The 70,451-nt window shown below is 51.6% G+C and overlaps 1 protein-coding gene and 1 long non-coding RNA gene across 5 annotated transcripts in view; one reads left to right on the plus strand and one right to left on the minus strand.

Moving 5' to 3' along the window:
* Positions 1-110: 110 nt before the first annotated feature.
* LOC114484815 (uncharacterized) lies at positions 111-33,579 on the minus strand. Of its 3 annotated transcripts, XR_003678142.1 has the most exons (4): positions 32,288-33,579; positions 31,747-31,893; positions 29,548-29,599; positions 28,683-28,880 (listed from the first exon to the last, which is right to left on the minus strand). It is a non-coding gene; the product is annotated as an uncharacterized lncRNA (long non-coding RNA). The 3 variants fall into 3 exon arrangements; XR_003678141.2 differs by lacking the exons at positions 28,683-28,880; positions 29,548-29,599 and adding an exon at positions 111-247; XR_003678143.2 differs by lacking the exons at positions 28,683-28,880; positions 29,548-29,599 and adding an exon at positions 23,178-23,318.
* Positions 33,580-66,105: 32,526 nt separating this feature from the next.
* Positions 66,106-70,451, plus strand: part of LBX1 (ladybird homeobox 1) — a 4,357-nt gene continuing 11 nt past the window's right edge. Inside the window, exons 1-3 of one of the 2 annotated variants that reach the window (XM_024121643.2) lie at positions 66,106-66,464; positions 67,444-68,153; positions 68,850-70,451. The exon at positions 68,850-70,451 is cut by the window's right edge and continues 11 nt beyond it. In XM_024121643.2, coding sequence (XP_023977411.1) covers positions 67,829-68,153; positions 68,850-69,376 — 852 coding nt within the window. In that variant the 5' untranslated portion in view covers positions 66,106-66,464; positions 67,444-67,828 and the 3' untranslated portion in view covers positions 69,377-70,451. Of the gene's footprint in view, positions 66,465-66,486; positions 66,947-67,443; positions 68,154-68,849 lie in introns of those variants that run through there. The other variant, XM_028483595.2, reaches the window with a different exon arrangement.

Raw genomic sequence — 70,451 nt, forward strand, 5'->3', positions numbered from 1 at the left:
CAATCCAGTGTACTCAGAAGTAGCCCTAGAAGGTTGGGCCAACTCCTCCTTTTCCCCAGGCCTCTCCAGAGCACCCTCTCACCAGCTGTATCTACTCACAATAGTCTGGCACTTGGAATCTGATTGGGTTTGGGGCCTCCAATATCCAGAAAACCTCCAGGACCTCTCCTAAGAAGGCAGTTTTCAGCTCTCCTTGCTGGATCCTTAAGTTCCTGATGGGAATCCTTGCAGAGAGCCATCCTGTTACCTAAGGAAAGAGAAAGAGGGGAGGCAAACAGCCAACTCCTGGCCTCCCCTCCCCATCTCTTCACCCTCCCCAAAGCCTTGCAGGCTGCCCCGCCACCTCCAACCCCACAGAGTTTCTCACCTTCAGGCAAAGGCAGATGAGGGCAGAGCTGGGGAATAGAACTTAACTGAGCCCTCGAGGCACTGCAAATCCCTGTTTTTAGTATTTAGGGAAGGTGGGTCCCAGAGGAGGAGGGAGGGAGAGACTGGGAGAGGAAGGCTGAGATACTCAGAGATGCAGAGATAGAGATGGAGGCTGACACCAGGAGGAGTTGCAGAGAGAGACAGAAGAGGAGGGAGTGAGGGAGGAAAAGAAAAGAGACAGAGGAGGGTGGGAGAGAGGCAGTAAAACGGGAGGGAGGAGAGAGACAGAAAGAGCCAGTTGCTTTATTCATGGCTGGTGATATTATAGACTGAGTGAAAATCACATTATCGTAATGGGAAAGTTAGAGTTGCTGAGATGATGCCCTGAAGCCTCAGCGCTGATTGGGGTGTGATTGCTATCTGTATTTATATGTAGAAAGCAAAGTTCACTGCCAGTTCAAGATGGTGGCGGCTGCTTCATGCAACATAATTCTTCAGTAGGGAGACGCCCCGAGCAAGCTGAGCAAGCTGTGCCGGGAGTGGGAACCGGAGCCCGAACGAGAGCTGACGCCTGAGCAAGCGCTGGAGCAGGCGATGGAGCCCGGGGTGGAGCCGCGCGGAGTTGCGGAGGAGGCAGTGGCAGCTCGGGCAGGACCAGGGCCTGGGTCCAGACCGAAGCCTGACGGAAGGTGCGGGGAGAGCGGGCTCAAGAGCCTGGGGATGGGGGCAACGAGTAGTTCCCACCGTCTTCCACCCTCCAGGCCGGCCCAGAGCTAGGCCCGCCCTAGAGGGCGGGCTGGGCTAGACCTTCAGAGGCCTCAAACCTTGACGGATTCTCCAACTGACGCCACCCCACCCCACCCCCAATGTATAAAATTCAGTGCTAAACCGGACAACTAATGTCCGGAAGTTTTAATTTTTCCCATGATGACTGCTTAGACGCTTTCTTGCCATCTCACATTTCTTGAAAATTTTTTCTTTAAATTTCTTTCAGGAATCCCTGCTGCGCTTGCGCCGCACCTGTGGCCTGCCGCTGCCTATTGAACAGCCCATCCCTACTGATTGGTGAAGGGGTGGGACCTGTGACTCCTCCAGCGCAGAGCCCGGGCTCGGGGCTCGGGGGTAGGTGAGCACAGACTCCAAGCCCTGACTGCTCTGGGAGGTATCAGCCACAATCAGGAAGAGAGAAAAGGGATGTCACTGCAGCCGGAGCAGTCTGTTGAGCTCAGACCACCTTTTACTTGAGGCCTATTTCCCTCAGGGCTTTCTGGGACAGAAAGCAGGGCCCCACCCTAGAGCTGCCAGAGAAAATGCAGGATGCTCAGTTAAATCTGAATTCAGATACACAACACATTTAGCATAAGTATACCCATGCTTTTTTGGTATTTGGGATATTTGGGACATACTTATGCTAAAATAAACTATTGTTTCTTTGAAATTCAAGTTTAATCAGATTCACCACTTAACATCTGTGTGGGGACTTCCCTGGTGGCGCAGTGGTTAAGAATCTGCCGCCAATGCAGGAGACAGCGGTTCGAGCCCTGGTCCAGGAAGATCTCACATGACGCGGAGCAACTAAGCCCATGTGCCACAACTACTGAGCCTGAGCCCTAGAGCCTGCGAGACTTAACTACTGAGCCTGCGTGCCTAGAGCCCGTGCTCCACAACAAGAGAAGCCACTGCAATGAGAAACCCGCGCGCCACAACGAAGAGTAGAGCCCGCTCACCGGAACTAGAGAAAGCCCACGTGCAGCAACGAAAACCCAACAGAGCCAAAAATTAAAAAAAAAATAAAATTTTTAAAAAGCTGTGTGGCTTTTAACTTCCTAGACCTTCAATTTCCTTTATCTGAGCACTAGGAGATAGTAAGTAGTACCTTCCTCAGAGGATGATTGAGATATAGTAGGTAAAATTCATGAGATATAGTATGTAAAATACTATCCAGTCCACTATCTGGCACAAAATAAACACTCAATAAATGATAACTACAAAATACCAGCCCCCTTACATAAGCACCCTTTAGTCCCTTCTCATCTCTATCCTAGGCTTCTTGGAAGTCAAATTAAAGGCTTGTATCAGGATTCCTACTCTGTAAGCTGCTGGCTGAATGGAGGATCCCAGGGAGAGATCTGATCCTACCATGGTCCCCCCAGGGGCCTTACCCTACAGGATCCACTGAGAGTTCTGGAAGGCTGATTGCAAAGGTGGAGCAGGAACAAAGAACAAGTCCTAACCCAAGCCCTAAATCAAGCCTCACATGTTGCCAGGTACCTCTTCTAAGCTTGGAGAACAAAATAGAGTCTACCTTCCTTTGGGCTCCCAAGTTTCCCTTTCTCCCAGGAAGATGGACGACAGAGCAGGGTAGTGATATGAAACTGGACAGGAAGGGGGCTCTGCCTTCTTGTGTGGCCACAGAATGTGCTGTTTGAGCAACCAGTCTGCCCAACAGCCATCCCATCAGGGTTTCAGCCCAAACCCCTCTCCATCCTCTGGCAGGGGCCCATGTCCCGGACACACCAGCTTGAAATTAGTGAATCCCTCAGTGTCTCTGAGTTTGTTCTCCCTCTACCTCTCTCATATCTCATCCTCAGCTCAGAACTGACTTAGTAAAGGGAAGAGGCAGTGTGCAAAGAGTCCCACTGAGGCAGCCTGGGTTCCAGTCGTATCTGTATGATCTTGAACCTCTCTCTCATAGAAAGATGGGACTTGTTTCCTTCCCTCAATACAGGTGTTCCTGACTCTGCCAAAAAAAAAAAAAAAAAGTGGTTCCCAGTTCCCCTCATTCCCAGGGAGTCTGGTGGTTGGACTCCAGCCTTTGTCTCTGAAGGAAACTAATTATTCAGGAGACAATTCATGGGGAAATAGTAGCATATCTTCTTCTTTTCAAGAGGTCACAGACTCAAGACTGCAGTACCAGGCAGATTATGTGACGCCACCAGTGAAAGGCAATAGGGAGTGGTGGGGTCTGCAGCTCAAAAGCACTGCTTCTCCTAAAGGCATTCAATTTCATGTTTGTTTGCTTATTTTAAATACTGTGGTCAGCAAACCAAAGACCCAGGTGGGCCTGATTTGGGTCTACTGGGTAACTCCCTAGTTTCTTGATCTTTCTGGTAGCACACCTATCCCTAGCCATAGGGTCACAAAGTATTGACACAGAGTAGAGATATAACACGTGCAAAGACACACTGATGTACAAAGAGATGCATGGAGCCATCTGTGTATACACCAATATCAGACCCAAAGGAGCAGAGCATAGGACACCCACAGAGGAGCTGCTCATCCCCAGCTTGCCTTCCTGCCCACCTCTTGCCAACCTCCCACCCCCTGCCTCCTCTGCCTTGTTTGCCCACTGGGACCCAATTCTGCTGCTCACATCATCACACCCACTCCCCTCTCTCCCTGGTGGTGATACCCAGGGTAGAGCCCAAAGAGTGTAAATGGAAATGGTGGGGGAGCGTTCCACACAGTTGACCCATATGGTAGAGCCAACACACATGCATCTGGGGCCCCTGGAATGCCCCTCTTGCTTTTGACCCTCACAACTAGCCTGTACTGGGGTACGGGATTGACAAGGAGTGTCCACATACTCCTTGGCATTGATATCAGGAAGTCAGACTACAATCCCAGTGGTTTAGGTCCCTGCCTGTCATAAAGTCCATCAGGATGTGTGATGGCCCTGTCCCAAGGACCATTCGGCAGCCCTAAGCCTGCCTGGGTCCCTCCCCTGGGGACTAAGCCATAAAGCAGAGGCCTCAGGCACTCAGGCCATTAACTCTAGAAGGATCTTGAGAGGGGACGCCAAGCCTGAGAATTTTCCAAGCTCCTCTGGTCCATTCCATCTTTGGCCACTAGTGCTAGAACGTAGGCAACCTCTTCCTAGGCTCAGTCATATCAGCAAAACAGAAGATCCATCAGTTGTAATAAAGAAAATAAATTAAAATCAAGTGCTCTTTTAAAGATTCTTGAGAACTGATTTTCAGATGATTCACTGTTGGGAATTGTCTGTGCTCCTGTCTCCTTCCCTTTCAGGATTATAAATAACATTGATCATCACCAGCATCTTATCAAAGCTGGGATGTCCACATCTTAGGGAATGATTACCCAAATCACACAGGAGGCAGGAGAGGACCCATCGAATAAGGTTTTGTCATCTTAGAGATGCAGGGGGAAGTCCAAAGAGATGACCTCTATCCTGTCTTGGAGGCATGAGTCTTTGAGGATGAAAGCGAGATAGCTCCAAGGGCAGGAAGCTTGGCTGGCAGCTCATTTATTCAGCTTCCTCTGAGGTTCCTATTTTACATCCCTTTGGGCTTGTGCCTGTGCAGCTATGTTGGGATTTGTGCATATACCCCTGATCCCTAGAATGACCCAGCAAGAGGAATTGAGGTTTGGCAGAGAACATTCTGCTTGTGATAAAGGAAAGAGAGATGAGGCACCTGCCCCAGAAACTGCGCCCCTTATCAACGAATAAAGCAGAAAATCACCCAGTACCCCTGAGACAAAGGACAGGGCTAATCTGCTCAAAAGCTGGAGGCTGGATAAAATGACCCCTGAAATGGATGTCAAAGGAATGTCTCTGAGGAAATGTCACTCTATTCTCCTTGGAGGGCCCTAGAGGTAGTTGGTAATCCACCCGTCTCCCTCAACTCCTGTCCCCACTCAACATACACACACACATAAATCTTAATTGTATCCGGAGCTTTTTACAGCGTTAATTAATCATATTTAGGGCTGTTTCCAGCTGTTGCTGAGGGAAAGAAGGTCCCACACGCCTGTGACTTAGGGTAAATCCAATCAGACGGAGGAATTCTTTGATTCTGAAGAAGCTGAGCATGGAAAAGACACCTCTAATCCCAGAGCCTCTCAGACCCTGCCTGCCACCTCCCCCCACGACTGCACTAGGAAACCGATCTGGGCTGGGGAAGCGGAGGGGCTGGAGGGCTAGAGAGGAAAAGGGAGGGACCAAGGAGAGGGGTGAGGGAGGGCCCCCCCTTGAGATGGGTTGACTGGAATCAGGACCTAGGCCCAGCGTCACGCTGACTTGGAGCTTCTGCCTTGTACTTGGGCCATTTATTGGGCTCAGGGGGGCCCGTGATTCCTGAATAGCCACCTGAATGGCCCAAGAGTTATTACAGGAGACCAGGCCTGGACTAGTCAGGCCAGTGGCGGGGGGCAGCACTGACCTAATTACAGCTCTGCACAGCCGGTGTGGTCTGAGAAAGGGCCTCGCCCAAGCCTTTTGCTTCCCTGTGACTTCTCCCCAAGCTCCAGCGGCATCTCTGTCAGCTCCGTTAGGCTCTCACACGTCTCTCCATTTCTGGGTCTGTGTTCCTCTCTCTTCTTAGGGCTCCATAGCATGATTTCAGTGTCTTTCCCTGATGTCTGTCTCTTTTTTCGGCCACTATCTCTGAACTCCTAGCCCATCACCTCAGATCTTCCCAGAGATTCAGTTGAAGATAGACATCCTAAGGGGAGGGGGTCACCTTGGCTGCTGCTAATGACCTCTTCTTTGGTTTATGCTGGTAGCCCATTAGGTACACATGTGGAGCAAATACAGGATGCGGGTGGGGGGATGGGGAAGGTGGGGTGGAGGGAGAAAAGCTGCTGCTGAGTGCGGGGGGGCAGGAAGGGACTACCCCACCCCTTAGAGACCCAGATGGGAGAGGAAGGGTTCCCCAGGCTGGAAAGTGAGGGCACAGGGCTGTAAGAAGGCCAAACAAAGACCAAGTAGTGGCAACCCTATCCTCCCCGCTATGATGACCACAGCTCTGCATACCCCCTTATTGAGGTTTTCTGGGTCCTGGCCTAACTGGGCCTAAATAATTGAGGAGCCCATTACAGCCTCGCTGTTTCCTCACTGTCAAGTGTAAACGCTGCAATGGTTGGTGTGGAAATGGGGCTAATTTGAATTGATAATAGGAAAGGCAGGGAAAAGTCATCTATAGTGAGTGAGGAGTGAGCAATCCCCAAGCAGATGCTAAATCTTGTATAATGAAAGAATCTGCCGATGTCAATTATGTACGAGCGTCTTTGCAGTGGTTGGAGGCGGTGGGCGGGCGAGGGAACGGAGGGCTGGGTGCATCCCATAAACCCAAACACCCATCAAAGGCTCATACATATGGAGTGGCGGAGATTACGGCATAAATTTGAATGTTATGAATGTGCATGAGGGACAGGCAGGAAGCCTACCTCGTAAGGGGGAAGGAAACGGACTGTTTTTCAGTGCATGTGTACAAGGGAGCTTTTGTCCTCTGGGTCCCTCAGCTGTGTCTCCTCCGTCTCAGCTGTGCCCCCTCTGCACCAAGTTATGTCCCAGGATGAGAAAAAAGAGTCTAGGGGTGCTAGGGCAGGGTAAGGTCAGCTGTTTTTCGGGGGCCTGGATGCGGGTTGTTTGGGGGCTTTGGGCCGAGCTGCCCTTGACCCATTCAGAGTGTTCCCAGGATAGGATCTAGAGATTGATGCAGCCAGAGATCCAGAGCGATATTCTGAAATATCTGTGATGTGAACACAGCTTCCCCTCCTGCCTAATGGAAGATAAAGGAGAGATCAGTGGAGACAGCAATCACCATGGAATGCACAGAGTGATCCCGGAAGACAGCCTGGAGGAAGAGGTAACAAACTGTGCTATAAAGGGGGCCAGCAGCTCAGAATGACAATATCAAGGGTACATCTTCCTATTCCTGGGTACAAGTCCACAGCACAGATAGGAGTACGTGCTTGTGAGTGTGCATGCGCGCGCGCACACACACACACACACACACACACACACACACACACACACACACACGGTAACAGGGCTCAGACCCCTCCATTGGTTCCCAACCTGCGGTCGCTCCCTGAGCAGACTCTGTGATTTGTGGTACAGGCCACCCAGGGACTTTAATCTTCACCGTGACAAATGCAATAAAAGGAACAATTTGGAGATCAGAGCTAAGGAAGACACATTTACAAACCCTTCCCCAAAGGTTGGATGGGGCTGTCACCATGTGATTTGTGCCGGAGATGAAGCAGGGAAGGGGAGAGGGGAAGACAGAGAGCTGGAGAAGGCGGACTGGGGAAGAGGAAGCATCACCACCTCTCTCCTGCTCACCCTCTCCGCTGGATTACAGTGGGGTGGGCTAAGCTGGCCTGCCAGGCGGGCAGGGCGGAGGCCTGGACCACAGGCAGCCACTTCGCCCCTCCCTCATCATGACCAGGGAGCACAACTCAATTACCAGGAACACAGGCCAGAACCATGAGCTTCAGAGATTCATCTCAGCAGTTCAGGGGCTCTATCTAGAGGATGGATAGGTGGTGGGCGGGGGAGGGTTGGAGAAGAGAGAAAGAGGGAGAGGCAGAGGCACAGTGGGAAAGAGATTTTAATAGAAAGACAGTGACACGTCAAGTTGCAAAGGGAGCCCTGAAGAAACCCCAGTCTGGAATAGGAAAGAGAGGGGAGATTTCCCAACCTGGGCTCCCTGCTCAGCCAGACCCAGAGGGATCTAAACCTAGAGCAGCAATAGGGTGGGTGGGGCAGGGGGCACTTAATCTGGGAACAAATCTATGGAGAGGCATAACAGCCTGGGGTTCCATAGGATACGTTTATTTGGGGTCTGAGAACTAAGCTGGTAGATGGCCAAGCAGGACTGAAGATGGCGGTACAGTCGGAGCTAGGGCCTCCCTTTCCCCTCTGAGCCTCTCTTTCCCTATCTGTAAAATGGGCCTAGGTTAGGTGATCTGTAAGGTGCCTGCTGCCTTACATCTTGGATGTTCTGAGCCCCAGGTTTCTTAGAACCAACAACAGGAAACTGGGTGAGAGAGACAAGTGCCATCCTCCCATTCCACTACCCTGCCTCTCTGTAGCTGTACTGGTTTACAAACACGTGGGCTCCTTTCTGTTGGATCCCAGCTCTGTTTCCCAGAGTCCAGGTCTTCAGTTCTCTCAGCCACTCATACCTCAGTAAGGGTTCATAGGGAACTCTTTGGTCTTCTTTCTTCTTGAAAAACCTGGTCAGTCTTACCTTCCTTTTGGATAAGATCATCCTCAAACCAAGGCCATTCTCTCTCTAGTTCCTTCTACTGCATGCCTAGGTGGCCCCTCAGGAGATGTTCTCTCTGCCCCAGGGTGTAACTTTGAAGCCTCTGGGTTCCTTCCAGTTTCCTAACTTTGAGCTGCCAGCAACTGAGATGTTGGTTTCCTTGATCAACACCCTCCCCTTGCCCCTACTGTGCACCCTCCCCACCTACCTATGCTCTGCCTACCCACCCCCCAACACCCACTTCCAACCAGGCTACGAGGTGCCATGCTGGCAGGAAGTGGAATGTTTCTAGCCTAGGAGGCTTTGGTCTTTCATCTCACTCAAGGCCACACCTCAGATCTCCTCCACATAGCTGCTGCCCTTGTGCATCTCCAGGTCCAGACTTGGTCCTCATACCCAGGTAAGTGGGCCTGGTGAGTACCTACATGTGGGTAGGAGAAAAGAGACTTCAGGAGTGTGTGGGCCTGACCCTCATTCAAAACTCCCTAGGAAAGACAGGCTCAGACTCCAACAGCTGGTCATGGCCCAGGAGGCTCAGAGCAGTTCCCTCAGATAGACTGGGCCTCTTCAGGGTGGTGACTAAGGGCTGGATCATGGCCTCCAAGGGGAGGTAGGGACTGGGGAGGTTGAGGAGTTGGAGGAACAGACAAAAGGATGTTTTCTAAGCTCTAGACATGAAGGAGAGGAGTCCCTGCTCACGAATGAATCGAGGGGCTTGTGGGGGCCAAATCAAGAACAGGCTGACTTCCCCAAATCACTCTCCAGCAGAGGGGCAGGGGCTGGAGGTGTACAAACTCCATCCAAGTGAGTCCCTTGGAATAGGGTCCATGATGGACAGGAGACACAGAAGAAACTGAACTGCTGATCGCTGGATGGAGTAACTCCCATGGTCCTCTGCTGCCTCCCTCTGGGGGAGGGCAAGAGGACCAGCCCTGTCCTCCTCCCAGCTCCTCTAGACTGAACACCACCCCAACCTAGGTCCCTGGTTTCTCCTCAGGGCCTCAGACACCGTCCTCTCCCCTGACCTCCATCCCCCACATCCCCCGCCCTCACCCCACAGAAGGCATGAGAGAAAAAGTGGACTAATAGGTGAGAAGAAAGGAACTCTGGAATCTGGAATCTTTTCCATTCCCTGCCTCCCCTCCTCAGAGGAGGAAAGGGATTTGACTTGGTTCACTCATCTGCATCCCCTGTGGGCTGCAGTGGGAGAGGGTGAGGGAGGAGTGGGCCTGAGGATTGGCCCATCCCCCTGAGACCTCTTCTTTCTCCTGAAGTATTACTTAACCCAGAGCCCAATCCTTCTCTGAGGCCAAAACCAAGACCAGGCCCAGGCAGGAGGGAATCTATGTTAACTGATGGTTCATTGTCCTTCAGTGCCCCTCCCACCACTGGTAGATTGATCCCAGCTGGGCATCCCCTGACCCCCAGCTCTGCTTACCTCCCATCAGGTTTAGTCCAGTCCTGAGGGGGCTGAGACCCAAGATGGGGGGCGTGGGGAAGGCCAAAGGAGGGCCAGAAGTGGCCAATGGGTCACATGGGCTCTAAGAGAGGCACTTCCCCTCTAAAAGCCCTCAGATTTAGTCCGGCAGACTAGAGGTTGATGAGAAAAATAGTCAAGGAGAAGGTTTCTGAGTTTCTCCTCTCCTTCATGTTCACACCCATTTGGCCTGTGATCTGTGACTGTCCACTTACCCTGAACGCTCATGTGATAAATCGTGGGGTGGGGACTAGTGCAAAGGGTTTGAGGGGGAGGGCACAGCAGGAGACTGGGATAGCCAGCAGAGGGAACAGGGCTGGCAGGCACAGTGTGGGGTACTTCGGGGGGAAGTAATGGGGTGAGAATGGGGGGCTGGAGGGTATGAGGCAATAGAAAGGGACAAGAAGTAGAGGGTCAGCCAGAGGGTAAGGAGGGGTTGCCTCTAAAGGGAAGGCTTTGGGCAATGAGCTTCTCTAGCAGAATCCCATGGTGATCGGAGGCCCAGGCTCTGGGTACACCAGCATACCCTGTCCTAAGTGAGAGGCGGGCTGGCCCACGCCTCCAAAGACAACCCCAGAAGGCAGCCAGGGGCCAAGAGTGCTCCAGGTACAGTGATTTTTCTTCCTTTCTGCCGTTAAGAGAATGGGCAGGTGGGCTCCTTTCTCTCCTCCCACAGAAGGCTAGATTCATCCACTCTCTCCAAATTCAATCATCCCCTGATGAGATCCACCCTCCCATAGTGAGCTTCCCTACCCCCTCCCAAAGAGAAAACCAAATCAAACCAAACAGGTCCTCTATAACTTGCTTGCAGTCCTAAACTGAACCAGCTCAGGGTAGGAAGAGTCAAAGAGGTGATTATGGCTTTCCACCCTTGTCGTTGACTGAGCCTGGCCTTATGACCTCTTGCCCTTTAGTGGAGTGTAAGGTCAGCAGAGGTTGGAGGGTGACCATTTTGACCTTGCGAAGCCTGCCCCTGTCTTTATCCATGCCCTGTCAGCTTTCAGTGCCCTTTGGAGGTTTATAGTCATATAAATCGCAGAGTCCCATGCCAGGCTTGGAGCCTGCAACTATAAATAGGCATGAAGTAAACAAGGTGGCAGATGCAGGGGCTTGGACAAGACAGAAAATCTGCCCCTCTTTGCCTGGTCAGGGGCCAAGGCACATCCGTGGAAAGGGATATCTTCCCTCTGCTCTCCTCCTCTCTCCTCCCCTGCCCGCGGGCTTCTAGCTTCCGGTGCTCTGGGCTTCTAGTCTTTTCCCTCTGGGGATTATCCTCCAAGGCGGCTTTCTGCTGCAAAGCTTCCCCGGTCACCTGTCTTGTTTCTTCCCAGTCAAGGTGTGTGTGGGGGTGTCTCCTTTACTCACAGTGCCCCCCACTGCTTCTCTCCGGTTGCTTCACACTCTGCAGCGTCTTGAAGAGGCGCTGCTGTTGCCAAGCACCAGGCTCTGCCACTAGGGGCGCCCTGATTCCTTCTCCATCCTAATAGCTCAGGTGATGCTAACATTTCTTAACTAGGAAACTTTATAAGAAACTCCGGAGAAACAAAGTAACCCATTCCCTTCCAAAGTACAGAACATAAGAGTGCACAGATTCCTGTCATTTGGATTGATTGATAGCTTCCAGGGCACTTGGGTTTTCTCCCCAAGGTCTCTGGGCTGGGGACTCCCCTGGTGGCCCAAGGGTTAAGATTCTTGCCTTCCAATGCCCGGGATGCGGGTTCCATCCCTGGTCAGGAAACTAAGATCCCACATGCCGCGGGGCAACTAAGCCCGCGTGCAGCAGATACTGAGCCTGCGTTCTCTGGAGCCCCCGCGCCCAACAACGCCCGCCACTAAAACCCGACACAGCCAAAAAAAAAAAAAAAATCTCTGGGCTGTACCAGCCAGATTCTAAGCAGAGAGTCCGAGCTTGAGACAATTTAGGGGGCACTGCCTTCTGGATCTATCCCTGCCCTCCCTCTGCCTCAGCCTGGTCTGCTTTCCTGCTCTGTGCTTGTCCTGGCCCCAGCAGATTCTCAGCCTCCAGAGAGCTCTCAGAACAATTTCAGACCCCACTGGCAGACAATTACCTTTCTTCATCCCTTTTGGAAGACTCTGAATCTTTAACTGTGAAATTCCTTCTTTCATCCCAAATTGGGCTCTCCAAACATATTCACTCACCAGTTTATTTATTTATTTATTTAATGTTAAAATATTTCATTTATTTATTTAGTTAGTTAGTTAGTTTTGGCTGTGCCGGGTCTTCATTGCGGCATGCGGGATCTTTTAGTTGCAGCATGCAGGCTCATAGTTGCGGCATGCATCTGGGATCTACTTCCCTGACCAGGGAATGAACCTGGGGCCCCTGCATTGGAAGCGCAGAGTCTTACCCATTGGACCACCAGGGAAGTCCCCAATCAACAGTTTAGAATCACAGAAATTAGAGCTGGAAAAGACACCCCCCGCTTTTTCTTAACCCATGAGAGATCTGAATTCCAGAGGGGTTAGGTGACTCTCACCATAGTCACACAGCTAACACTGGCTTTCTTGCTAAGGCTGGAAGTGCTCGTCTGTAAAGCCTGGCTTCTCCAGCCAGACCTCCTTCTTCTAACTCCTAATGGCTTCCTTTGCCCCTCAGAAACAGGCTTTCTATCTTTCAAAAGTCCATTCTCCTTTGAGCCCTATCTCCAGCTGAGTTATCACATAGGGAGAAGGAATGGACAGGCTCTGAATCACGATGAATGGTTGAACCTTACATGGCTGTTTCCAGTACCTTCATCCCCCGCCCCCCATTTCACTGGGTCCTCTCTGAAGGCTTACTGAGCAGATGATCCTGGAGGAATGGCTTTCCAGAATCCCAGTGTGATAAGGCATGGAGGACTGAGAGGCATCCTTCCTGCTATGGGAAGTTACTTCCCTGGCTGCTCCTTCATTTTTCTTCTGGATGTCAATTCCCTAATTTGGAAAGCAAGGTGGGACCAAGTCCTGCTCCATGAATGATGTCCCCTGTGTCCTGGGCATGCAATGCCCAACTGAGCACAGGTACATGTACACACACACATATACTCATGTTCTCATCACCAACCTGTTCAAGGGTTCCTAGATTAGAGTGAGACCAGAATCTCAGGTCACAGAATCTCATGTCAAATGAGTCACAGAAAAAGGAAGACAAATCCAGGAACAGATTTGGGGGGCTGGAGACATGAGTTCCTGTGGTTCTCTGAGGGCAGAGGTGAGGAGGAGGTAACTAAGGTGAGTGGGAGTGGCCTGGCTCCCTGATAGCTGGGAAGGGTGTCTGTCCCCACTGGGCTGTCAGAGTGAATGTAATCCATAGGAGAGAGGGAAGATGCTGATGGAGGTCAGACAGGAAGTCCAGTTACCCCAGAGTACCCCCATCCTATAGCTGGATTGGAGCTCCCAGATGCCATCTGGAAGTGCCTGGGATGTGTGTGGGGCAGCTGGAGGGATGGCCATGATCTATCCAGCACCTGTCCTGCCCCTGCAGTCTGATGATGTAACAGTAGAACAATGTGGCAGAGGAGAAGGGGGGCTTTGGAATCTGGAGGAGGACTGGTCCAGTTCCCAGTGATGTGCCTGGGATAAGGCAGCTGTCGTCTCTGCTCTGAGCCCAGAAGGAGGCCCGGCCCCTTTGGTGAGCACTCAGCTTGGTTATACTCACCTTAATACCAGTCCTTCAATCATGGGGTGGCTCATGAGCTCTCCTTCCAAGAAACAAAAATGATTCAGGCTATAGCTGTCAACCACATAGACTCTAATCAGAGATCAGACAAGCCACAGAAAAGACCCTGCCCATGACTGAAATGGAGGCCTTCCTGTGAAGATGGGCATTCAGACACTGGAGGATTCCTTATTCTAGGCCCCCAAGCATCTACTCCCTCCTTCCTACACCCACATCCCACCTCCCTGGTCTTCTGATGCCTCTCACTTGCTCATGTGCCTTCAATTTAGGCCTCTCCCAAAGGGTTTCTCACTCAGGCCCTCTTCACACCTTGTACCTGGAAGGCTTTACCTTGGTCCTCGATCTATCATGTTAGCCCTCCAGAGACTTTCACCAGATTCCTTGCGAACATCTTGGATGGGAACTTGCCTATAGATTTGGTGACCACAGTTGTGTAAAATGTTCCTAGAAGCTCTGCTAACCAGCCCCAGGAGAGAGACTCGAGAGTTGGTAGGACCCCCCCATCCTCCAACTTGACACACTTCCCTTCTGCTTCTTCATCCAGGCTTCTTAGATGATAAGATGATCAGAGACGTGATCTCTGTACCCACTTTCCCACCTTTCCCCTTCCTTGTCCCTAATCTGAAACCCCAGGTTGTCATTCTACAAACTGTCCCTGAAAGCAGCAGCATGTCTAACTTACTCCTTTGCCCCAAACACAATACCCCGCAATTTAAGGGTTCAATAAATATTTACTGAAAGAATCAGTCCTCAAACTTATTCAGTATATTTCCTTCTTTTCTCAGTATATCGTCCTGCCAACAATCACACACTTTTAAAATTCCCAAGGCAGCTTTTGAGGAGCTGTTCATAGGCATTAACCTCTTTTAGTCTCAGATGCTGAGGAGGAAATGCACTGATGTCCAGGTCTGGGATCCAGAGCTGAGCACATGGCCTGCCTGCTTCCCCTGAGCCTCCAGGCCCCGGGCGGGATTGTCTCGCCTCACTCATCCTTGCCGCCAAGGCCTCCTCGCCTGTATTTATATACACTAAAGCCTCTGCCCGAATAAAACATCCATGTAAAATCCAATTTCCTCAGAATATCTTTTGGAGCCTGGGCCTGAGATGGAGTAGGTAACCCCGGCCGTAACTGCCTGAACCACTCCTGCTGGCTGCAAAGGTGAGGCCCATTTTTCAATTATCTATCTGCTGCGACAGCAGCAGTCCAGCCACGGAGCCAAGGAAGGGGAGGGAGAGGGGGAAGGGGAGGGGGGCAGAGCTGGGGAGAAGGGAGAAAGAGGGCAAGGACAAGGTGGGGGAGAAGGAGAGGGAAAAACCTAGGGAGAGGCACGCGGGAGAGACCCTGCACGTGTCGCCCAGTAGGTGCTCAAGAATTATTTGGAAAATAATTGACTGGAAGAGTGAATTGGGAGGGTGGGGGTGAGGCGAGGAGAGACAAAGTGGGTGGAGAGAGGGAGAGAGGACGCGGGAGGGGGAGAGGGGGAGGGGAGGCGAGCGTGGATGAAGCCAACAAGAGGCTCCTGTGTCAATCCGTGGAAACGGGAGGCAGAGTGATGCGGTCACAGCTCCTGCCATCAATATCCTCTAATATAAATGTCAGTGATGCTATTTTCCGCGCAGTCATTTCGCACACTGCTGATTACATTAACGTATAATGGAGGGGCGCCGGCTCCACTGCTTTCTCCCCTAACCCTCCCGCCGGTGATGTGTCAATAGCCGCCTCCATGAACAAGTCAATTTTCTGCAGGCTTGGCAGCGGAATAAATCTGCCAGGCTATGGGGAGAGCTGGAGATATTTATATATCCGGCTCCTGCCTTCCATGTGCGCGCGTGCGTGTGCGCGGCGGGCGCGGGCTGGGGGGGGCGGGGAGCGCGCCGCCGACCTGAATGATTTCCAGCCCGGACTCAATAAGAGGAGAATTTAGAGCGGTCCCTGAGCTGGGCTCCCAGAAACAGCCTTACACGTTTATTTTCCTTAGCTGAACAGGAAAGGCGAGAATTATATGTGGATTTATAGGACAGGCGCAGCTCAACCCAAATGCTCCCGCTCCGGGGGGCGGGGAGCGCGGGGGCTGGAGGGAGGTGGCTAGCAGAGGGCGGGCCGCTGGGACTCCGGCTGGAGCCCATGCCGGTAGGGGCGCACCCCCCTCGCCGGTCGCTTTAATTACATTTGTTCTTGCCCTTCGTGAGGGTGAGACTTCGGCGCGGCCGCGTGGGGCTTTAGGTGGGGGCAAGGCGCAGGCCTGCACCGCCTGGAGCTGGGGGTGCGGCGTGGGGGGCGCCGGGAATGGGGACGAGGAGAGACCGGGAAGGGGGGCTGTCAGCTTCAGCTCAGAAGCGGATCAATAGTACGACATCTAACGGGCTAACTGCCAAGCGGGCGCACCGAGGCGTTGCCCCGCGGGGGCGGGAGGGGGCGGGCGAAGGACGAGAGAAAGGAAGAGGGGTAGGAGAGGGAGTGAGGACAGGGGAGGGGGAAGGGCAGGAAGAGTGGGCGAGATGGGGGGAGGAGGAAGAGAGAAAAAACGGAGAAAGGGACAGAGGGAGAGCGGAAGGGAGGGGACAGGACAGGACAGTCTTTGTGGGGGCGTCTCTTCAACATCCTTCCCCCGCTCAACGCTGGGAACAGGGAACCTGTCTGGGAGCTGCCAGACCCCGCTGCCGCCCACCCCCTGCCTCCACTCTGCCACTGAGCCGCCAGGGGGCGGCGCGACCCTGTGCTGTTCCCACGGATCTCCGCGCCACCTCGCTGGGGCTTAAGTGACCCGCCGCCTCCGACGCCCGGTCCCCGCGCGGTGCCCTCTGCCCTTTCCCGGAGGCCTCCCTGCGTGGCAGGGTTGGGGGTAGGGCAGCTCGCCCCCTCCCCTCACCCCGAATAGAGGGAACCTTCTGGCTTTCGTAGTGCCCAGCATGACACCCTGGCACCCTGGGGCGGGGAAGTGTCTCGGGCTGGAACACCGGGCCTGGGGCTGATCCGTGCCCCCCAAAGATACCCAAGGCTGGGCAGACATGGCTTCAGAGGCGGTGTGGGATTTGGGCCTTCACAACGTGGCGGCGGAGCGCAGGCGAGTCTCTGGGACAGTCGCCGCGCGAAGGGTCCTGCGTGTCCTGTGCGGGCGCTAACGAGGGCAGCCAAGGTTGCCGGGATCAATGCCCAGTTTTAACCCTTTCGGTTCCTGGCCATTATCTGGCCCCTAATCTTCCGGCTATAGGCGGATCCTTTTCTCAGCTCCTGCCTGTCCCTTCCCAAACTGAGAGAAAAAATAAAATACAGCCCAACACCCCTGCTGGCAAATTTTGCCACCCAGTAGAGGGGAACCTGGTTCAAAGGGTCTCAAGCAGGGGGCATATCAGAATTACTTGAGGGAGCTCTTCAATGTAAACGTGTCGACCCACATGCACTCGTATTGTAAGGGGTGTGTATTGGCTGGCAGGGGTTCCTGGAAACATGCACTTTGTCAAAGCTCCCCAGGTAATTCTGATATATTCCCATATGGGCATTGCCTGAAGAAAGGTATGACTATTGAACATTTTTTCGTGTTGGGTATGGTAGCTTGGCCTGGGCTCTTTGCCTTCATGGAAATGTCTGTATGTGTCTCACTGTGTATATATGTCACTGGGTACCTATGTCATCGGGTAAGCATTGTTTTTATGCATCTCTTTGTGCGTCCTCTGTGTAGATGTCACACATGTTGTCCTGTGTGTCATTGGTATTATCCTCAGCGTTGAGAGCACCTATTGTGTGTGAGTTGTCGTACATGCCTGTCCTGATGAGAGCAAGTGTCGGTCTCATGGTTTGTGTCGAGCACATCTCTGTGGGCTCCATTGTGGGGCACAGCCATTGTCTCCATGTCATTGAGAGTGTGTGCTGGCAAGAGCTCATGACACAAATGGAACGAAGCTGATCTGCCCCAGAAGCAAAGGCAGCAATGACCTTCTTTTTCCAATTATATCCTGGTCAGAGGTGAGCGACCTCTCCCCACTGAGGCCGCTTCTTGTCATGCAAACTGAGCAGAAGGATGGAGATTAGAGGAATGTGACCGAGTCACGTGTGAAAACAATCAGCTATCAATGAACACCGATCAATGCCCCAGATTACAAATGAGCCCAGGGCCCGCAGCCACTTCAGAGTTTTTTCCAAGGAGAAGAAAACACACAGTACACAACAGTCGTTCACAGCACACTGCCACACACAAGTCCCACACCCAGAGAGACCCCCCAGGCACTTACACAGTCTGAGTACAGGTAGGAAGTGCCTGTTGGGGAGAGCTGAGCAAATGAATGGCCACCGGTTCTGAATTGGTGGGCAACTATTATTCGTAATAGGTGGTTATTGTTTTTGCTAACGACACAATCTTTATTCAGCTGGTAGCAGGAAGTGTAAAAGCTTGTGTTGAGTGTTTTCTATTTTAAGTCTGGAGAGTTAGGATTCTAAGTGGGTCATGGGAGGCAGTGAGGGGATTTGGAGGAAACTCTCTTGTCAGGAACAGAGCAAGAGATGGCTGTGTTGAGGGGTGGCAAAGGAAAGTCTTTGGTCAGCTGTGGGCAGGGGGCAGGTGCGCAGCGGATGGGCTCCTGGGACCAGGGCATCTTTCCTCAGGACAACTTGAAACCAGGCTGTGTGGTGAGGGAGCTGAGCTTCTGATGGGCAGGGCCAGCCCTAACCACAGATATGCTCCAGGATAAGAGAGGAGACAGAATTGGGCTAGGGGAGCCGTGACCTCTGAAGGGCAGGGCCATGAGGGGCCCTCATGACTAGGCTTTAGAGGGAAGTAGAGGCAGGAATTTGGGGGACTGTAAGGACTTAGAAGCCAAGATGAGGTCGGTATCTACAGGGTCAAGGGAGACCAATGAGATGATGGGAAGAGTTATGGAAAGGCCTGAGGACCTCATCAGACCTGGCTGAGCTTACCTCTGGCTGGGAGTCAGTGTGGCTGGGTCTAGCACCCAAGTGAGCCAGGGTTGAGGCAGGGGGAAGCATTATGCCATCTCCCTGTGGGGTGTGACCGGCAGTCTTCTGTGGCCTTTAATTGTCTTAGAATTCCTTTGGTGCACTTTTGTGGAAGTCTCACTCTGTGTTACCCTATAGGAATGCAAAGATGTGCAAGAATGCCCTTGGGGAGATTACAGTCTAATGCAGAGTAAAGAATTTGAAGATTTTCTTTTTTTAAAAAAATAATATTTATTGGACTTCCCTGGTGGCACTGTGGTTAAGAATCCGTCTGCCAATGCAGGGAACACGGGTTCAACTCCTGATCCGGGAAGATCCCACATGTGGTGGAGCACTAAGCCCACGGGCCACAACTACTGAGCCTGCGCTCTAGAACCCATGCACCACAACTACTGAGCCCACGTGCCTAAAGCCCGTGCTCCACAACAAGAGAAGCCACTGCAATGAGAAGCCCGCATACTGCAACGAAGAGTAGCCCCTGCTCCCCACAACTAGAGAAAGCCCGTGCACAGCAACAAAGACCCAACGCAGCCAAAAATAAATCAAATAAATAAGTTAAATAAATAAATAAATAATATTTATTGATTAACAAATATTTATTGAGTATATATGGTGTACTGCTATAAAGTGAATGGTTTTTTAAAAAATTTATTTTATTTTTGGCTGCACTGGGTCTTTGTTGCTGCACCCGGGCTTTTTTCTAGTTGTGGCGAGCGGGGGCTACCCTTTGCTGCGGTGCACTGGCTTCTCACTGCGGTGGCTTCTCTTGTTGCGGAACGCTGGCTCTAGAGCGCAGGCTCAGTAGTTGTAGCGCACGGACTTAGTTGTTCCGTGGCATGTGGGATCTTCCCAGACTAGGGCTCGAACCCGTATCCCCTGCATTGGCAGGCAGATTCTTAACCACTGCACCACCAGGGAAGCCCAAGATTTTCTTTCTTTCTCTCTCTCTCTCTTTCTGGAAAAAAAGTAGTGTTGCATAAGGGCAAACTGCCTGGATTCAAACCCCCAGCTGTGTCATTTCCCAGCTTCAGTTTATGAGTTCTCAGGCCCTCCTTTCCTCCGTCTGTAGAATAGGGGTACCTGCCTCTTAGGATTGTTGTGCAAATTTTAGGCAAAGCCCTTAGAACAGTGCCTGGACATAAGTATTGGCTTTTCTCCTCTTTCCTTCAGTTTTCTGGTATAGTGCCTTTGGAAAAGTCCCATTCTTGTGTCAGCAGAATTAAGGTGAAAAAGGACAAGGTAACGGGGCAGTTGGAAGATGCTGAGAGGCTGGAGTGTGTTGGGTTGGGGGCAGTGATGGGGCCTGCTGGGGGACGTGGGATCCTGGGGTGGGGTGTAGCTGAGACACTCTTTCTAGAGGAGGCCTAGGGCAGAAAGACGAGGAGGGGAGAGATGTCTTCTGTGCAGAGCCCACCACAGCTAGGACAGTTCAGCGGCGCTAAGTCTGCCCCCTCCCCCTGGAAGGGCACCACTGCTGCAGCAGCTAGCCCATAGACGTTGCAGGGGCGGGGTGCATGAGAAGCCTTGCCGAACACCTTTGCTTTCCTGGGATAGGCCCATCCAGCTTCCCTCTCCCACACTTGACCTCAGCTACAGCAGCCCCCTCTGCTGGCCTCAGCAGGGCCGGACCTGATCTCCGCTGATCTCCCTTCCTTCCAGACAGTTCGGAATTGCGATGAGATGTCACAGCAGGCCCATTCTATAGCCTGGGAGATTGAGGGCCGGAAGATCCCTGAACTGAGCCTACTTGTCTACCCAGACTCCAGTAACACTGGGGAAACATCCAGGCAGAAAGCCCAGCAAGATGGTTAAGTCGTAGGCTCTGAAAAGAGAGTCCTGAGTGTAAGTTTGAAGTCTGATTCTGCCACTTATTAGCTAAGACGAACTTGGGCAAGTCATTTCATTTGTTTAGTCTCAGTTTCCTCATCTGAAAAATGGGAAGAAGAATGCCTACGGGTGAGGCTGTTGTGAGGATCAAATAAGGTAGTGCACTTTATATAGTGTTTAGCACACACCATTAAGTGATTAACCCATTCTCCAGGAATTTGCCCAAGGAGGAACTTCCTGCTTATGGTAACACTGGCTTCCTTTAGGGGTCTTAGCCCTTAACCATGGGCTTCTGGGGAACCTCACTGTCCCAGATTTGTTTATTCAAACCCCAAAGCACTAAATGGCTGAACAGCTGCCAGAAGCTGCTGCTTCTTTATAGGATGGGGTCTGGGAGTCCTGGTACTGTGCAGGGGATAAAGGGTTAAGGCGCGTGGGGGGTGCTGGCGTGGGAGTGGGTCACCCCCTCCCCTTCCATTGATTATTCTCCTCTCCAGGTGTTTTTGTGGCCTTTTTCCCTCCCTTGGGTGCGAGTGGGGGCTGCTGGGTCCACTTCGGGCTTAGTTATTGTTTTAATTTTGGTGCTGGCTCCCTGGTGCCCGGAGTGGATAATGAAAGAGGAAAAGAGAGGTCAGGGTGGTGCCCAGGCAGCAGATTTCTGCCCGTCAGATTGGGCCGGGGTGGGTGGGGAAGTGGGGGATGTGTTAAGTTAATATCAATAAAACAACTGGAGTCTCAGAAGTGAGAAGCTACAGAGCCAAGCACAATGTCTTTGTGCTCTGAGCCTAAAGGGGCACTTTGCCTGTCCACAGTGACTCCCCAGAATGAGGCTGGGCATGGGGGTGGGGGGACAGTGAGCATACAGGCTGGGCGGGGTACAGCTCAGCGGCAGCAAGGAGTGACAGTGGAACGAGCGAGGACCTGGGCAGAGAAGGAGAGTCTCAACTCTGTCTCATGTTTTGTCCACTCTCTGGCTTTCCTCTTCCCATTGTCCTACTATGTGTCTAATCTTGAGGGTGGGCTTGGGTGGGGGTGTGTGTATGTGCTGTGGGGCTACTGGAGATGGAGAAAAATAGAGAAAGGAGGCGGAAAAGTGTAGGGGTTAAGATCATAAGCTTTGTTGTCAGACAGACCTGAATTACGGGCCAAGTTCTGCTTACTGGCTGTGCAACTTTGGCAAGTTACTGAACCTCTCTGAGCCTGAGTTTCATCATCTGTAAAATGGCACCAATAGTGTTGCTGACCTCAGAGGGTCATTGACATTATACATAGAGAACTCCAACCAGGGCCTGGAGTGCAGTGAGCACTCAGTACCTGCTAGCTATCCTTAACAAGCCTGTTTTCCTCAGCTGTAAAATGGGGATATCAGTTGTAACTTCCCCATAGGAGTCTTATGGGGAACAAATTAGATAAAGCCTGTAAAGTGCTTAGCACAATGTCTAGTACATAAATAAGCCCTCAGTACATGTTAGCTGTTGTTATTATATTATTTTTATCTTTATTATTCCCTGCTGCCTCGGAACTGGTGATTTAGTTGAGGAGACTGAGGCGAGGCCACTCCCTTAGCCATCTGAGGTACCTGGCTCCTTTCACAAGGGCTTTCTGAAGCCCAATCCCCTTGGAGAACCCTTCTGGTTTGTGTTTTTTAATCCAGGCAGATAGAAAGTTGCCAGGAGCTGAGATGATCGCTGGACTTGCAATAGATTGGGACCCCCATGACTACCCCTGCTCCCAGGAGAAACCTGTCAGCAACATGGCCGTCTGTGGGAGGGCCGACAGGGCCTTACTCGTGTCCCCATGAAGCTCAAGAGGTGCGTGGGCTGGAGGAGGGTGTTCACCTGTTTCCACCTGGGAGGCTCTGGGGAGAACCCGGGTCTCAGAACACCCCTATCCCTTTCCCATCCGTGCTCCTCCAATTCCTCTCCCTCTGCCAAGGCTGGAGGTGGGGTGGGGGCTGAGCAGATCAAAAAAGAGGGTAGTTAATGTTTCCCACTTGACCTTTCTCCTCCCCCCCCCCCAGCACTTGCCCCCAGCGGGCGGGCAGGCTGAGGGGGTGAATGGAGTAGAGGGCACGATTTTCACATTAATGGCAGCATATGTTGTGTTTATTGACACCGCAGGGTCCGTGCTTGTGGTGAGGAGGGGGGCTCCTAGGAGGCCACAGGCAGGAGGGGGCTGGGGGAAGAGGAGATGGAGGGGAAGGCTGCCTGCGGCTGAGGAGGGGGAGAGAGAGGGGAGCCTGGGGCCTGGGGGGAGGGAGGCAGGAACAATATTGTTGCGCGAGCACACCAGGTGCTCGCTGTCAGCCCGAACAAAAAGGAAGAGTCAGCAACTCTGAGGCGAGGCGGGGCGGGGCGGGGCGGGGCCGGGGGTGTGGGGCGGGAGGCGGGAGCCACCGCCTTCTCCAGCCTTGCAGCCTCTCCCTGTTAACCCCTGCTCTGCCACGCTGCTGAAGAAGGGAGGAGCATCCGGGGGATCTCCCCTCAGCCCTGGTCTATTCAGAGATACCACATCCCCGTTAGTTCTCTGGGAGATGTGGTTACGTCTGGGGTTGGTTGTGGCAGGACTTTCCTTTCCCTTCCTCAAAGCCTGAAGGAAATGAAGCCCCCTCTCTGTTCCATGCTTTCCATAATGGGGGCGCGTGGCGGGGGCGGACTTTATGTAGTCCTTGGGAAGTCGGCAAACCAGAATGGCAGGAGTCAGTGACCTAGGGCTTCTGAAAGCAGCTGCAGGTAGGGGCTGTGTGAAGAAGGGATTTAAAAAGGGGATGATGGGCCCTCCAACGGAGGAAGTGAGTTTGCAAAGATCCCCACAATTCCCCTCTCCCTACCAGGGCGGCAGATTCCTTACCTCCTGGAAGTCTTCCCAGGGTTGTCTGGCCTAGGGCCAGGGGAGCAGGAGGAGAGGGGGACTTGGCCTGTTCTGTAGAGATGGCTCTCAGTCAGCTGAGAAGACTGGCTTGCTCACTCCTTAGTCCGAAAAGCACTGGGGGTTCATCTTGGAAACCCAGGATAAGGAGCGTAAATAGCAAAATGGGCTCACCACCCTGGACCCTAATCTGGAGGTCTGGGAGGGTCTCCTGGGTTCCTGGCTGGGGAGCAGAGCTGCAGGTGCTCGGCTTTCACTGGTCTCCCTGTCTCCCTTCCTCTTCCTGCAAAGCCAGGAAGGGAAGCAAGGTGCTCAGAGATGCTAGGACTCCGCTTTCAGCATTCTCACTGCTTGCGTCCCTCCCCTAGGGTTGTGGGAGGGTGGGAGGGAGGGAAAGAGGATCTGTGAGGGGAAGAAGGGGGACTGGCAACGCCCTACCCCAAGGAGGCAAGAGTTAGGGTTTATACTCCACCCCCTGAGTGCTGGTCTCCTCCAGCCTGTGACCTAACATTCTGGAACCTTCCATCTGGGCGTTAACTGTCGTCCTGGCTATTCTATTCTAGAGTCCATGTCTTGGTCACTCTGGATGAGTGTCCTAGATCCCCAGGCACTGGGGCAGGGGGAGGGGAGGCACTAGAGGAGGAGGAGGGTGTCCTTTCATATCCCCACTCTCGAGCCCCACCGCTCTCTGGCCACCAGGGGTCTCTGAATATAGGTGCAGAGGCCTCTGGGGATGTCGCCACCCAGGGCTGCGCTCGAGGCGGGCACGCCGACCTGGAACCCTCCTCGCCACCTTCCCCTTGCAGACAGGCAGCTCCAGCCCTCGCACCTCGCGCTCGGGGGCACCCTCTCCCGCGCGGCGGCACGAAGGCCAGCGCAGACCCTGCCGCTCGCACCCCTCGCCGCTCTCACCCCTGCTCTTCCCAGGGCTGCAGGCCGGGGCCGCGCCCCTCCTCGCCGGGCTCCAGCTGCGCGCGGAGCGGTCCCGGCTCGGCTCCAGCTCCTCAGTGGCCCTGCTCCCCCATTACCCTGATGTCGGCCCCTCTCCCCCTCGGCTTTATCGGCTCTCAGCCGTCTCCGCCAGGGTAATGAGGGCCCTCCTAATTACCATCGCACAAACTCCACTTACATTAACAGCTCCTTCCGAGGAGCGGCAACATCTGCTGTGCGCAGGCAGGCGCCCCTCCCCCGCCCCTCGCCCCCCTTCCCTCGCCGCTCCCCTCTTTCTGGGTCCTCTCCCCCGACCCTCTTCTCCACACTCTCTGGCCCCCAGCTCCTACCCTCCTCTTCTAATCTCTTCTCTATTCACGCCCTCCCCACCACTCTGCCAGCCAGGCCCTTTTCAACTTCAGCATCCCAGAATGAGAGAGATCCAGGTAGAGGCAGGGCCCCAGAGGTACAGAGAGATGGAGACACTCAGATAGGCGGGGCCGGGCTCCAAGAGACGCATAAACCCAGGGCCCCAGAAACACAGCCAGGAACAAGTAGAAAGTGGAAGCAGCGGAGATTGTGAAAGAGATGGGGGTGTGGGGTGCGCCAGACTACCTATGCGGAGCAGGGCAGGGGCTGTCTTGTCCAGGGCAAGGTATGTGCACGGTATGCATGTATGTGGACACGTGTCATGTATTGTGCATGCTCATTTCAGCATCATGTGTATATGTACACATGTCAGTGTATGCGTGTGTATCTGTGTGCATTCATGAGTACATCTATTAATCTATTATGCATTTGCACCAGGTATGTAATTATATTTGCCTAGATGTATCTCTGTGCTTGCATTCTGTGACTGTGTATCTGTGTATGTGCATATACTTGTCTATCATATATGTGATGTTGCATGTGTAGCAGATGAGTGTGACTTGTGTACATGTATGATCCATGTTCAAAATCATGTGTGGATTTGGGTGAGATGCCTATGTGGCTCTGGGTGTGTTTGCATCTCTGCATGCATGCCTATGCATGTGTGTATCATCTGTGTAATTATTTGATGAGAGTGGGAGCATGTGTGTGTTCCTGCTCCATGGGGGATGACAGGCAGTTGGGAAGACACTGAGCCCATTTTATCTGAGGTTAACAGGGGTCACATTTCACTCCTGGAAGTCCCCCACCCTCCCCCCACCCCATACAATTAAGCCTCAGTGTGGTGGAAAGACAGCCAGCAGACATTAAGAAAGTTCAACAATATTATCAGCTCCTAATCCAATTAGTTACTGTCTATTTGGGAATCCAGCTCCAGGTCAGCTTCTGGGGAGGAGGCCTGGAAGATAGGAGGGCATGGGATGGGGACAGACTGAAAGAAACTATTGAAGGTGGCCAGGGCTGTATTCCAAAACACCACCTAATACTGTACCTCCCACTTGCTACTTGGAAGCTGGGTAGCTCTGGGGAAGGGCCTGCACTGCACAGGAGGCGCTGAGATATGGGGTTTCATTTCCAGAGATTGGGGTATAAGAGAAGAGGGGTTGTCTCCATCATCTGAGAGACCACCTGCCTCTTTCCAGCCTTGGGATCCCTAAGAGGTGGCTGGGAGCTGGACAGCCTGCCTCAGGGCTGTGGCCAGGTTCCGGGAGTCAGAGGAGGAGATGTTGGTAAATGCACTATTAGTTCTTGAAGCCACTTCATTAATCCTGCCCTCTGTTTTATTTCCTCTTTTCTCTCCCACATCCTTTTCTGAGCTTTAGCGGGACCTCTACTCCCTCCCACCCCAGGACAAGCAGGGGCAGTGACTTGAGCCCATAGAGTTCCCAGGGTCCCTCTCCTGAGTATAAATAGTGGAAGAGAACCAGAACATGGATTCCTGACCTTGGACAGGGAGCCGCTCAGTGGGACTAAGGGCCCTGGGCAGGAGGGGAATAGGTGAGGTGTCTTCACCCTGCTCTGACCCTCTCTGACCTCTCAGGGATGGACAATATCCTGGGTGCCCAGGATATGCAGACGTCTAACAGGAAAAGGGATGGCTCATGTATTCCAGGCCAGATTCCAGGCCACCCTAGCTCAGCAGTCAGGGGCAGGCAGGGCTGACACTGTGGTGAACTCAGACCCCAGCTGTGGCCAAATCAGGGTGACAGGAACAGCCATGCTCCTCCAGGAGCCAAGCCAGGGGTCATTTTTGCTTGTTTCTTAAGGATAAAAGTCCATGGGCCTGAGCCCCCCAGAACTCGACTGCTTGTTCTTCCTGCCCCCAGTGCCCTCCTCTCAGTATAGAAACCCCACGATTCGCTTTCTTCTCACTGCCCTTTTCAGGCACATATTCTTGAAAACACACACACAACTATATATACACACACACCTACTCACAAACCTGCCTCTAAGACTCCAGGCTGGAGATGGCCAGGGTATAAAGACATTGGCAGTATTCCTCACCTAAGGACTTACAAAGGATCTCCGTGCTTTACAGAAGACTCCTCTGAAAGGCATTTCCCCATTTCCACCCCCAAAAGATAACAACGAGGATAATACTTTAACGATAATGATAATAATACATATATTTACCCTAGCAGTTTTCATCCTTAGTCAAGCCTTGGAGTCACGCAGAAAGGCTCTTTAAAAATGTACATGCCCAGGCTCCACCCTGGATCAAGCCAATCTGTATCTCCACGGTTGGGTCCCTGGAATCCATATATTTTATAAAGCCCCATAAATGTTGGCTATGGTTTAAAAATTCTATCAATTTTTTTTTGTTTGTTTGTTTGTTTTGCGGTACGTGGGCCTCTCACTGTTGTGGCCTCTCCCATTGCAGAGCACAGGCTCCGGACGTGCAGGCTCAACGGCCATGGCTCACGGGCCCAGCCGCTCCGCGGCATGTGGGATCTTCCCGGACCCGGGCACGAATCCGCGTCCCCTGCATCAGCAGGCGGACTCTCAACCACTGCGCTACCAGGGAAGCCCCTATCAGTTTTTAACATTGCAATTTACAAATGACAAAGCACTGCCTCTTGTTCTCTCATTAGCCAGAGCAGTATTATTATCTCCATTTTATAGATGAGGAAACTGTGGCCCAAGCTGATTAAAGGTAGTGGTTTTCCCTTCCTTCCTTCCTCTCTCTCTTTCTTTTTTAACATATTTATTTATTTATTCATTTATTTTGGCTGTGCTGGGTCTCAGCCGTGCCACAGGGATCTTCGTGGCGGCATGCGGGCTCTCAGTTGCAGCATGCATGTAGGATCTAGTTCCCCGACCAGGGATTGAAGCTGGGTCCCCTGCATTGGGAGCACAGAGTCTTAGCCACTGGACCACCAGGGAAGTCCCATCTCTCTTTCTTTTTTATTAAGGAACCAGATCTCCTGACTCCAAGGGCAGCTTGTCAGGTTCCAACAGAATCTAGTCAGTCATTGGAATTTAGAACACCTAGATGGGTCTGCCCTGATGAAAGAGCTCCCTCCTTTGTGATGTCTGCTTCCAAGCTCAGCCTCTTCCTGGATATCAATTCCTTTAATTTAACAATCCCTTATTAAGCTCTTACTTAGGCAATATAGAACATCTCAAGAAGAATAAGACAAGAGTCTTGCTGTCTGCTATGTGGCAGGAGAGAAGCAACGTGATGTATTTGGACAAACAGGGACTTTGGTGTCAGGTAGTTTTGCATCTGTATTCTTGTTCTACTATATATCATCCATGTCATTTTGTTCAACTTATAAGCAGCTCGGAGCCTCACTTGTAAAATGGAGATAATAATACCAGCTTTCTAGAGTTGTTCCTAGTGTCACATCTGATCAATAGATGGTAAATATGATTACTATTATTTGAAATATAAAGAACTATACCACCTGCCTGAATGGCTATAATTAAAAAGGTTGACAATACTGGAGCAACTAGAACTCACACCCATTGTTGGGAGTGTAAGTTGGTAAAATCACTTTGGATTAATGTTTGGCAGTACCTACTGAAGCTATGTATATCCTATAACTCTGCAAATCTACTCCTGGGTATATGCCCATGAGAAATAAATACACCCACCAAAAGTCATGTACAAGAATGTTCACAACAGCTGATTTTATAATAGTCCTGAATGGGGACAACCCAGATGTCCATCCACAAGAGAACAGGTAAATAAATTTGACATAGTCACACGATGGAATACTACAAAGCAAGGAAAAAGAATAGACTACTGAAATATGCACGGATGTAGATGAACCTCACAGATATAATGTTGCACGAAATAAGCTGGACACAAAAGAGTTTACACTGTACGATTCAGTTAGATAAGGTTTCATAACAGGCAAAATTATTCTAGGATGATAGAAGTTAGAATAGGAGGTACTGGGGAACAGGGCACAAAGGATCGCTTTGGAGTGCTAGAAATGTGCTATATCTTGATCTTATAGGTTACGCATGTGTGTATTTGCTTGGGCGTGTGTATGTAAAAATTCATTTAAAATTCACTTAAGATTACTACACTTGACTGTATATAAGTTATACTTCAATTAAAAATAATTATGCTATGAGGCAGCCTAAGATTGATGTCTTGAGAGGAGTAAAAAGGACTATGGAACTCAAAGGAAAGTGGTCATCAAAGTGGTCATCATGCTTAGGGAGGAGATCAGGAAATGTTTTATAAGAAGAGGCATTTATTATGGGACTTGAAGAAAAGATGGAACATTGGTAGGTAGAGAAGGAAAGAGCGGCTGACGAAAAAGGCATTTTCCAGTTGGGATGCTCTTGTGTCTCGAAGGGTGGGGAGGAGGAAGAAGCCTGCAGAGGCAGTTTGAGATTAGATCAGCGAGACCCTCCCTGAGTGCCAGCTGAGAAGTTTGTACCTAAATGGGCGCCACAGTGTTTGAGCAGTACAGGGGCTTAATGGAGTGTGCTTAAATAAGATTCATCTGGCCGCAAGTGGATTGGCTGAATGGAGGGGAAAGAGGCAGGGTGTCCCTGTGAGGCAGGCTGTGGGCCTGCTGCAGACCCAAGGGCTGTGGGATCCTGGGCCCCAGTCCCTTTGGGTGGCAGGGCCATGCCCCAGGAGGAGCCATGGTGCAGTGATGGGAGTCAGGAGAAGCAGGCATGCGGAGATGGCTCAGCTGAGGGCGGAGTCCTCAGGGAGACAGGTTCCTCCCCAAGCCCCCATTGGGGCATCTGCTGCTGCTGCTTCTGCATTCCTTCACCACTGGGCCCAGAACAGTGAGCTCTGGTTTTTGCCCTGCGGGACTGCTGGAAGCTGGGCCTGGAAAAGTGCTCTTCTGTGCCTGTCTCCTGCCTTCCAGCAGGGCCCAGCACTGTGCCAGGGATGGAGAAGATGAGTAAGAAACATTTGTAAGGTGAAGTCTTAGTTGAGTCTGGCTCAACTAAGACAGCAGGAAAGTCCTCAGAAAACTGAAAAGAAGGAAAGTGTAGTTTGCCTCAGTTTGCATATATCACTTACCAGCTGTGTGATCTTGAGCAAGTTACTTTCTGTGCCTTGACTCCTTCTAGGTCTGTGGGGATAATAATAGTGCCTGTTTCCCAGAGTTATTGTGAAGATGAAATGAAATAAAGCATCCAAAGCAACTGGAATAAGGCCTGATATATAGTAGCTCCGGAGAAACGTTAGTGATTTGTATAATTGCTTCCAATGGTGGGATTAAAGGTTTTCTTTCTCTCGTTTCTTTACACTTACTTTCTGCAATGAGCATGGATTACTTGGCTAAGCAGGGAAAAAATTAAGTAAAAGAGGGAAGAAAAAAGAAACTGGTGATAGAAACATGCTTGAAGGGGCAACCAGAGAAATGGACACTCTTACTCAGAAACACTCAGCCCCAGAGCAGGGAGAAGGGGCTGTCCCCATACATATGCCTGGCTCAGCTCAGAGGCTTGAGTACAGAAGGCAGTTGTGTTTGAACCTTAAAGAGTAAGAGAGGTTTACATTGATTGGCATGTAGATGACTCAGCTCTACAAACAAATCCAACATCTTTAATAAAAAACCATCATTGGGACTTCCCTGTTGGCCCAGTGGCTAAGACTCCATGCTCGCAATTCAGGGGGACTGGGTTTGATCCCTGGTCAGGGAACTAGATCCCGCATGCCACAACTAAAGATCTTGCATGTGGCAACTAAGACCCAGCGCAGCCGAATAAAACAATAAATATTTTTTTTAAAGCCATCATTCATTGAGTGCTTACTAGGTGCCAGAGTTTTTATATATTATACTAATCATCGCCACTACCCTACGAGGTAAATATTATTACCCCAATTGTTACACCACTCTGAGAAATAAGTTACCCAAGGTCCTACCACAAAGCTGAGATTTTTAACCCAGTGTTGAATGACTTCTTTCCACTAACTCTCCAGGCCATATTCCACATATAAGATGCAGGAAATTCCTCTAAAAGGGAGGATGCTGGGCAGCCAGGCCCTCAGGCCGGGACCCCCCCCTCCCCAAGCAGGACTGCGCTGGGCTGGGCATTCCTCCTCCCATCTATTCTCTTCCCCCAGGTTACTGCAGGGAACTGCCAGTCCCTGGACTTGTCCCCAGACCTCCTCCCTAAAGGCAGGCACCAGGCAATGGTCCCTGTCCCCAATCCAGTCAACATTGCCTCAGTCTCCCACCCTCCTAGATGGCTGACTCCCCTTGCCCCAACACCCTCTTCTTCTCCACTAGAACTCCCCTCCACCCCCTCCTCCATTCTCTCTTCATTGCTGGACACCCACTCCCCTCCCTTGCCTGCCAACATCATCCATCAGCAGCACTTGAAGCTCTGCCACAGCCCCTTGAAGTTGCTAAATCCCCTATTTGGTTTAGTTCCACTCCACCTCCCCCTGCACAGAGGGACCCAATGGGATGTAGGGAAATTATATATGTAATAAAGAGCTGGTTTGCTCTGATAATTCTGATAATGATACACACCTCACACCTTCCCCCCCCACACACATTGCCATATATACATGCACATATTATACCCTACACCTCCCAATCCACGTACCCACCAAAACACATTCCGACCTGTGGACATGCAGCTCACATCCTGGTGACACTCCCCTGACCAGCGTCTATATTCACCCCACTAAGGTACATTCTCTGGAAATGTTCTGGGTCAGCTCTCCTCTACCTGGTTCCCATAACATGCTGCACACCCTCACCATGGCATTTACTGCCTGTGTCCTGAGGCCTGTCTTCTCTGAAGCCCATTAGACTATGAGCAGGAATAGCATCTGTGGTTCAATATTAAGCAAGCACACTGCTTGGGGAACATGGTGGCTCCCTCATAACCTTGTTGAGTGAATGACTGAATGAAGAAATGAGTGAATGCACACATCATTACAGTCATCCCCTGAGAAACACACATTACATCTTGGGATATCCCCCATCCCTACCTGCCCCCCATCACCATCTGACTGTATCTTTCACTTACAACAACACACACACCACACACTATGGAGGCATTCACTTGTGCTAGGGGGTGCTCGTGACACACACCTCAGCTGCCTGGGCTCCTCCTGTGTGTGTGGCGGGGAAGTAGGGGGAGGGAATGTGTGTTTGAGCATGGGTGAGTATATGTGATGAGTGTGCGAGTGTCTGAGCGAGCGTATGTATGTGTGTACATGCATGCACGGGCACCCAAGCTTTGGATTCCCCACACTTACCTTACTCTGCATCTTCTTAAAAATCTTGACAAGAATCATGTGGTTCTTGTTCAGGTTTCCTTTTCTTCCTCCCCCCACCTAAAGTCTGGCTCCTTTTAGAGAGAAATTTTCTCCTCAGTTTCCCTGTTTTTCTGCAGCCCAGGGAGGCTTAGGAAGGAAAGAGGGGTGGGGGGGTGGGTAAGATGAGGAAGTCTCACTTCAGGTCAGCTCTACTCCTATGGTCCTGGTCAATGTTCTCCCTGCTTCCACCTGCCCTCTACCACCACTTCCTGCCCCCATTCACATCTAGGAGAAAGCAGAACCCAAACACAACAGCCTCTGCCCTCTGAGGACTAGAAAGCCCGTGGCTCCCAGAGGCCCCCAGGCTTGCTGATCGCCCACACTGCTTGGGGCCACCTCTCTGTCTCCACTCATGAATCCTGGCCTCTGTGGCTCTGTGCTTTTCCTGGTCCCCTTCTTGCCTCTAACCTGGTGTCTTTGCTCGACTATCACCATCCGGCTAGCCAGCTCCCAACCACCGTCCCTGGCTCCGTTTCCTCACCTGTGGCAGGGGTCCCCCACAGCCCTCGGACGGCTTTTCTTTAGGGAACCTCAGAGATCCTCCGAGTCATGGCGACTCAGCCATTTTCCCAAGGTGGAGCCCTCTCCTGGGCAAACTTAGTCACTGCAGCAGCTTTCTGCCTCTGAGGGTGACTTCAGCCAAGCTCTGGCCTCTCTCCTCTCCTCACTGACCTGCAGGACCCGGCTCCTGGGTCCTCTCCATGTCGCCCTGCCCCCTGTCATGCAGGTGTCCTTTGGCCCCTCCTGGACTTATCCTCTGTCTGATCCTTATGGTCACTGCCTCCCCCTTGCTGCTCCTCCACCACCACCCCAGGCCTGCCTCAGCCTCCTGCAGCTCTCCTTAGACAAGCCTCCCAATCACCTAGGGCCTGGAGGGTTCTGGGTCTGCCTCAGAGAGAGCCACTCACAATCAGCCTGTCCTCACATGTACCAGAATGTTTGATTTTCTTTCTTTACTTTTTTTTTTCTTTTTTTAAAAAAACACTGATCTGATCATGTCACAGCTCTGTCAATGGCTCCCCACTCTTCTAGGATAAAGGCCCCAAATCTCCGATCATGTCACAGCTCTGTCAATGGCTCCCCACTCTTCTATGATAAAGGCCCCAAATCTCCAATCATGTCACAGCTCTGTCAATGGCTCCCCATTCTTCTAGGATAAAGGCCCCAAATCTTCCTAAAGCCTGGTGGGCTCTGGCATAGCCTGGCCTCTGTTGACCTCCCATCCTCCTATTACGTTCTCTGCACGCCCTGAGACCCAGCCACAACGACCTTCCTAAGGATCTTTCTACTCCTGGGACTCTCCAGGCCTCCTCTGGAAGCCACAGGGCTTCGGGCATGTTGCTTGCTCTGTCTGAAATGCTTTTCTCTTTTCTTTTCTCCTATTCAACTCCTTCTCATCCTTCCAATATCAACTCAGATGTTACTTCCTCAGAACAGCCTTGCCTTGCCTTGCCTCCTAAACTACATGTGCTCATAGCATCAGGAACACCTGCTTGGTTGGACTAACTACTTTTATAATTTTACATTTATTTATGTGATTATTTCGTCAATGTCTGACTCACCCACTAGAGCTCTGGAGAACAAAGAGTATGTTTTTGTGCATCATTGAATCCACAGGGCCATATCTGGTACATGGGAGGTCTTTGATTTTTGGTGAAACTTCTCTCTTCGTCCAGCCTGAGACTGCTGATTAATTCATTCATACCTCAAATATTTATCAGATAGTACTTGCTTTGAGTCCTTTCATCATGTTACTTACCTTCTCAAGAACTTTCTGTGGTTCCCTATTACCTCACAAACTAAGTCTAAAGTCCTCTCTGGATTTTTCAGGCTTTGATAATCTAGCTTCCTCCACTCAATCCAAATTTATTTTCTATCACTACTCTTTGCTTCCACCAAGCAAACTCAGTAGCCCATAAAAATACCTTGTTTAGTCTCACCTTCATATCTTCATTCACACCATTCTCTCAGCTTGGAAGGACTCTCTTCTTTACCTTCACTTACTCATCCTTTAAGGCCAAGATCACATCCCAGTTCTTAACACAAAGCCTTCCCTGACCATTCCAGCACTCACTGAGCTCCCAGGGCCTGTACTCTCTGTACACCCAGAATATCAGAGACTGTCAACCTTGGAAGGACCACAGAGACCACAGGTTCAACCAAAGTCTGATCAACCTCTAAAATCATATTTTCCAAGCTTCAGCATTCAAGTACCAGCTTCATAATTCATGCCATATCCATATACCACCAATAATGTTACTTACTTGATATTTTTCTTTAAATCAACTTCCTATTTTTTACTTGAGTATGTTTATTATTTAAAAAAAAAACAAACCTTACAGCACTACAGTAACTGGAAAACCAACCATCAGTTGCCAAAAATAGAAAGTCATTATAAAAAAGTAAAATAAAAAAAACAATGAGGGCTTCCCTGGTGGCGCAGTGGTTGAGAGTCTGCCTGCCAATACAGGGGACACGGGTTCGTTCGTGCCCCGGTCCGGGAAGATCCCACATGCCGCGGAGCAACTAAGCCCGTGCGCCACAACTACTGAGCCTGTGCTCTAGAGCCCGCGAGCTGCAACTCCTGAGCCCGCGTGCCACAACTACTGAAGCCCAAGCACCTAGCCCTCCGCAAAAAGAGAAGCCACCACAATGAGAAGCCCGCGCACCGCAACCAAGAGTAGCCCCTGCTCCCCGCAACTAGAGAAAGCCCACATGCAGCAACGAAGACCTAACACAGCCAAAAAATATATACATATATAAATAAATTAATTAAATAAAATTAAAAAACATTACCATTTTAACCATTTTTAAGTGTATAGTTCAGTCAGTTCAGTGGTGTTACATTCACATTATTGTGCAATCATCGCTGCCATTGTCTTCCAAATTATTTTTATTTTCTCAAACCGAAATTCTGTACCCATTAAACACTAACTCCCTATTCCCTTCCTTGCCCCAGCTATTTGACCACCATTTTACTTTCTGTTTCTATGAAGTTGGCTACTCTAGGTGCCCCATGTAAGCATAATCACACAGTATTTGTCGTTTTGTGCCTGGCTTATTTCACTTGGCATCATTTCTTCAAAGTTCATGCATGTCATAGTATGTGTCAGAATTTCCTTCCCTTTAAAAGCTGAATAATATTCCATTGTATGTATATACCACATTGTGTTTATTCATCTGTCGATGGACAGTTCTTAGCAGCGTTATTCACAAGAGCCAAAGGGTTGCTTCCAACTTTGGCTCTCATGAAAAATGCTGCTTAGAATATGGGTGTAAGGAAAGTGATATCTTTTACAATAGTCTGTGGTATCCTCACACAGTGGAATATTATTATTATTATTTTATTTTTTATTTTCTTGGTCGTGCTGTGTGGCTTGTGGGATCTTAGTTCCCAGACCAGGGATCAAACCCGGGCCCACGGCAGTGAAAGTGCCGATTCTTGACCCCTGGACCACCAGGGAATTCCCTCACATGTGGAATATTATACTGTAGTCAAAACAAAGAAACTTAAGTGACATGAAACAGTATGGATGACAATATAATATGTGAAACAGTCCAAGAAAATTATATACAGCCTGATACCATTTTTAAATAAAATTAAAAAGTTAAAATTTTAAATATACTTTTTAGGAATACATTTAGGTGCAAATATATTAAACTATGTGGACTATATTAAAAGGAAAGCAAGAGAATGATGAATATGGGATTTAGGATGTTAATTGCCTCAGATCAGAAACATGGAAGGGAACACAGGGACCATTTGGTTAGTTGTTAATATTGTCAAGGTCTGAGATTTTGTTTTGGGTGATAAATTCATGGGATGCTTATAGTATTATTTAAAAGCGACTAATTTAAAAAACTAACTAAATATATATATAAAGTGGTCCATGCAAGGACCAAGATGAGATTGTGTCATGAACAGAGGAATATGATTAATCCAGTTCTGTGAACCCAGGGTCCAGTGGAAAAAAGAAGAAAAGAAAGAAGGAAATGGACAAGAAAATAACTTTCTCACTATGGGATTCAGTGTGATTTAACGTCTTGTCAATGTACCATCAAAAATCTTCTGGCATTCTGCCAGAGGTCCAATTTCTACACTTGGGGAAACAGCTCTAAAATATCTCTGTCATGAGGCTGCCTGCTTCCTCCTCCATTTTGCTTACCTCCAACATGAGGGAACTTCATGGACTTCTGGAGATACTTACCTGGACAGATCCTTTTGTCAGGAAATATTCCCTGGCATGGAGAGAATTCAGCCTCCCTGCAATCCTGCCCACTGTCTTGTTCTTGCCTTGGTGCCTGGCACAGGCTTGGGCACATAGGAACCCAGAGTTTTCATATCAGTTGCTTCATGTTTAAGCCTCCAGCCTTGGAGAAGGAGCCAAGCCAATGTTTCCAACTGTAAGACAAAAGAATCCCAAACCTTTCTGAAAGAGAGCCTTTTTGCTCAATATAATCCATTTTGGGGGAAGAAAACAGCATTCTTAATAAAAACACTTAAGCAATTTGCTGATAAACTTTTAAGTGGATTCAATTTTCTTCTCAGAAACCAGTTTTCCATCTACCTCTGCAGCTGTGAGGGTGGGATGCATTTTATCCAGACATTATTTTTGTATGTCCAGCTTAACAATGATTCTAACCACTCACTCTTCTTCCTCTAGATGTGTCTACCGAGAGGTAATCCTTGAATTGGCCTCTTAGAGGGCTCTTCACTTGCAGCAAGACTGAAATAAAACTATGACACATGCTCATAAATAAATGGTCTAAAAAGCCTTTTTTAATGTGTTGGGTTTTTTTTTCTTTAACACAACTGAATACTTGAAGGAAGGTGGGCTAGAATTTCTTAGCCATATTTTTACTAATCCCCCGGGCTTGGATTAACTGAGACTCCTTGGTCCAAAACCCCTTGACCAGATTCTGTGGGGCCCCCTCCCAGCTTTAACCAGCCATTCTCTTCCCCTGACAGAGTCCATGGCCTTGGGAGTACAGGGGCAGGAGGGAGCTGAAGCAAGGGAAAGGGGTGAATATAGGCCTGAATGTATCTCCATAAATCCGGGTTCTCACTGAACCTCAGAACTAGGGATGAGGCCGCCTTCACCCCCTCTCCTGTATCTGAATGCCAGAACCAGTCACTGGGGTAGGGGATGGAGACCCTTGGGCAGAGGTTGAAAAGGAGTTATGAATACTGGTGCCTCAGGTAGCTGCTTGGCAGACTTGGTCCCTAAAACCTGGCCCCTGTCCAGCTCGGAAATGAGCCCCCCGCCTCCCATTGGACACGGGATTGTCTCCAGGCACAGCTGACTCACAGCTGCCAGGCCTCAGCCCCTCCCCCATGGGCTGCCCTAAAGGAAGCCGGCCCAGGATCACCAAAGCAGACCTGGGGAGTAGGCAGAAGGCCTGGGGTCTGCAAAAGTTCTGGGTATGCCTTTGGGGTGCCAGCTTGACTCCAGAGTCGTCATCTTAATCTTTTTCATAACTTCTAAGTTATAAATGTATATGTTGATGGTAGAAATTTGGGAACTATAGAGAAATATAAAGAAAATAAAATCACACATATTCTTACCACCTAGAAGCCATCACTGTCTATACTTTTGCTGGTTTTATTCTAGTCTTTTGTTTAATCTATAAATTTATTTTTGCTTCATAAATGAGATCATTCTATACCTAATGCTTTGTATCCTATTTTTTTTTGCTTATCATCATCTCCAGAGAATGTTCTTTGTGTGATTAAAAGTTCCTTGAAAATCTGAGTTTTAGTGGGTATAGGTTAGCATAAAGTCCACAAGCTCCCCTCTCCCCCAAACACAATCCCCCCCTCCATCCCCCAGTTTTCAAGAGGTCCTAATACATGGTCTGTGGAGCTGTAACTGTGGTAACTTTTCCAGTCAGGTGCTTGGGACCTCTCCGGGGGCAAGAGGAGGACTAGGCTAGGCCACGGGGACTCCCAGACCCATTCTGGGGGCAGATCCCTTCAGCTCTGGACCCTGCCGTATCCACCCACCCCCCGCTTAGGCACAGAGAAACTGGAGAGGAAATTTTGCTTTCCTAGGGTGGGCTGTCCCCACCCTAGTCATGCATGAAGTCAGTATTCTGTCTCCCCTCACCTCCCATGTTCCTTAGAAATGGGTGTCCACGGTTTCTGAGGCTGCAGGCAGCTCCAGGCCACTCTCAGCCATCCAAAAGCACCTCCCCACCTCCCCTTGGTCCAGGCGGCCCTGGGCTTGGGCTCCCTTTTCCTGAGAACAACTGGCGGTGGGGTCAGAAGACAAAAGAGGACCTGGAGCCAACATTTGACGTTTGGAGTTACCCACCCCCCACACCTCCCCACCTGGAAAGTGTCCGGGAGCCTCAGAATGACACCAGGGGGCACAAGGATCGGTAAGGCCCTGGGAGAAAGTGGCCCGCTCTTGGTGCCTGAACTTGATCCAGCAGAGACATGGGGTCCCTGCCCTTCCCCTCCTCCTCAGCGATGACTCCTCTCCCAGGCCCTCCTCCCAGCCTCCCAGGTCCCCGTCCTGATTGCAGCCCCCCCAGCCCAAAGTCTCTCCCAGGATCATCTCCATGTTTTAGAGCCTTGGCACACTCGGCAGTGATGAACCAATGAGAACTTTCCCACCCCATGAGGAAATCTCTAAGCCCAAACTCTAGAGGCAGGTCCAGTGACAGATACCCAGCCTCATGTTTAATCTAACCTGGCTCAGGGAAATAACGAGGCTTTGAGAGTTGTCCCCGGGTCTTCTCCCCGGGCCCAGTGCAGTAACAATTCTATCAATAGCTCACTTTGTACAGTACTTTAAACAGTGCATGTTCACATACATCTCCTCATTTGATCTGCTTACACTGCTATCAGGTAAGAAGGACTGGTCTTATTTTCCTCGTTTACAGATGAAAAAACTGAGGCCTGAGGTCAGACTGTTGGGAATATCACAACTTAGGCCCTCTGATCTGTGGAACCCCCCACCCGCCGGCCTCTTTCTTGGATACTCAGCTCCCTGGGACACTGAGAGATCAAGTTCCTCTGTTTTGGCTTTCCATGTCTGCAGATTTCAGACGGAGGCAGCCTCTGGCTCTTTCAAACCTAAATACTGCCGGGTCTTCACTCAGAAACAATTTCTCTGTCCCAGCATTTGTTTCTCTCAGTACATTCCCCTCAGTCGATTGTTGTTGGGAGGAAGGAGGGAGGAGCTCCTCATTTTGAAACCTCTCCTAATTGATTTCTCTCTGATGAGGTGCCGTAATCCTTTCTGGCTGCCCTTACCGCTTCTCCAGTTTCTTGAAACAGCCTCTCCATACCCGTTCTCCTGGCCTCCCACATATTCCCTGGGCTCGAAATACCTTTCTCGATTTTTTTCTTGGCAGCCATCATCCATGACAGGCTTATGACCCACACGTCCATCAGGAGAGCCTGCCTCCCAGAGCATGTACACAGGTGCACACAGGTGCGCACACACACACTGGGGGGGCGGGGTTCACCACATTCTGCTTCACCCACTCTGTTCAAGTCAGACTATGGCGGAGCAGCAGCTTCAAGGATGGATCTAAAGAATTCCGCCTGACGTGAGGCCTTTCTTGCCCAATCTATCAATGGCTTGTTGGGGGTTGAGGAAAGGTGTGAGGCCTGCTGTTTGTTCTCTGCTCAGCTTTGAGGCAGCTGGGGGAGACAGGCTTACCTGGGTGAACCTGACCCTGTGGGTAGGGAAGACACAGTCTCCTAGACTGTGGGCTACCTCTTCCCTCAAGACCCCCAGCCCCTTCACCAATCCCCTGACCAGGAGGAGAGCCACAGAGGCCAGGTGGGCTGAAGCAAATGCTTCAGGCCCCAGACCCCCAGAGCTGGGCTGGACCAGAACTCAAGCCTCTCACCCGAGCATTCTTGTCCCCCTTTTCATCCAGCCAGCTCTGGGGGAGGGAAGGAGATTGGCTGGGTGCAATGCAGTGTTTCTGGGGACTGGGGGTGGGGCGCAGGGGAGTCCATTCAAATTGACAAAAATAGAACATCAGCCTCATATCATTTTTCTCAAAACAAGATTTATTGAAGTTCTGTCGGTGAAAATCGCTGCTGTGTGGAACGCTTAACTTATAGATTAGATTACTCAGTCGTGCCTTACTACATTTTTCATTAGAAAAATATTGGCTGGGAGAGTTTGACCTCATAATCTCTGCATTTTAAACAATAACCAGAGGAAAACCAAATAGAAGGCACAAGTTAACGGGTTTCTCCCCCCAAGCATTTCCCCTGGGAGAGATTGGAGCGAGGGCCAGGAAGGCAACAGGAGCGGAATCTGCTGCGTGAGCAATTCCCCGTCTCCAGCCCACTCCCCAGAGGCCGCGGGAGGCGGCTGGGGACGGCAGAAGGAAGCTGAGCTGAGTCCTTGGGGCTTAGGCCCTGGCACATCCCTGCTCAGGTGGCCAGAGCTCTGCAGGGCCCCAGCCCAAGTAAGAGCTGTCGGTTAGCATATATCCATCCCAAAGACAAGACCTGAGTCCAGAATCCCAGGGCCATGGTGGGGCTCCATCTGGGCTGCTGGGGTGGAGGGGAGAGGGCATGACTACCTCTCCATCTCCCATCCAGGGGGGAATCCCTCCTAGAGGGTTTTATGGAGGAGGGAGTGACTCCAAGGCTAGGCCAGCTGGGACAGTCTAAGCTGACGTCAGGCATTCTGCTTGTTCCTCTGGACCCAAGAGCAGAGGCTCCTGGGGGATCCTAGGCCTGAAGCCCTTGAGCTGAGGGTGAGTGTGGGGTGCTGGCCAGCTTGAGAGAAGGGGGACGCCCGGCTACAAACAGATCCTTGGCCGCTTTACTATAGCTGATCGGATTCCTTGGAGGACGGCACCCCCAGCCCTGTCTCTGTCTCGGTTTCTACTTTCTGAGGCTTTGGTGATTTCTAAGTTCTGACACAGTCATTAGTTACAAAGAGCAATTATTTTTTTTTTTGTCATTAAGTCATTTTTTAAATGGCTCCGGGCGACATCACAGAACAAAGAAACAAAATATCCATGAAAAGACTTAATCACAAATTACTAATTATTTCACCCCCTCCTCCCTCCCAAAATCGTGAAATCTGAGCCCCATGAAAAGGGAGAAGGTCTCCCCAGCCATGAGCTCGCCATGGCTCTTAGGCACCTAATCCATCATGGGGGGAGGGGTGTTTCCTGCCCCTCTTGAGCCCCAGGGGAGGGGGTGGCAGGAGTCCTCCATCCCCAGCCTTTGAAGTTACCTTCTGCCCATAGATACAGCCCCTCAGTGGTGGGGGCATTTGAAAATGAGTGGGGGGGCCCCATCCAGAGCCCCTTACCTTGGGCCCCTCCTCCCAGGCCAGCAGTCTCCCCAGCTGGCATTCCACTCTGGGCCCTTTGAAGCCTCCTGGGCCACAGCAGAGAAGCCGCCCCCCTGCCGTGGGGCTCCTAGAGTCTCCAGCTGGAAAACAAACCAGAGGAGGAAGTAATCCTGGAGGGGAAGCCCCTGAGTCCCCAGACGTGAGGAAATAAAATGTATTTGACACTAAGATGTATGGGAGGAGTGGCAAGTCCAGAGTATGGGCCCCTCCATCCAGCCAGGCCTTCTCCTAGAGCTGACTGTGGTCTCCTTATCTGACCCCTGCTGAGTGAGAAGGTAGCTGCACAGAGGAAGCAGCAGTCATGGAAGCCCTGTCTAAGGCCAAGAACAAAGGTAGGTCTGCCAGCGAGGTGGGTTCTGAAGCAGAGTAGGCCTCCTAGGAACTTCCCACACCAGCCCCGTCTCTCTGCCCAACATGTCCAGTTCCCACTGAGCAGCCTATGCTGAGCTTCAGCCATCAGTTCAATAGTCACAAATGGAAGATCCTGGGAAGGATGGCATTGCAGGGCCAGAGACAGGGCCACTGAGAAAGATAGGTATGTGTCCAGGGTAGGGGGCAGCTGTGGAGTCCCCAACCTCAAAACCCAAATATCCTCCCAGGCTCTCCTCACAGCTCAACTCTGAACCTGACTCCAGACTAAACTCAACCCCAGCGTTCATCCATGTAACACCATGCTTATCAAAACCTTACTACGTGCCAAGCAAGAGGACTACATCAGTTGCCAGGAGAGAACTAGATCCTACCTTCCTGGAGACCTAGTTTACTTTTCCTGAGTATCTTTTTACTGAGAAGACTTGGATAAAAGAGAAAGTCAAAGCCATGCCCAGTGTCCCATCCTAGCCTTTGCTCACTCCTTGGTTGTTTGGACAGTGGTCCTTGGTTGTTCTCTGACTCCCCATTCAGACCACTCCCTTAAACACAGGTCTTGTGTATCTCCTGTGTCTACCTCCCTGCCAGCCCTGCACCTGACAGAGGTGGAAACGGTTTATCGGAAGGAAAGAAGGCAGACGAGCAGGCTTTGAATAAACAGAACCACCTTAACAAATGTTTGCAACCATTGTTCCTATGTCGTATGACCAGTGAAGACCTTGAGTATAAATATGCAAATTATTGGAATCACAGTCACTGTCCCAGGCAAGAGAGCTTAGAATTCAAATAATCATTGTCAGCCACACAGAGTACGCCCTCTCCCTCTTTCTCATTCTTGTCAAACTGTCCTCTTTCTTCCCTCTCTTAAAATCTTTCTGACCAAGGAATGTCTGGCAATATGCTGGTTCTTGGGCTGCCTTTATTAAAAGCACTTCTTTAAAAGGAGCAGGTTTTTCTTGGAAGTTATCTGCTCCACTCTCCCGCTGCCCAAAGCTCTAGTTCAGTGGTACTAGCCACTCCTCAGACCTGTAGAATGTGTGAACCTGGGAGTATGACCCTACTCTGGGTGTAAAAGAGACTGCTGGTGGTCCTCCAATATCCACTCTCCACTTTTAAAAATAATAAAACCCTCAAGTTTTAGCTGGAACCTAGCCACCCAGTTTAGGACTACATTCCCCAGACTCCCTTGCAACTAGGTGTGTCCAGTTAACTAGATTCTGGCCAATGAGATGCAAGCAGAAGTAATGTTATACCTTCTGGGCTCTGCCCTTAAAAAGAAGGAGCTGACCCTCCACATCCTCTTCTCCCCTTTTCACTGGGTGTGAAATGGACATAGGAACTAGAGCATCCATCTTAGAGCTCAAGATGGAAGCTATGTGTTGAGGACGGTGAAGCAATAATAAAGGAGGAGACTGGGACCTTGACACTTGGGATGGAGCTGCCATATCTGTTCCGGAGTGCTTCTGCTTAGACTTTATGGGAGACAGAGAGACAAACTCATTATGTGCCTAACCCACTGTTATCTTGTAATTTGCTTAGTTTCTTTCCTTTTGCTTCCCTGAACAAAAGAAAAGCAAAGGATCTAAGGCAGCACTGTCCAACACAATGTGAACCATATATGTTATTTTAAAACTTTTAGTAGACACATGTAAAAAATTAAAAGAAACAGGTGAAATTAATATTATCTTTTATTTAACCCAGTATTTCCAAAATGTTATTTCAACATGTGATCAATATAAATAATTATTAAAGAGATAGTTTCCATTCTTTTTCTCATACTAAGTTTTCAAAATCCAATGTGTATTTACACTCCCATCTCAATCTGACTAGCTGCCTGTCAAGTGCTCAACAGCCCCATGCGGTAGTAGCAACAGGATTGGCCAGTACAGGTCCAAGGGAGCTGCCAGAGGCCTAACCAGTTAGGGACTGAGGACCAGCCCTGAGTCAAATACAGCAGCTACAGTAACCACTGCTCCTACTGCTGCAAGGAGTGCCTTTTGGCAGTTATCCCATTTCCAGCCAGATGTCTGGCACACCCATCACGCTTTGGCTCCAGCTCACTGGGAAAAACCTCTATGCCTTAGTTTCTATATTGGACCCTGGAGAAGGGCTATCTTAGGAAACAAGTAGACCCCTAGGAAGATGGAGAAAGGGAAGAGAAAGGTGGAATGTGGGTTACCTTCCAACCTCTACTTTGTAATCAGAACACAGTGGAACAGGAAAGACAGTGCAGGTCTGATTACAGAGGCATTAGGAGAAGGGGGTTCTCCCTCCCGGCTCAGGGAGACCCTGGGCCATGACGTGTCCCTCCTGAGCTTGCCTACAGGGTCAGGCTTACCTCATACACTTACAGGGATTAAGGAAAGAACAATACCACATGAAGAGTCCATATTTACCAATGTAATCCTTGCTACCAACTCTCTCATCTGGACAACAATTCAACATCCTTAGCGTTGTCACAGCCTTCTTCACTTGTGACCATAATTATTGTCACCATCGCCACTGATAACTACCATAATCCCCCAAATGATTGCTCCTGTTACTGTGAGCTTCAATATCACCACTTCCTTCACCATGACAATTACCATCACTTACTCCCTTTATCACCATGGCAGTGATCATCAACAAATCATAATAACATTATGACCACTCATCACCACATTCCTGCTATTACCATAATCATACAACCACTATAATCCTCAACCTCACTGACAACCACTGCTACCATCACCACAATAAGTATGAGAACCTCCAGCATCTCCTTCACCTCTTCTTATAAGGTCACTCCCAGGCTCTCCTTTTCCTACCTAGAAATCCTCGGAGTGTACCCCAAATTTCTACCTGGTCAAAATAACCTCTTGTACCCATTGTGCCCCAGAATCCCCCTCACTCAACCATTCTTGCCTCAGGGTCAAATTCTCATTGCTCTATTTGACTTTTTGGATTCTGGACTCTTGCCTGCCCTGCCCTGTCCATTGAAACCTGCTATCCCTTTCTGTCTGCTTGGATTCTCTGACTTTTGGTCCCTTGGTTTATCTCTAACTCATGGCCACTTAACCCTGGGCATTCTGCCATCAGTTACAGAGGTCTTCTGGCTAGGCCTGGGGAGTTTGGCATTGCCATGCTCTCAGGGGACCAACATCTTGCCAATACCTTTTCTTGGATTTTTGCTGCTGAGTGAAAACAGGATGGATTTATAGAGTTGGTCCCTGAAGGCTGGTTTGGTGACTCCCAAGCCCAGAGGAAGCTGAGAAAAGGTATTTTCTGGCAGGATGTACCAACAGAGAAACCTGGTATATAGAAAAAGTCAGAGGAAAGAGAAAAGGTTGGGGGGAGGGGACAAGCTCTTTGCTCTCCCTGGTTTGTCCAATGGAGAGCACAATAAGACCATTGTCCTTATATATTTCTCTGGTTGACCCCAGAAATAACAGGAACACTGCTCTTCTATAAAAAGCTTGCTGTAGATAAAGACCCTGGATATCCCACACCTATTCCATGGACACAGAGATCTTGGGTCTGAAGCATTTTGGGAGAGGGGTCTCCTCTGGTATTAGTAATGGCGGTGGCCATGTCAGAGGCAGCAGGAGCTCTCACATCTCCCCACCTGTGCACTCTGGCTACAGTCACTCCAGTTACCCTCTTACTCTCCCAGGGATCCACAGGTACCCAGGTTTTCAGCAAGTAGACAACCCCTCTAGTCACATGGGATTCATGGGGATAGAAAGGATGTGCATCTGGATTGAGTTCTGATCCCAAAGTGCAACTCTTGATCTGATCATATAACCAAAAGGAATGGAACTCCAATCTCTAGATCTGAATGACATTTACCAGAGGGTTTGAGGTAGGAAAGAGGGAACTAGATCCTTGTTTTGTATATTTTGAGGCCAGACCCCTCCCCATTGCCTGGCATAGGGCTCTGCCCAAGGCAAAATGGATTGATTTACTGCCTGTCTTGAAAGAGGATGGGTCGGTGGCTCCAAGACATGTGAGCAAGGCCACCTACACTTTGAGGACAGCCTAAATGCTCATTAAAGTGACATCCTCCCTCCCCAGATATTGGGGAAATGGATTGTGAAGTGACTCAGGGAGGTGGCCAAGTGGGAGGGAAAGAAGCAGTCACCCTTTGCCATGACAAGTAGACCCTCTGGTGATAGACATATCAGTTAATAAACACAACCTCCTCCCCATTTCCATATACAGAGAAAAGGGGTAATTCCTTCCCCACTCTCTCATTCATTCATTTGTTCTACCTTTTTATTGACCAATTACTGTGTGCTGAACACTGAGTTGGGCCTTGGAGACACAAAAATGAATAAGACTTGGTTCTTAACCTTAAGGAACCCACAACCATCATTGAAAAGAGAGGAAGCAAAAAATGCCCCTGGCCTTTCCAGCTTGTCAAGGGTCAAACACATGCCTGAGCCAATCCCCTTGAGAGGGCAGTGGGTGAGATTCCGGCAGGTAATGGATGAGTGTAGCTATGCCCTGACAGGGATATTACCTGCAATTGGTTCCAGTCATCCATGGAGCCAAGCAGCTTTGAAAATTGGGAGAGGACGGTGTCAGGGGAGAGCAGGCCCCACCCTTCCATCCCTAAGCTGTTCTGATCCCACTCCGAGGAGAAGCAGGGTATGGTCTCCTAGGGCCAGAGCAGAGAAAATATTTTTTACTTCTTCTCCTGGCTAGGCTGGTATCTGCACAGGTTGGAAACCACTCCCAGTGGAAGAAGCACTGAGGGTCCTAGGAGAGAGGGCAGAGGCCAGAGGCAGGGGATGGTCTGCTCCTGAGGTCAGATTCCAGAGCAAACAGCAAGGTATCTGCCTTTCTAGACTCTAAAAGGTTGGACATGGGGCAGGAAAGGAGAGTAAAAAGTTAGGGTCCTCATGGCCTAGAAGATGGGCCTCCAGGGTCTGAGGGGCACCCCGGGACACTGTGTCTTAGGCTTTGCTGGGAAAGTGGAGGCCAGAGGCAGCCACCAAGTGAGTACAGCCCTCAGATCTGGCTGCATAATGAGAGTCCTATTAGCACAGTCTGAGGTGGAGGAAACCTGGCAGAGCATATGGTCCTACTCCCTCATTTAGAGGGGAAACTTAAGGCTCTGGTCACATAAGGACAACCACCAGCTTGGGTCTCTTCTGCTACTCTGACACAGAGCATCTCTCCTCCATAGGACTCTCTGAGCACAAGCCCCCAGCTGAGCAAGCTCCCTCCTCAGTCCCTAGAGTACCAGTGTGAGTGGATCTTGGGGACCATTTCAGATTTTAGGGGCAGGGGTGGGGCTAGCTGTACTGATGGCCACCTGGACTCTGGTGAACTCTAGACTCCTCCCATCCTCTGCCCCCAGGACCCCCTCAAGGGCACGGCTGGACCTCTGTCCTGAGCCATTTACCTCCTCTCAGCCCCAACCTATTCAGCCCACTAGAACTTTCATGTTTCTCTCCCCTTCATGCCTTTGGAGCTCATTTTCTGTCTGTTCTTCCAGCTGCCCCAAATCCATCCCCTTGGACCCCTTTCATCTCTCTACCCACTCCCATGCATACCTCCCTCAAAATACAGAGCCATGGGCCTCGAGAATGGGGCTAATGTGACACTGGCAACTCTGTTGCTTTCAGGAAGGCAGAGGAACCCTATGTCTACCTGAGTAAGTCACGTGGGGACCAAAGCAGCATTGGTGGTCTGAACCCCAGAGTGGGCTGTATGGTGTGTCACAGGCTGACTGGGAACTGGGGCCTGCACAGCCTGGGTAGGAGTTTCTCCTGAGTCCAGCTCTGAGAAGGGCTGCCAGGGCCCGGCGAGTCCTGGGTGCCTGTGGTCTGACTCACAGAAATCTTCCCAGAGCCTCAAACGGGCCTTGAAGATAAGGCAGGGGAGCATCCTGGTGGGTGGGGTAGGTTTGACCCCTTGCTGTCCCTCTAGCCAACGAGACCAGTCCTGCGGCTCCCTCCACCCTGCCCAAGCACAGTGCAGAGGTGAAGCTGGCCTCCTCCTCCTCAACTGTCCTCCTGTCTCCAGGCCACTCCTGTCCTTGGCCTACTTGGGAGTGAGGATTTAGGAGACAGGAGAGAAGAGCCTTCTGGAAATGACAATGACACTCATCCAGCAGATGTACACCAACACCTGGCTCAGGCCCACACTTCTGCAGACAGATACACACATGTGAACACACACACACCCCTGTCCTGGTCATTCCTTTAATCATCCAGCAAACATTTATGGAGCAACTCCTCTGCCCCAGGCACTGGGCCAGGAGCTGGCATTACGACAACGAACAAGACAGACCTAGACAAGTGGTCCTCGCCTGCACAGAGCTTACAGCCTAGCAGGGGAGGCAGATAGTAGACACACACTTACACAAAGGTGGTAAAGACATTAAATCGTAATAAGTGAAATAAGAGAAAATTCCATTGGACTATAAGAAAAGAGAGTAGGGTGCCCACCCAGGGCCTCCACTTGGAGTTCTGCAGACTGTGCCCTGCTCAGGAGACCTGCACAACAGCATGACTGGGGGCTGTGTCTTCGTGGAGGAGGGAGTACCTTTTTCTAATTCTCACAAAGGCACCTCAGGGGTTGGCAGTGGCCTGAGATCTAGCTTAATCTTGGGGTCAGCTTCACATCAACTCTCATTTCCAATTTCATGATGCCTCAAGGCCAATTTCAGGGTCAATCTCAATGTCACATACGCAGAGTGCACAATACCCTAGCATACACTTGCACCATCACACACAGGCTCACACTGGCTGAACACCTCATTACAGACTTGACTTTGACACTTCAAGAGTCCCCACAATCACACACAGATTCTCACACATGAACTGTCACATGTGCAGACACAGTCTCACTACAGTCACACATCATCCTTCACATCCTATTACACACACGGTTTCTCTCACACCATCATCCATATACCCACTGCTTTACTATAGTTGCACATGGTCCCTCACCCACCCCCCCTCGCACACACACTCTCTCTCTCGCACACACAGGCGGCCACGCTCCTGTTAGGCTTCTGGAGACAGGCGTGTGCAGCCCCTGATCACAGCTAAATGTCAGCGAGTCCCTCTCCTCCCAGTTAGAGATGAATTGTTGCTCAGGAGATATTTCATCCTTAATGCCTCCTGCTTGAACTGGAGCATGCGTCTCGAGGAGGTTACATTTTCCCAATCCGTCTGCTGCCCCCCTCCCTGGCTCAGGGAGCTGCCCTCCTGCCTCTCAGCTTTCATGGGAGTTGGGGAGGGCTCCCTCTCCCCTTACAGCCTCTCCTCATCCTTTCCCTTCCCGCCAGCTCAGTTCTTGGCAAAAGAACAAAGCCCAGGCGGCCGCCCAGGCCCCCTCCCCAGCTCCCTGCACAGGAGGTGTCCCCAGAGCCCAGGGGCCATAGCCTGGCCACACCCCACCCCCATCCCAGCTGCTAGCTGCCTTCAGGGCCAGTGTAGACCCCGTGGTCTAGAGAAGAGTTGGGCATAGAGAGGGATATGGCATTGAGGGACACCCCTTCTTAAGGGTCTTCTGCATCTGCCCCCCTCCCCATCATAAACTTAAAAAAAAAAAGGCTGAGTGATGCCGGTGTGAGGGTAAACTGGTACAACCATTCAGGAGGCCAGTTGGTATGATGTATCCACGGTCTCTACAGAGTGTATCCTTTTTGCCCCAGCAATGCCATGTTTATGAATGTATCATAAGGAAATAAGCAGGGATAGTCCAGACACTTTAGCTTCAAGGGGCTTATCCCAGCCTGGTTTATAAGAGTAAAAAATTGGAAGCAACCTAAACATCCCACAGTAGGGATTGGCAAAGGCACAGCCATCAACAGAAAACCACGCAGCCATTAAAATGATGGTGTGGAAGAACGTTTAGCATCATTGAAAGGTGTTCACACATAATGTTGAGTAAAACAAGCAGGTTGCAAAACAGTATGTGAACTAAATGCGATGTGGGAGCCTGGATGGGATCCTGCAGTAAGAAAAAGACATTAGTGAGAAAACTAGTAAAAGCCAAATAAAGTCTGGAGTTTAGTTAATAATAACAGACCAGAGCTGGTTTCCTAGTTCTGACAAATGTACCATGGTAATGTGAGATGTTAGCCTTAGGGGAAACTGGGTAAGGGGCATATTGTAACTCTCTGTACTATCTTTGCAAGTTTTCTGTAAATCTAAAATTATTGCAAAATTAAAAGATTATTTAAGAAACCATCGGGTATATATACTGTGATCCCCTATTTCTTTTCTTTTTTTTTTTTTTTCGTGTTACGCGGGCCTCTCACTGCAGTGGCCTCTCCCGTCGTGGAGCACAGGCTCTGGAAGCGCAGGCTCAGCGGCCATGGCCCGAGGCCCAGCCGCTCCGCGGCATGCGAGATCCTCCCGGACCGGGGCACGAACCCGCGTCCCCTGCATCGGCAGGCGGACTCTCAACCACTGCGCCACCAGGGAAGCCCCCCATTTCATTTTTTAAAAATATGTACATCAATAAAATAGATAAGCAACAAGGATTTACTGTAAAGCACAGAAAGCTATATTCAATATCTTCAATATTATAGGTTATGTAATAACCTATAATAGAAAATAATCTGAAAAAAATATAACAATCACTTTGCTGTACATCTGAAACTAACACAATATTGTAAATCAACTACACTCCAATAAAAACATACTATATACATCAAAGTCTAGGAGAATAAGCACCAACGTGTTAACTTAGTAATATCTGAGGGGTGAGATTATGAGCACTTTTAATTTAATTTTGATCATTTGAATGTTCTTTTTTTTCAGCTTTATTGAGGTTATATTGACATATAACATTGTATAAGGTGTGCAATGCATTGATTTGACACATGTATATATTGCAAATTTAGCTACACCTCCATCGCATCACATAATTACCATTTCCTTTTTGTTCTCACATTTAAGATCTACTCTCTTAGCAATTTTCAAGTATACAATATACTGTTAACTATTGGCGTTGGCCAAAAAGTTCATTCGAGTTTTTCCATAAGATGTAATGTGGAGAGACCTGAACGAACTTTTGGGCCAACCCAATATAATCACCATGCTATGCATTAGATCCCCAGATCTTTTTTTTTTTAAATAAAGGAACATGTACCAACTTGGAAAAAACAAACAAACAAACAAACAAAAAACCTGAAATGTCACTGGGGATGCTGAGAGCAGCTCAATTCCCAGTCATCCCACCCAGCCTCCTTAGTCCCTTGAAGGTCTTGAACCCAGCCATTATGGACAATTTCTTTTACTTCTAATTCTAATTGGCATGACCACCCCTCACCCCTGGAAACTCCAGAATTTCAGGATCTGAAATTCTCTTCTTTGATCCCAATCTCCTATCCTTTAACCTGACTCATTCCCTCATTCCTACTGGCTCGTTCTCTGGTCCCTTAAGCCCTCCATCTTCTCCCACTCCATCACTCCCAGTCTGGCTTTTCTTCCTCCTTTCCTACTGTGGCTCCATATCAGTCATTTCAATGACGTGCTTCCTGCCATCCTGCTTACCAATCTCCAGCCTTAAGCAACAGTGCCATCCACTTTTCTGGCTCCTACTCCTGGACACCCTGGAGCAGGTGAAAAAAACTGGCCCATTCATGCAGCCTCAACTCATCCTAAACCAGTATATTCAAAACAAAACAAAGCAAAACAAAAACTTTCTCTTCATCTATAATTAACTCACTACAATTCCACAACCATTACAAACTTTCTCTGCAAGCTTTCCACTCTAACTTGACCAAGAATATGAAGCCCATTCCTCAAATAATATTCCCCTCTCCACCTGTCCCCAAACCCACCTGTCCACCCCAGAATTTCCCTGGATCATCACTCACCCTTTTCCTTCTCTCCTGTCTCTGAGGAAGAAGAGTTCCTTCTACTTGCCAAGGACCCAACTGCTCCTGCCTCTTCCCAGAATTTTCTCCATGGAGCATCTTCTATGTCTTGTCCATTTCAGCTCTCCCTCTTTCCTCTTTCTCCTGGATAAACTTTATGAATGAGAAATCACCCTCATCACCTCTAGTTCTTTGTCATTCACTCTCCCTGCAATGTCCCCACCACCCTATAGTCACTTGCGGTTTACTGTGACCTGAGAATAACCAAATCCACTGGCCATTGACTCTGTGTGCCTCACTGATCACGCTGCAGGATTCAATACCAGTTCCTCCCTAAAAACTTCCATCATCTCCAGGCCACTTACTCCTTTTGTTTTCCTCCTAACTTTCCGACTACTCCTTTTTAGTCTTTTCTGACTCCTTTCTCTCCTCCAGCTTTCTAAGTACAGGAATCTCCCGGGATTTAGTTTCCGTCTCATTTTACTCTACACCCTGCCCCATCGCAGGCAAGCTCACCATTCCCCTGGCTTCCACTAGCCAACTCTTTGGAAGAATCACTAACTAACAGCTTCTGCGTTCCCATCTGGAATGTCCAACTTCCTGCTGAGCATCTCTGAGTGGATGTTCCAGAGCATCTCAAACTCACTATAACTACAATCATTATCTCCATCCCCTATCCCCCACAAGCCTTGCCTTCAAATTTCCACCATTCTTTCAAACAAGCTGAACACCTAGGAGTCACCTGGACTCTACACTCCCCTTTCCTTATCCTCCAAATCCATTCACTGGTCAGGTCTGGAAAATTCTACGCTAGCCCTGTCTCTTGCTCACAGCCTTTTGTGTTCTGTCTTCTCCGCCCTCATCTGGTTCTGGCCTTCCTTACCTGAACTATGGCAATATCCTCATCCGGGACCATCCTGACTTTCATCCTGCCCCATTCACCATAATCCTAGCAGAGCAACAGCCCACAGTCTCTAAAGCTGGGGCAACCATAGACTGTATTATCCAAACTAGGATGCTTTTAAGAGTCAAAGAGGTCTCTGTAAAATAATAATAATAAAAATAATAGCAACAACAATGAAACTTAAGAATAAAAATAATAATAATTATAGTGGGACAACAGGCATAAACTGGAACTGCCCTGAGCATATGCTCATCTTACTTAAAGTACCCATCTGATCACATTCCTTTCTTGCTCAAAGACCTTCCATAACTCCCATCGAATTAAGTTTAGATTCATGCTAGCATTCAAAAGTCCTACTTTTCCAGCCTCTGTCTGATGCACCCCACTCTCTTAATAAGAACTACCCACTGGCCCTTGAACATGACTCACGCTATCCCAGTCCCATGCCTGTGTTCATGTTCTTCCTTTCTTCTGGAAATCCTTGTCTTCAACTCTGCCCTCCAAATCCTATTCTTGTTTCAAGACTGGGACCACAAATGACCCTACATGAAGTCTCCCCTCATCCTTTTCTTGTACCTCTCTTTTAGTACTTTGCATTTCCTCCTTAGAATATTGTTTCTACTCTTGGATCTATCAAAAATGCTGATCAGTGGCTGTACACAGCTCCACTCCCAACCAGCTCTTTTGCTGGGCAGCTGCTTACAATGTGGCCTGGCATTAAAAGATGAGCTGCGCCCTCTGATTTCCTCTCCTGGGAATTTGAACTATGAAATACAGAGAGACTAGAGCAGTTAGCAGAGGTGATGTAGAGAGAGACTCAGAGAGGCCGGCTGGTCAAATGTAAGTCACAGTTATGAGAAATTATGAGGAAATCCAGGAAGCTCTTGATGCTGCACAGGGGTCAGAAGCAGTTATGAGTTGCGGCCCTGGAGGCCGACCTGAGTGAGAATTCTGACTCCTCCACTTCCTGGCTTGAACCTGGGGCAGAGTACCTAACCTCCTTGAGCCTCAGTGTTCTCACATGTAAAATGGGGATAATGAGATTAGCTAACTCACAGTGTTCTTAAGAGGATTAACTGAAGTAAGCATGGAAACCAAACTGTCTGGTTTTCAGTAAGTGCTCAGAACTTGTTAGCTATCATTCCTTCTCCCCCTATAACAATAACAACAACAATAACAGTTTCATTAATATTAATGAGGAGAGACACAGAGAAAAGAAGACCCTGTAGGGTGTCTTTTCACCTTACCATGGGAGAGAAGTTAGTGCCCAGAGCTGCCTTGGTCCATGTGCTTCCATATCAAGGCTCTCCTTTTTCTTGTGGCTACTCAAGGGAAACTCTGTTTCTTGTAAGCAGAAGGACCCCTGACCAGACTTCCGTCTTCCTCTTGGGTCTGGACTTGAGCCCCTCACAGTCCTGGATGATACTCTGTCTCCTGCCTGGGCCTTGAACACAGCTCATGTTTAATGCTTGGTGAACAAATGAATAAGTTACCAGGTCGTCTCTAAGGAACCTACAGAAAGGCCATTTTTAGGGGACTCAGAAATGCCAGGGGTACATATCTGGGGGACAGTCAGCCCCCTGGTTCATGGCCTCATCCCTCAAATTAGGAAAGAAGGCAGGCCAGGACCAGGATCACTCTGGAGGACTGATGCTGCGGGGTCCCCTGAGTTCTGGCCTTGCCCACATGCTGCTAGGCCTTGCCTATTTCTTTCCTCACTCCCTCTGGCCCCAGGAGGAGGGGCTGTAGGGTCACAGGAGGGGCAACTGAAGGAAGAGAGCCTCTGGGTCAGGTTGCCAGTCTGCTGAAACAGGGCCAAGGCATCGCCTAGCTGCCTCATCTCCTCCCCTCCTCCCAACCCCGTATTCAACTCCAACCACACTCACATCCCTTCCAGCCCTTACCTTCACCATGCCCTTTCTTACTATGTCACTGTATATGCTATTCCTTCCCCCTCAGATGCCCTTCCCTGCCTTCACCTCCAAAGAAAACTACTGGTCTTTTAAAACTCAGTTCAGAGCTGGCCTCCTGCTGGAATCTTCTCTGGATCTCCCAGATAGGGTTAAATGCTCCTGCTCTGTGCTTCTATGGTCCTTGTGGAGATTTTTATGAGCCAAAGCTCATCACTCCAATTACCAGTGTACTTGTCTGTCTTTCCCTGAGAAGGTCTCAAGGACAGGAATTCTGTCCTATTCATCACTGTGTCCCCAGCACCTAGCAAAGGATCTAGCACATAGTAGGCTTTCACTGAGTGTTTGTGGACTGAATGAATGAATGTATGAACAGATTAACAGTTTCTTTCAGCTCCAGGATCCCTGGATCCTCTTGTTTTCTCTTCTTCCTTGGCTGTCTTGGGCATTTCTTGAAGTCTTTTGCAGTCCCATGAACTATTTCTCCCAAAGGCACTGCTATCCACCCCCAGTCCCAAGCGACATCTGGTGTCTACAGTGCAGGACACTGCAGGGTTATGGGTCTAGAGAGTTTTGAGGCTAGATATTTGGGGCTTAGGTACGAAGCAGGGACCACAGGAGAATGAGGACAAAGTGGTGCAGGTTGGGGACTTGAATGTCTTCACTGGCCATTTGGGTCCCGATGGGTGGGTGCAGGCTCTCTCTTCCAGACAGGCCTCTGACTGGGCTGCTGGGCATGGCTGCCACTTGCCTACCCTCCTACCTTCCCGGGCCCACGGCTGAGCGGCTGGCAGAGGCAGTACTGGGCCAGCCCAAGCAGACAGCCTTGCGCGATTGCTGGCTCCAGGCCTCCCAGCCCAGCTTGTAGCTCCCCCCAGAGTGGCGGGATTGATTGGCTGCAGCCGGAATGGGCACCAGTCTCCCTGGCTTGGACAGAAACGGGGCCATCTGTTACACCTCTAGTTAAAAGTACATAAAGTTGAGCATTTGTGCGCCGACAATACCACCCCTGACACCCTCCACGCGGCACAGCGCTCCGGCTCCTTGGCAGGCTTGCGCTCCGTGACAGGCCGGCACAGCAAGGCCTACACACTCATTGGCACTATGACTCCACCCCCCAGTGGCCTAGCCCAGCTGGGTCCAGCCTAGAAACCCTAGATTCCACCTGTATCAGAGGGTGGAAGGAAGGAAAGGGGATGGGTGGGAGGGTGTATACTGGTGGGCAACTCTTGCTCCAGCTCAGGTCTCCCGGGCTGCAGATGAGGCTAGACTTTAGTTCTGATTTGGGGGAACCCAGTACAGTTGCTCATGCCAGTCCTAGGCAATGGGGCTTCAGGTGGGCCCAGGCTGACTCTGGGCTCACACCAGGCCCTGTGTTTCCTGGGCCAAGCCAATCAGAAGAGTCCATCTTGTTAGCCAGTAAGCTCATGCCCCTTGAGTTTAGAGCCCCCTGGTGGCATCTTACACCAACCCAGAGGACAACTTTGGATAAGGCCTTGGGCTTGGAGTTCTAGACTCTGATTTCTGGGCTCTGGGATGTGGACCCTGATTTCTGAACCCCAATTTCTGGTCTCTGGCTTTGGGCCTGGACACTCAAGGCATTCCACAACCATCTTTTCCCATTTATAGTCCTCTGTTGCTCTAGCCAGGCCAGCCTGCTCTCTCCCAAAACTGTCATGAGCAGTTCTGCCTGCCTCTGTCCTTTTACTCTTGCTGCCCCGTCTCTCTCCAACCTGGAATTCTCTGTTTCTTCCCTCCAGCCTCTCAATCCTTCCCATCTTTCGAGGCCTAGCTCTAGTTCCAGCTCTGCCAGGCAGACTTCTCTGGCTAGAGGGCTCCTGCCTGCTCTGATCTCCCACAGGCCCCCTCCCCCACCTGAATGGTTTCTTATGAGGCTTGTTCAGTATGAGACTGGAGCGCCTCTGCACAGGTGGAACCTGGGCTGGACTTTATCTTGCCCTCGGACTAGAATAGAGCTGGGAGCATGAGGAAGAAGGAGGCTTTATAAGTGTTGGCCTGAACTCAGCTCAGCTGTTGGGGAAGGGGCATAATGACTGCAGAGGTGGTACTGGCTCTCCCAGGGGCCACCCTCATAGCTCTGATGGTCACAGCATGGAAAGCAGATGGCCAGGTAGACAGACAGCTTTTGATTACTCATGTGTTTGTTTAGTACATATTTATTAGACACGTGCTATGTGCTTAGTCCTGTGTGGAGCATGGAAGAGAAGGAACAGTAAAAAAAAAAAAAATGAGATTAGACACAGTCCCTGACCTCAGAGAGCTTATCCATTAGTAAAGGCCACAAGACAAGTTCAAATAATAACTATAATGCAATGAACTAACCAAAATCAACAGAAGTGTCCTTTGTCTTATGCAACAATAGACTCTCAGAGCTGGAAAGGACCCAGAAGATCAGAGACTTTAATAACCATCCTCAGCCAAAAGACATTTATATACATTGCCTGAGATAATGTGGGTAAAGCTCTTATTTGGCACAAAATAAGGGATAGTAAAATCATGAAGATGATGATGATGGCAATAAGATTATTAGCCTTCCCTGCTGGTTCAAAGCATACTCCACCTGTTGGGAAGGCTCACTCCCACACAAGGCAGCTCATTCCATTGTTTACACTTCTACCTTTCGGATAGCTATTCATTCACAATGGTAAGGTGAAATCATCCTCTCTGTCCCCACTTGGCAACTGTGGTAATTCCACCTCTGGGACCACACAGCAGCCTGGGACTAGGGTGAGGCAAGTGAGATGCCCAAGCACAAAATTTCAGGGGTCGTACACAACACTGAGAACAAGTACCTCCTTAAATTTTGTGCCCTAGGCACCTTATTTGCCTCACCTAGTCCCAGCCCTACCACACAGTGAGTCTGTACCCATCCCTAGCCAGCCCCAGGTGGGAGCTGTCAGATTTCTCAAGTCCCCTTAGCCTCCAGAGATGCTCCTACCAGCAGCCTACAAGACGTGGGGTTACCTGGTATGGCCCCAAGAATGGGGTGATGGGGACAGAAGCAGACTGAGAATTATGGGAGGGTTTTAGTTCTAACTAGGGGGACTTACCTGCCCACTCCAATCCCTTCCTGCATAACACCTCCTTCTGGCCTGGTTTAGTGGCCCCCAACCCTTCCCCACAGCACTGGAACAAGGGACTAAGTAAGGATGGTGTGCCCAAATCTGGGCCTGAAAACGAACACAGGCAAGTGGGTTCTAAAGGACATTGAGCAGTGGGCCTGGATATGGAAAGTCATGTGACTGTTTCTCCTTCTCATGGGCATCCCCAGGTAGGGGGTGTGTGTGTGTGGAAAGCAGAATGTAAGGCTTATGGAGGATTTGGTTTGGGGAGTATTGAGGGGATAAATAGAGAGCAGGAGGGCTGGGGGAAGGAGAAGAGTGGAATCTAAAGACAGGATGATCTGCTGCGCTACTTTTCAGCTGGGTCACCTTAAACAAGCCACTTGAACTTCTGAGTCTCAATTTGCTAGCCGTAAATTGAACTACAAAGACTGTTGCCTACCCACAGGGAGGACCATGTCACCTACTGTGACAGGCCACGATCATCAGGCTGGGGGTGAGGTCCAGGCATGCCGAAACCTTTGGGCTCCGGTCAAAGTGGAGTTGCACTCTGCCCCGCAGCCAGGGCTGGGATCCAGACTGGGGGTCTCTTTCTCCTAGAACCACTTTTGTGGTCTCCTTGTTTCTCTCTGGCCCCCATCAACCCAGTCCCGACAAATCCTCGCTTTTTCCTTTGCGGTTTATAAAGCCCTGTTTACAACCACAGCTTCTTCAGCCTCCCAAGAAAGAGCCCTGAGACGCAAGCGGCTATAGGATTGCTCTTCCCATTTTCATAGGCACAAACCAAGGCCCGCAGCAGGTCAGAAACGCAGGAGGGAGCTTGAACTCGGCTCTTCCGAGCCCCTCCCCCCAGGCTAGGGCCCTAAGGGCCACTGAGAGACGCTAGGATGGGCGCGCGGGCTGAGAAGGGCATCGTGTGCTGGGGGTGGGCGCCGGCGCGGGCCTGAGCTTCCCCCGGGCCGCCAGCAGCAGGCGCTGTGGCGGAGGCGCCCTCCCTACCCGAGCAGTAATTTAAGAATAGCTCACACTAATCCCTGGCTGTGTGGAAACAGCGTCTTATTAAATGCTTCACACAGATTTGGTATAATAAAGATGAATATATTATATTCTTTGCCTCCCCCAGAGTGAGACAATAATAAGAGAGAGGGAAAAATGAAACATAAATACTATGTAATAGGACCTGTGTCGAGGGACTCGTGGCCTGTCGGGGCTTCCACGGGGTGACCTTGCGGCGGGAGCTCGGGACGGGGTCGCCAGGGAGCCGGATGCCAGCCCTTCCCTGCCCAGCCAGGGGTCCCCAGGCCCCAGCTTCCAGCCTGCCTCACTCCGCTCCCCACAAGCCGCTAGGAGGACCCTACCTCAGAGAGGCGCCCCTGGAGAGGGTGAAAGAGTTGGGGGATCATCTGGCCATACCTCTTCCCTGGGCAGGGCCGTGTGTCTTCTCCCCCGCGCTCCTCCCCCTCCGACCAGGACTTCCGAAGACGTGGGCCCCACAGGACAGACTGAGCAGATGAATAAACTCCAAAGAGGAAAAATCGAGGAGCAACGGCTTCTGCCTCGGCTCTGCCACCGCCGCCTCCCCGGGCTCGGGGGGAAAAGTTGCCCTCCCCGTCCCGCCCCAGGGGCTCTCCCGTAACAAGCCGGAAGTCCGACACTGGGTCTGGCTTCCGTCCTTCTCTGGGAGCCGCCAAAATCGTTTACCTGAAAATAAGAATTTCAAAGCTTTCCCGGCACGGAAAAAAGGGAACGTTTGGCGATTCAGCCCAACCCCTCTCCGCTCAGGTGGTGGCCGGCCCTGCGAGGGCTCGAATCGCCGGTCCAAGCGAAGCTGCGTGGCGTAAACTCACGAGCGACTCGGAACCGGATACAGGTTCGAATCCCACCTGTGCTGTTGACCAGCGGGAGGCAATCTTAACCTCAGTTTCTACTTCGGTAGAACCAAGATGTGGTGAGGATTGGAGAAGTTTCTAACGCCTGGCAACCCATCAGCTGTAAAAATAATAATAATAATAATAAAATAAAAAGCAGCTACCAGCTGCTCTCGAAATATTCGTTAAAATAAATGGTCATTTCAGACCTAGTATTCTCCCGAACCTCATTTCCTCCTCAGGCCCCAAAGCAGGCAACCCCTTTTCCCAAACGAATCAAAAGACTTAGTCTCCCATCACTCTCCTTAAATCTCTTGACCTTTGCCCCGTCAAGGCTCAGGGAAGTTGAGAGACTTACCCAACATCACACAGCCAGCCGGCGGTGGAGCCGTCTGAGGTCAAGGTGCCGTCAGTCCATCTAACCTGCCTCTGCAAAGACACCCAAGCCGGTCTGCTGCAGAAGCCGTTCGAAATTTGTCCTCGTACCCAGCGGCCCGGCTGGGGCCTCAAGACGGGCAGAGTATGTCCAGGCCTCCACATGCCGACCGCAGGGCACCGAACGAAGAAAAACAAATGCGTATTGGCTGAGGGAAGAGGAAGAGGAGGAGGCAGCGGCAAACAACGAAGATTCTGATGGGGGGAGAGCGGAGTAGGGAAGTGGGGGACGCGAGCTGCCTTCCCCCGGGTCTGGCTGCCCGCAACACCGGTGGAGACCAGGCCCTGGGTCTTGTTCACGCCGGCTCCGTGAGGGTCATTGGGGCCAGTGGGAGGGTCTCGGCCCGAGGTTCACTACGTAGGAGTAGGGAGGCTGCTGAAGAGAGGGCGTGGTCAACCTAATGGAACTGAAGGGGCCTGGGTAAGAGCTGGAGGAATTAAGCATTGGTGGATGTTTGATGGGATGAGTGTGATCCCTCAAGATCAGAAACCCAGGGACTTGTGAGAAGTGGAAAAGCCAGAGGAGGCTGGTTCCACTCAAACGAAATAAGGCTGTGGGCGGTATGCACTTAGCCTCTCAGGCCCAGCAGCCGGGGGCTCCCTTCCACCCAGGGCGAGCTTGGGGACCCCAGGCGACACCGTTGGCTGGCGCGGCGGGAACCGGATCTATGGGTACGGGAGAGGCGGGGAGCAGAGGCAGAACCTGGGCATCACAGTGGGTGGAAAGTTCCGTGGCTTCCCTGGAGCTACACTCTGATCACAAGAAAAATCCCGGCCCGGACAAAGCAGCTCCTGGGCACTGGGCTCTGAGCACAGGAGCCTGCCTTCGCCACTTTGCTCAGAGCTACGCCGCCCGCGTTCTCTGTGCGGTTGGGCGCTACCACAGCTCGGTTTCCCGCAGGTAGGGCCCCCTCTTTACCTATTCTGGCCCAGGTCCCGCCGCCTGTCTTCTCTTGCCCGGGGTCTTAAGAGCGGCTAAGCTGGGACAGCCCTACCCAGTAGGCGGCCCTCTGACCGGTGGGACCTGAGGGGATCGGGGACCAGAGGGTCTCCTGGGATTGGGCCGGGCAGAATCCAGGATGCGAGCGGGCAGGGGTCTTCTATCTGGCTCCGCTCCTCAAGCGCGTTAGTGACCCGCCCTCCCCTCAGCTGGAACTCGAGGGGAGGCGCGGGCGGCGGCGCTAATGCAATGAGCCCCCCGCGCGGCTGCTGAATTATTCACGTGCAGTTTATTACGAGAAGCCTGACTCAGGCCTTTCCCACGCCCGCCTAGCCACGCTGGCCGGCTCCTAGGTCTCCTCACCTCTCCCCGCCTAGGTTCCTTGGCCTATCCACCTCGTCTAGCCCAGGCTCCTCTGCCTGGCCTGCAGCCTGGCGCCCTCCCACAGGCAGAGGCTGTGGAATGGGTAGCCTGACCACCGTTAGTGGTTTTGCTCAGACCCAGGAGTTTGTTTAGTAAGAGAGAGGTCAGTTCTTGGAGCTTCCCTAGATGGCAAAGAGAATGGACACCCTGCCCCCCGTGGACCCAGGAGCAGCAAGGGCTGGGGTGCAGCCTCTCCCCAACTCCCCCACCCTTCAGCCCCAAACAGCCATCCCAGGAGCCCACCAGCCCCTGCCTCAGGCTGCAAAACCTGAAGGGGGTGCACAAGGGACGAAGGATTTCATCCCAACCTCAGCAGCTCGATGCCCAGGCTAGGGAGGGAAGAAGTATGGGGTGCTCTGTCTCCTGCTCTGGGCTGGCGCTTCTGGCCTCCTGCTTAGCTGTTCCCCTTGCCAGGAAAGTGGTCCTCACTTCTGCACCTACCCCAATGCTCCTGGATTTTTGAGGCTCATGTCAAATGCCACCTCCACTGGGACAGAACCAGACTCCCCCCACTATCCTTTACCCTCTTCATAGTCCCCTGGGCTACTGGGGTAGGGGTGTGTTTCCTGCCACTCCTGCCCGCCCATCTCTCTCCTTCTTCTGTCTGATCTTCCTCTCTGCTTCTGGGCCCAAAATACAATGGGGACTCAATCCTGTTTTTTAAAAAAAGAGGGAGAGGGTGAACGAACTCCATTCCTGAGTCAGGCCATACCACAGCTGGGTCGAGAACCAAGGACCCCCCTCTCCATGGCCAAAAAGCGTTAAAGAATGAGGTCTCCGTGCCCCTTTTGTATGTTGGAGGTATGAGCAGCAGGAGTGCCCCACACATCTGCACAAAGCTGGCAAAACAATACTACCCTTCCCTTACACCCCTCTTCCTCTCTCTGGGGCACAGGCAGAGGCCCCTACCTGGCTCTCCCTTTTGTCTCTTATTATTGGTACTCATTTGACAAAGGCATCAAGAGCTCTTGGTATATGCCAGGCTGGCATAGGGCATGGAGAGGAGTTTCAGTTCCCCAAGTTCACAGCCAGGCGGAGAGGGAGGCAGAAGGGCAGATGACAAACCAGCAGTTCCTGGCAATCTGACACTGACTCCAAGGGGGGTATACTAAGGAGCACAGAGGACTGAACAGGGCATTCAGTCACTCATCTTGGGCACCCCAAGATAAGGTGAACACTAAAAATAGCAAGAGGTGCCAGGTGGGAATTCCCTGACCGTCCAGTGGTTAGGACTCAGTGCTCTCACTACCCACTACCGGGCCCCGGATTTGAGTTCTGGTCAGGGAACTAAAATCCCATAAGCCGCGCAGTGCGGCCAAAAGAGAGAGAGAGAGAGAGAGAGAGAGAGAGAGGCCAGGAAAGGAAGCAACAGAGGCCCTTCCTGGGGAAGCAAAGGCTTGGGACCAAAAAGAGGGCCGCCCTGGAGGCTGCAGAATATGGTCACCTGGGCCTTGAGCATCTCTCCCCATCTCTACCTGTCCATATCACTCAGTGGTCTGTCTATGCCCCTCACACTTCCAAAGGGCAGTCAATTCCCCCATGCAGGGCTGAAGGGCCAGGAAGAGGCTGGGCTCTGAAGGAGGTTCAGTTCACAAAAGAAGTTGGGGAGGTGGGTGGAGAGAAGCAGGGAAGGGCACTCTCAAAAAAAGTGCCCTGGTCATAGACCCTGCCCCCATCTCTCTTTGCCAGAAGAGGGCCTGAGAGCTGGGCCTGGCCAGAGACAGCAGGGCAGGTCCAGAAGCAGGCTTGGAGCCTGGTCTGAATTTTGGAGCAGCTGGCTCCCTGCTCCCCAGGCCCGCAGAGAGGCAACTTCCCTCCCCCTTCCCCTATTGGCCTGCTTCTGGCCTTAACCTTTTCTGGGTCTCCAATCCCTTTTGAGAATCCAATGTGTTATGTAATATTGCCCCTGAAAAAACGTGCACACTTGGGCTCACATACATAATTTTACACATAATTTCTGGGATCTTCAGAGCCCATAAAGCCCATTCAAGGAAGCTTTGGGCTCTGGTTAGATACTTTGTGGTTCCAGGATTAAGACCTGAGTCAGAAAAAAAATTCTTCAAATCCTAATTACTCCCAAACAGGCTGTGTGACTTTGGAAGTGTTACTTAACTTCTCTGGGCCTCATTTTCCTTGTATGTAAAATCGGGGTAATAGCAGTAGCTACCTCACAGGGTTGTGAGTAATAAATAAAATCAATAAAAACTCTTAGCCGGAAGCCAAGCACATGGTAGCCAAGCACATGGTAAGGGCTTATGGTGTTTATTGTCATGGTTACTGTTGTTGTTACTGCAGAAGGTGGCCCAGGGCAGAATATAAAAACCAAGTAGGCAGTCCTGGTTCAGCCAGGGCGGCAGGAAGCCATCTATCGGAGTCTACTTCTACAGCAGAAGAAACACTCTCTGAATTCCACAAGGAGTGTCACAGTAGCAGGTCCCTGGGGGACAAAAATGATCCTGATTTGTGGTCAAGTTAACTGATTTCAAGCAATGTCAGAACCTTTTTTCTGAAGGAAGCGCTGGCCTGAAGGCCAATGCTGGTGCTTACATAAATAATCGGGAAATGAAGGGGGCTACCAAAAGAATCTGATTAAAGCCGATGGAGCCTTTGAGGGTTTACTTGAATATTCTCTCATGCTAAGGAATAACTCATTTTGTCTGAGTCTACAGGGTCCTCTTACCCTCGCAATTCATGCAATGTGCTTTCCCTCCTCTTTGTCCGGAATATTCACTGAACTAGGGGGAAAGCAGATTTTGGGCAGAATAATCCCTTCCCCTTCCACTGGAGACCGAAGAAGGCTGGGCCCTGGTGGTATAGGCAGCAAGCAGGAATTCGGGAGTCAGGATACAGTATAGACCAGGCTCTGAAGACAGGCATTCCCTCTGTGGAGCAGACTCCAGGGACCAGCTGCTTCCACCTCCAGGGGAGAAGACACTGGCCCAGCTGACCGGGGGTGGGGGACCCCAGAAAGTCTTCCTGAACCAGCACTGAATCCCATGAAGGGGGCTGAGTAGAAGGTGAGATCCTGGAGCAAGGGCAGAGTTCCTTCCCACCAACACTCACCCCACCTGCCTCTGAGTTACTCCCCTTTCAAAAATCTTACTATCTCCAAAAATCCTCTGAGGTGGGATCACCAAAGCCCAAGCCTTGCCCCTCCACAATACATAATTGTTTATACTCTGTTTGCTTGACAAAAACTCATTCAACCAATAATTGAGGGTACCCAGGTTCTTGCCTGGCCTGTGAATGTCTGAAGTGGATGGAATCCCCACATCAAGGACCCTGCTCTTAAGCATCTCCCACTCTGGCAGGACAGGGAGTGGGGCTAAGGGCAAACCCCAAACACAGCTCCTAGCTCTGCAGAAGGAGGCAGTGGATTTGGGCTCCCAGGATCCCAGAAGATGCCAATCTCCCACACACTGGGGTCTGGAGTTGGGGGGAAACCACAGGGTTGGGGGAAAAAAATCAGTGTGGCAGTTGGGCTGGTTTTTGAAGATAATCTGGATGAGGTGATGGAGGTAGGGGGCCCTAAACAACAAAACAGGCAGGTGACACCAGGTGCCCCCTGACTCCCCAACTATGCTGGCCAGAGCTGTTTGGCCAGTGGAGAGCACAACCAAATAGGCCAAAAAACCCAAAACCTTGGGATTGGGCGGCAGGTGCCTGCCAGGAAGAGAAGAAGAGATTTGACAATGATGGGTGGAAGGGGTAATGTAGCAGATGATTGTGGACTGTCCTGTCCACTTTGACACAATGTGGCCAGAGACTAAAGGTCCAGGGAAACAGGGCTCCAGTGGAGGAATTCTATGCTACCACCCCTCTGCTCCCCAATTCACTTTCCTCACCTTCCTGGCAGCCTCACAATAATCCTGAACTCTGCTGGTCCTGAGGGAATAGGAGATGGGTAACAGCAGGGTTGTCCTTAAGATCCTGTCTTGCCGACCAGTATCAGGTGTGGAGACAGGAACAGACTGGAAAAATAGGGGAGGAGGAGTATTAATGGGAGCTCCTCAGGAGGATGGGGACCAAAGAGTCCCTATTTCCTGATCTGGAGGGGCCTCCTCTGCTAGCATGGAGGATATGGCTTGCCTGAGCCTCTGGGTCAGGGCTTTGGGGGTTATGGCAGGAAAGGGCTGTGGGCCAGAGGCTGAGGAGAGATCCTGAGAGCAGGAAGTAAGAGGAGAGAGCAGACCCCTTTTGGTCCCAGAGCTTCCAACCTAGCAGGGTTCAGCTCCCTGGAGCCCTCTTCTTCAGATCCCTCTCCACCATCTCTGGACTCCGACACCAGGCCCAGTCTCACCTCATGGCTTCCAGAGCAGCACTGATGCATCAGAGACAAGCCTGCCTTGGGGATAGTTCTGCAGCTCTGGGGGAACATTCTCACTGTTCCTGCTTCTAAAGCACCTGTCCTCCCCCCCAAAATGCAGGACAAAGATTCGGAAGAGGATAAGTAGATCTTCCCAACACTGCCAAGCAGGCCTGGGGCAGGCACTGAGGTCCCAAACAAGAATCCTCTCTCCCTACACTGTCCCCTTTTACTCTGGAGAGCTGCAAGCCTTGTTCCAAATGAATAACTAACCGGGAGATAAAGAAATTGATCTCTGATGCTCAGAGGACCCTATGCTAGAGGCATCAAGGAAGAGAACTTGTCCCCTGCCCCACAGCCCAGCTTGGTTTGCTCTCTGGAGCAGGTATGAAGGGGCAAGAAGCCCAAGAGGTCCTATTCTTCCCACCCCAACCTCTGGGCTGGGCCACAGTCCTCTGCACTGGCCTCTCTGGGGCCTTCTCTGGACCAAGCAGGGCTGCCAGACTGCACTGCCTGCCCAGGAGTTTACAAACAAAGCCAGGGAAAGGGCTGGGGCTGTATGTGGGGAGGGCAACAGCTCTTCCTCTCTTGGCTACAACCTCTCTCCTCCTCCCCTCCTTTCTACAGGGGTGGAAATGGAAAATTAGGGTGGCAGGGCAGGTGGCCTCACGCAAACCAAAGGAGGGACTCAAGAGAAAAAAAACACCAAAAACTGGGGACATAGCCCCCTTGGGTGCCTCAGGGGAATGAAAGACATAGGTAGGGGTTCAAGCCGCCAAAATACCCACAGGTTCACATACGTTTACACAAATAAACACATGGAGAATCACACACAAATATACATATTCAAAAACATAAGCACATTCAAATACACACATAAATGCTCGCCTGATATGCACAGAGTTCGGGCCGTAGGGTTCCCAGTGCCCAGTGGACTCGAATGCCTCTCCCTGCGGGTTCCTGAGATCGCAGCCCCATCCGTGGCCCGGCCCCCTCCGGGCCCCCGCCACGCATCCGGAACAGCTGGAGTCGGCCTGGCGGTGCACTCAAGCCGGGCGCTGGGCTGGGCGGGGCCGGCAGCGGGGCCCCGGCCGGGGCCGGGCAGAGCTCAGCGGGGAGGCCCTAAGCCTGCCCCGTTAGCCCCGGCACCCGGCCCGGCTACCACGGTCGGACGTCGGTCACCAGGCGGGCCGTGGCCCCAGCCGGCCCGGAGAGCCGCGGCCTGAGAAGAGTGTGCAAGATTGCCGGAGGAGGTAAGGCTGTCGCTTCAGGCTCAGGCCGGGGGAGAGGTGCCTAGAGCCACCAACAAGTCCCCCCCTCCACCTCTCGGTTGGGGAAGGCTGTGTCCTCTGACTGGCCTCCTCTCCCAACCCCTGGGATCCCCCACCCCTGTGTCCTGTGTCGCCTCACCCAGGGCTGCAGAGCCTCCTTGGACCTCCCGCGGGCCAACCCGAGGGCTGCAGATTCCTTCTCCCCAGGCGCGTTGCCCAAGGCCGTGGGTGAGGGGCAAGTGGATCTGGGGGTAGGGGTGTTGGGTCCTTGATCTCAGCTCGGCAAAGTCCGTTCTGGGCGGCGACGGGGCCCACCCAGGCTCCTGGTCTTACCTGGCCCGCGCGGCGGCTGCATACCTCCCCGGATGGGCTCCTGCCGCCCTTCTCCGGCGCCAGATCCCGCGTTGGAGAGCCTGAGACCTCCGGGCCAGCGCTGCCATCACAGCCAGGCCGGCGGGAGGCGGGTACGCCGGGAGCGCGGCTCACAGTTTGGGGTGGGGGCGGCGGCTTTTCAGTCGCCGGTGGTTCGGGTGCAATAAAGGAGCCGCTAATGTAATTTACAAACAGGTCGGGCCGAGCGCGGCGCAGCGCCGGGACTGACAGGCGCATTAGGCAGGCTAATTCCAGCCGGCTCCTCCTACCCCAGGCCCGCTAATTAATGAGCTTCCCAACTTAGAGCTGCCTGCATTGGACTGACAGAGAGTGAAAGAGAGGACGAGGGAGAGGGAGAGAAGGAGAGAGACGGGGGGAGCAGAGAAGAGAGAGGGAGGGAGAGAGGGAGGGAGAGAGGGAGGGAGAGAGGGAGAGAGAGAAGAGGAGGAGAGAGAACAGAGAAAGAAGAGAGGAGAAAGGGAGAAAGAAAGAGAGAGAGAAGTGCCGCTGCAGATAATTGATTACTCCTCGATCAAGGCTAACTTGTTAGCAATAGTCAATTGCCCCATCTCTCCGCCTCCCCTCGTAGTACGGGATCGGCGCCCTCGCCTCGGCTCTTCCAACTGCCGCCGCCAGGACCCGGGGCCAGGAGCCGCCGCGGAGCCACCTGACACCTTTAAATAGCACCGGGGCTGGCGAAACTGGAGCCCCGCGCGGCGCGCCCCGGCTCGCGCCCCGGATTGCTGGAAGCCCCGGCGGCGGCAGCGCCCGCGTCAGCGCCCTCCTCCTGGGGCCCCGTGCGGCTGTGCTCGCCTCTGCCGCTGCGCTAATCGGCCCCGAGCCCGGCCCGCGCGCTGCCGGGCGCGGCCTCCTTCCCGCCTGCCGCCCGCCCGCGCCTCCCGGCGCCCGAGCTGCCCGCGGGCTGGGTCCCCGAGGCCCGAGCCGCCCCGGCCGGGCCCCCAAAAGAGGCCGAGATGACTTCCAAGGAGGACAGCAAGGCGGCACCGGGGGAGGAGAGGCGGCGCAGCCCGCTGGACCACCTGCCGCCTCCCGCCAACTCCAACAAACCGCTGACGCCGTTCAGCATCGAGGACATCCTCAACAAGCCGTCTGTGCGGAGAAGTTACTCGCTGTGCGGGGCGGCGCACCTGCTGGCGGCCGCGGACAAGCACGCGCCGGGCGGCTTGCCCCTGGCGGGCCGCGCGCTGCTCTCGCAGACCTCGCCGCTGTGCGCGCTGGAGGAGCTTGCCAGCAAGACTTTTAAGGGGCTGGAGGTCAGCGTCCTGCAGGCAGCCGAAGGTAGGCGCCGCCACTGGGTTCCCCGGCGCCCAGCACCAGGCTCCCGGCTCCATGTGTCCCACGCTTAGTGCTCTCTGCCTCTGCCCGCCCCCTCCCGCGCCGGCTGTCAGGGCCCTCCAGCCCAAGCCGCTGCCGCTGGGAGTGAAGATGCGTGGGACAGGACCCAAACCCTATTTCCTAGGCGCCTCTGGATAGGCCAGAGTCGAGTGACCGCGGAGGGGAGGCAGGAACCCAAGATCTCTCTGCAGTCTGCCTGCTCTGCTTAACTCCCTCCCGTTCTCAGTGGCCTGGGTACTGCTAGCCCTGTTCCTGGAGTGGGGAATGCAGAGCCTTTGCTGGGACCTTTTGGGTAGGGGTAGAGCAGGGCTGATTGCGACGATGTGGAGAGCCAACATTCACACCCAGGCAGGGCGTCCCTGTCTGGCTCTCATGTTCTAGCGACCTCGGGTCTTTCAAACCAACTCTCAGGTGAAGCGGCAGAGACCAAAACAATTTTTCCTAGGGACTTCCGGTAGACGAGAGATGGGGGAAGGGGGCTTGCCATAGCCTAGGCTTGCCCTAGTCCGGGTGGCCGAATCTAATCCTAGAAGGGAACAGCGGCAGACTGCAGGCCGGATGGGTCTAGGTGGGGTGAGTAAGGACCGGGGTGGGGTCTCCTCTCCTCTGGCGCAAGCCTATACTTTGGTTTCCTCTCAGGCCGCGACGGGATGACCATCTTTGGGCAGCGGCAGACCCCCAAGAAGCGGCGAAAGTCGCGCACGGCCTTCACCAACCACCAGATTTACGAGTTGGAGAAGCGTTTCCTCTACCAGAAGTACCTGTCCCCCGCCGATCGCGACCAAATTGCGCAGCAGCTGGGCCTCACCAATGCTCAGGTCATCACCTGGTTCCAGAATCGGCGTGCCAAGCTCAAACGGGACCTGGAGGAGATGAAGGCCGACGTGGAGTCCGCCAAGAAACTGGGCCCCAGCGGGCAGATGGACATCGTGGCGCTGGCCGAACTCGAGCAGAACTCGGAGGCTGCGGGCGGCGGCGGCGGCGGCGGCGGCTGCGGCAGGGCTAAGTCAAGGCCTGGCTCTCCGGCACTCCCCACAGGCGCCCCGCAGGCCCCGGGCGCCGGGCCCCTGCAGCTCTCGCCCGCCTCCCCGCTCACGGACCAGCCGGCCAGCAGCCAGGACTGCTCGGAGGACGAGGAAGACGAAGAGATCGACGTGGACGATTGAGAGGCGCCCGGCATCTTCCGCAGCCCCGGGCTCCTAGCGCTCTTTGCCCGCCACCTCCCGGACAGGACCGCCGAGGGGAGCTGGGACCTCCTCTGCAACTCCCGCCTTCTCCCCTGTCCCTGGCCCGGACTCGGCTCCCGGCAGCCGCCTCTTCCCTCTCGAAGCAATAAACCCGGGCTGGCCGGCCGAGCCGGCCGCCGCGCGCGGCCTCCGCTGCCCCGGGAGCCCTCGCCGTGCAATTCTGTATGGCTTCTGTATAAATATTTAAACCTATATACCGGGTTCTTCCCACCGCAGCCTGACTTTTTTTCTTTATTTCTTTTATTTTTTAAAATCTCGGAGATTTCCATGTTCTCAACGCTCAGGCTGCCGGGTTTGCTGAGGGCGAGATAGAATCGAGGGTAATGAACACTTAACCTCGAGGTCTGGAGGAGGTGCAGCCCCGACTTTTTGATTTTTCTCTGCATGTGGCGAATGCACCGGCCCTCTCCCTCCTCACCTCCCTAGGCCTATTGCAGTTGATTTCTTTTATTTCTTTCTGCCTTTATTCCCCCCCCACACACGTGGGAAGGGGCTGAGGGAGGCAACCGGGTCCTGACTTGCGAGTTTCAAATCGATGTTTCCCCCACCCCAGCGAGAGAAGTCTGTTTTCGATGCCATTTCTGCCTCCTAATGCCCAGTAATGCTATTTTTAAGATTCCTCCCACCCTCTCCCGGTTGCCTGGGACTGACTATTGGGGTCCGGGTCTTAGGGACAAAGCAGGGGGAAATCCAACAACCAACCAACCAACCAACGAAAACAGAACCCAAAGCCCAAGAATTATTTTTTACTCTTTTTAGAATTTTTTTGCATGTGTCAGAGACTGAGAGGAGGCCGACCTAAGCCCTCGCGCCACCTCCTCCACAGCTCTGGGTCTGTCTTGCGGTATCCAACGCCCTGCTCCTAGCTCGACTTGGCCAGACGAGGGTGCCTGGATGAGGGTGGGTCCCGCGTGCCACTCCCCTGCTCCTGCCCTGCCCTCTCCTCCCCGGACTGTACCCAAGGCCTCTTTCTCCGATAAATAAAGTCTTTGCC

The sequence above is a fragment of the Physeter macrocephalus genome, unplaced genomic scaffold (assembly GCF_002837175.3).
Source record: "Physeter macrocephalus isolate SW-GA unplaced genomic scaffold, ASM283717v5 random_54, whole genome shotgun sequence".
Classification (NCBI taxonomy): domain Eukaryota; kingdom Metazoa; phylum Chordata; class Mammalia; order Artiodactyla; family Physeteridae; genus Physeter; species Physeter macrocephalus.